The sequence below is a fragment of the Malus domestica genome, chromosome 02 (assembly GCF_042453785.1).
Source record: "Malus domestica chromosome 02, GDT2T_hap1".
NCBI lineage: Eukaryota > Viridiplantae > Streptophyta > Magnoliopsida > Rosales > Rosaceae > Malus > Malus domestica.
The window spans coordinates 10,497,980-10,570,068 of record NC_091662.1 but is presented as its reverse complement, the minus strand read 5'-3'; the positions used below and the strand labels follow the sequence as shown (position 1 = coordinate 10,570,068).

Here is a 72,089-nt window from a genome sequence, read left to right as displayed (position 1 = left end):
GGCGGATGCATTGGCTCGTCTGATCGCTGTCATGGAGCTTACTATGAATGAAGATGGAAAGAAGAGATCTTCCCCGCCTGCTCATGAGATGCCTAGTTAAGAAAAAACTGAAGACTTCTTCTACTGCTCATGAGGGTCCGCTTGCTACCGAGAGGTATGTGATTGACATGACTTCTTCTAATGGGAAGAAAAATAAGGCTACTAGATCTGAGCATGTGGCGTCTTCCATGTTGAGAATGGCTAGTACAATTGTGGATAAGATTGCTCAGCGTAAAGGTTTTATCATGCCCCCAGTGCCGAAGTCTGTACCAGGACGTTCTTTGGGAGCCAAGTCCGGTTCACCTTTGTAGAGACTTGCTATTATGAAGAGTGGTAAGGTGGACTCTGCTGCTAAAGTGGCGCCAAAGCCTGCTCCCTTTGCTGCTGAGATTGATTCACCTCAGATTCAAGATCTTAAGCTTGCAATTTCTGAGCTTCGTTTCACTGCTTATGCTAAGAAGGGAGTGGATGAGCTGCAGCGCGTCTGTGTTAGTCTGCTTAAGAAGAATAAGCAGCTGAATGGTGAGAATGATGGGCTTGAGGTTTTAAGACCTTCTCTATTTCTCCGAAAGACTTGCTTGCTTTTACTTTTAAGGCTTCCATTGGTGAAGTAGTTGGAGAAGTTAGTGCCTAGACTGGGGCAGCCGGGGGTGAAGCGCCGGATGATGCCGTTGTTAAGAGTGTTACGGCTGTTGAAGGTGTGGCGACCGAGTAGTCGTGGGATGTCCAAACTGCTGTAGTGTAGTATTTTAGGTAGCCTTTAGGATTTTCTTTGTTTTTCCTTGTAGCTTTTGTTTTGCTTGAACTCCTTCGGCCTTTGCTAGTTGTTTATAAACATGTTTTCCTTCGTTTTTCTTCATCTTCACTTCTTTTGTTCATGCCCTAACCTTTAGACTTGATAGACCAGTGGCAGGCATGCTACTTTTTTATAAGCAGACAAACTCGCGTAGCCTATGCAGCCGTAGGTGTTGGTGTAGAACTTTGCAAAGTTGTTAGCCATAGGGTTGGCAGCCGGATGCCTTACTTACAGAAGCAGACAAGTCCGTGTAACCACTAGGCTGTTAACTTTGACTTTCTTCAATTCCGTAGGTTGCGTAGCAAGTATCACAACACTTTAGGACTTGGTGTAGGTTGTTCCGCGCTTGGCAGAGGTGAAGCTTATCGACTACGTAGCATGTCGGCAGTGGATAAAACTTCGTATATGCGCGCTAGCTTGTCTAACCTTTCACAAGAATGTGCGGTTGTATAAGTCTAGTGCGGCTTCACTGCTCGAAGGGCAAGCCGTAGACAGTCTTCCGGAATCCGTAGGCTACCTTAGTGCACTCGGTAGCAGCTTTAGGATTCCAGGGCAGCCGTCCATCGGATATACTGCGTAATGTGCCCTCTCCGTCTCTAGGGCCCGGTTCCCCACGGATTAGGCCAAGAGACCCAAAATCCTTCAGTTAGCTAAACCTTGAAAAAGACCATTGCGGCTACTTCTAGGAATCCCGGCGCAAGCCATCGTGCATCTAGTTATACTAGGGCAGCCAGGCTCATCCACGTCTGGATATTCGGAGTGTAAAGTTTATCCTCCCGTCTTGGAGAGCTGACCCATATGGGTGTCGGAGAATTGGTTTACCCTCTCGCACTGGAGAGCATGGTTGGTCCCTCGGGGGGCGTAATTCCTGCGATGAGTCCCTAAGAAGGGTGCAGTCTTCTTTTGAAGTGCAAGAGTGATTAGTTGTTGTAAGCATGCAGCCAAGCCAAGTTGTGATTACTTCTAAATTCCTCATTGAAAAACGAGTGAAACGAACGAGAACTTTAGCTGTAAGGTAGGAACTGCATAACAACTGGATAGTCCTCAGCTTGTGAGGTGGTGCCCGTCGAGCTTATTGAGTCTTCGGGCTTTGATGTAGCGGGAGGTCACACATGGTACTTCTTCAGATTGTAGGCCATCCATTTTTTTTTCAATCTTTTTGCCGCTTCATGGTGGTGAGGGTGTAATTACTCTTGCCCCCTACTCTGCTGATCTTGTACGGACCTTCCCAGATGGGATCCATCTTTTTGGAGCCTTCTCTGCCGGCAGTGATGAAGGCTTTTCTGCGCCGTCGACATGCAAATGCCAGAAGTCTCCATCGGGTGGAGTAGGCGCAGCTAGAGTGTGCTCGGCTACTTCTGAGGCATCGTTGGGCCGCTCTGTTGCGTCACCTAGGCTCGGCGTGAAGGCGCAGTAGGGAGCTGTGGAGATTGGGCCATGTCATACGCAACAGGAGATGCTCAACTGCCGGTATTGGGCCACTCTAGAGTTGAATCATTGAGCAAGGGTCGACTAGGGCCGTATGATGCGCAGCAAGAAATGGTACTCAACTGCTGGTACATGTTGCTCCTATGTAGAATCTTTCAGGGTGACGAGGACAAAACTTGCTTTCAAGTGTGTCTTTCCAGTGTTGCGTTCGTCAGAAAACTTTACATCCGCCAGGGTCTACGCCTTTATCGTCGCGCGTCTGGATTGGGCAGAATAGTACGTCATTAGGATGATTGCATGCGTTTGAAAGTAAAATTTGTGCTTCTAGGTTGCAACAACTATCGCCAAAGTTAACTTTTGAATTTTTAATAACATCGAGGAGAGCTTTTGAACTGTAGAATACAGGTAACTGTGGAATACAGGTAGTCGGGCCCCCATCTCTTCTCGCATGATGGTAGAGCTTATTGCTACTTTAGATAACGTCAAACATGTGAATAAGTCCTCCGCTGCTTCTAGGGAGGTGATGTCGGGTACTTCTTCAAGTCCTTGAATGTGCATTGGCGAGCCTCATCCCAAAGTGCATACTTCTCTGCCAAAGCAAAAGAGTCTGCCAGAGTTAGATCTTCTTTCATGATCAATTTTCCAAATAGCAGGTGGTCTGCTGGAAGTCCTTTTTGGAAGGCTGCTCTAGCTATCGAGTCGTTGCATCCGACTATTTTTGCCTTCTCTACTTTGAACCTCCTCACATAGTCGCGAAGCGACTCCTTTGGGTTCTTCTTGACGTTGAACAAATGATCAGACTTCTTTTTGATCGAGCGATAGGATGAATATTCTTTGGTGAAAACCAAAGAAAGTTCGTAGAAATCCCGGATGGATTGTGGCGGCAAGGTGTAGAACCAATCTTGCGCCTCGCCTTGTAGAGTGGTGGCGAATATCTTGCACATGAGCTCATCGTTGTTTCGATAAAGGATCATTGCGCTTCGGTAGCGCTTTAAGTGTCTCTCCGGGTCTTCATCCCCTTTGAAAGATGTGAAATGTGGCATGCTGAACTCTCGTGGAGGCTCTGCCTGCTCGATCTCGTCCGTGAAGGGTGACCTGCTTATGTTGGTCATGTTTCGTCGTAGTGCCTCGTCGATGACCTCATTGCGTTGGAAATCATGCAATCGCTTGGTCAAGAGTCTCTCTACTTCTTCCTGAATTTGCTTTTGTTGGGGTAGTGCAGCTCTCGGCTGCCCCCAGCCATGACTTGCTGGTCTAGGCTGCTCTTCCATGTGTTTGGCTCGTCTATGCCGCAGATGCAGTGCATATGGTGCATTCCTAGCAGGCGAGCGAGTTCTTCGCAGGCTGCTGGTTGAACTGGAGCTGGATTGAGTAACTGCTTCTCTCCGTCCGTCGTGCTGCCTACTCTGATGTGAGGTGGATGATGCTCCTTGTGGGCTTAGCCGCGAATGAACACTTTGTCTGGAAGGTTGCTCATGTTGACTATCGGAGTGTGACCCCAACCGTGAATGTATGCTCATCCGTTGGCCTAGTCGAGAGTACACGCTCCTCCGCGCGCTAAAACGGGAGTATACGCTATCTCGGGGGCCCAATCGGGAATGTACACTGCCTGAACGTTCAGCTCGTGGCTGGTCGAATGGCTGCTTGCTGGGATGCTGCTGGAAAGGTTCGTCTACCCTTGTCCTACTTCGGGATACCTCGTCCGGGGCACGTTGGATCCCGATGCGTTGCAAAAGTTGATTCACCAAAGTTGTCTGTTGTGCAAGGGCGCTCGTCAACTCTATGACTTGTCGAGACAAGTGTTGTTCGCCATTTGGATTGGAAGAGCTTGGAATGAATGTGCCTCCTTGAGTAGTGGAAGGGTGGTAGACTCCGGGCCCGAGATTTGAGTTGGGAAATGTCAAATCCGCGAAAAAATGTGGTGAGAATGCCCCCGGCTCGATGGTAGGTCCAGATGGTTGAGATAGTTTTGGGCCGACTTGGGCTGCTTGGAAAGCCACGGGAGCAGTGTGGGCCTTGAGAGTGGGCTGCTCGTCGGGAGTGGGCTGCTCGTTGGGAGCAGGCTGGGTCACGAGAGCAGGTTGCTTGGCGGGAGCAGGCTGGGCCACGGAAGCAGGCTGCTTGGCAGGAGCAGGCTGGGTCACGGGAGTGGGTTGCTCGACGGGAGCAGGCTGCTCAATGCGCGGTGCATGTGAATGCGAGGCTTGGGCTTGGGTCCACGTGAACTTGGATGGCACGGCTTGGATCGTGGTCTTGGTACCGTGAGCCTTGGATGGCACGGCTCGGGCCGTGGTGAAGGCTCCATGGACCTCGCCACGAGTGGCTACTGAAGTAGCCATCGTGGTGGTTCCCATGGTGGCCGTGGTGAAGGCATCATGGACCTCGCCGTGGGTGGCTACCGAGGTAGCCACCACGGTGGTTCCCATGGTGGAAGCTCGTGGTGATGATGCCGCTCCTCTTATTGTCGCATTTTGCCTTACGGATCTCCGGGTCGTGGTGAAGGCTCCATGGACCTCGCCACGAGTGGCTACCGAAGTAGCCACCGCGGTGGTTCCCATGGTGGCCGTGGTGAAGGCACCATGGACCTCACCGCGGGTAGCTACCGAAGTAGCCACCACGGTGGTTCCCATGGTTGAAGCTCGTGATGATGATGCCGTTCCCCTTATTGTCGCATTTAGCCTCACGGATCTCCGCAATCCCATTTCTTGAACATTAGAATTTTCACTTGTGGAATTTTCTAAATTTCTAGCCATTATATTTTGCTTATACGTTTTATCAAAGAACCTTTGCTAGTAAAAAATTCTAATAATAAAAACGTATGAAAAATATTCAAATGGACTAGAAAATAAAGAAAAAACCTTTTTTGTGCGAGAGTCTTCTACGAGTATGGATTTCAACTCTCAATGAAAGCACCAATTTGTGGATGCAAATTTCTTCCTCCTCGATCTTGGACGATTTTGCACCTACAAAACAATTAACACCTTAGGTTAAGGCCAAGAGCCTCACGCGCCCACGATGAATGGGGGGGGCTTTGGCCGAAGAACCTCCGATGCCAAAGTTAGAATTTAGAGAGAAAGAGTGTTTAGAGAATTTTGGGATTTTTGCCAAAGTGTTGGAATTGATTTTTTGGTGAGAATAGGTGCCTATTTATAGAGTTAGGAGGTGGCTAGGGTTTTTAGGTTTAATTTAGGTTTAATTAGCCAATTTATTATGATTAATTGGCTAATTTAAACATAAAGGAATGTTTTGATGGTTATGGGTTTAATTGGCTAGCTAATTAGTGTAATTAAAAAGGGAAAATGGTGGAAAAGGTAGAGAATATGATAGGCTCTTTTTGGATGGGAATGGCCGGCCCTTGGTGTGATTTTGGGGTGATTTGGTGATGTAATTAGCCTTTAATATATTGATTATATTAATTGGTTGAGGATGTTATGGAATGTTTGAAATAAATGGCTAATTGAATAAGGAAAAAATGAGGTAAAAACATATATGAAATAGGTTTTGAATTGTTACCCATTTTGGGTACTTCTGACTTGGTTGATGGATGATTCTCCACTGCTCGCGTGTAGGAGACCCGGTATGCCTCGAGGGTATTTTTGTCCTTTTTGTCCAAAAAACCCATGTGTCGCCTTGTGAATATTTTTGGCTCCACACTTATGCTCTCGTATAGAATACATACGCCACTCACGAATGGTGGGATGAGGTTAATAAGGTTCGTGATGAAATGAGACAAATGGGGTTAAAGAAATTAGCTGCGTACAGTCAAATATATGTGGATCCAAACACATTGACGTTCTTTTAGATTGAGCAACAAATCTACTCTCTCTCAAACACTTCAAAACTTTATACTTCGATTATTAGACAATACGATATTTTCATTTTCATCTTGCTATAATAGGAATAATAATGCTCGATAAATACGTTTATTCATTTACTGCAGAACAATTAAGGCTAGTCGTGTTCTTTTTCCTGATTGTCGTTACTTTTTCACGCAATAATAGTCACTAACACGGCATGTAAGTTCAGTTCATGGTTTTTGCAACCCTATTGTAATAAACTAGTCAGTGAATTAATTTGCACAAGAAATATTTGTGCGAAATAATAAATATTTATGTGATTGTTAAGATTAATTAAACATTTTAAGGGAACTTGTAAGTTACATTTATGGTACAAAAATAAATACCAAATTAGAAACCCTCATATTTGATATCTCACATCAATAAATACGTTGCTAAAGTAGTTTTCAAGGAAAATGCGTTTTTCATTTTACAAATGACTCTCACCTTTGCCTCATCCTTTATAAGTATATAACTCCTTACACCAAAGTTCAACTGCATCCAAGGGATCATTTTCTAAGAAAATCAAAAGTTACCCATTATTTTCATCATTATGGCCGGACTAAACATGTTTCCAATTATGGTCATTTTGCTTTTTGTGAATTGCGTACTTCCAACATTGGCGCATTTGGATGACTCCCCGGCAGTGGTAGAGTGCAAAAAACATTTCAGCATAAAGTACGCATTCAACATGTACAACTACATTTTCAAAGGGAAGAAAATCGGTGACTTTAGTTGCCGGGCCCTTGTGGCACTGGGAAGATCATGCCATAATGTTTTCGTGAATAGCACCTTTACTTATGAACACATCGGGAATAGAACTGCCATTCAAGCTAGGGTTGATCGAGTATTTAATCATTGTATAATTGTAACTTCTGTCCCACCTCCTTCTTCGCTATCTTAAATTGAGAATTGAACTTCACTAGGGATAACAAATTTGTGGGATGTTTCATGAGTAAGAATAAAATATGGATGTATTTACTTTGATGCCTTGTTACGACTTCACTTTGTTGCTTTGAGTTGTAAAGCATTTTCAAATGATTGAGGAATGAACAATAGTAATAAAACAACTACCACTCCAATTTAAAAAATTTCATGAAACATCGTAAGTAATAGAGATCAGTTTTACATTTGTTTGGCCTTTACCTTTGCATTATTTTCGGTTATTGCAGCTACACTGCATATTGATGTGTAATGCTTATTTTTCTACAAACTTAGGTTGCTCGTCTCATCTCCAGCATGTACGGAACTATTGTCCGCTATATGGCTACTCGTATGATCGCGATATTCTTGGTAACAGTCATACGTTCATTGTTTCCGGATCCAAGCTTAGAAAGATGAAAACTTCACTACGACGTATTGCCCAAATTTTTTAAAAAAAGATGTTGAAATAGGCTTATGAAAGACTCTTGATTGACTCATGTTCGCCTTTTAGTTCAAGTTGTTATACACATGCTACACTTTGTAAAAGTATGTTCATTTTGCACACATCCGTATCTTTTATATATATATTTATCTTTTTTTCTTTAGTTTGAATAACCAAAACAAGAACATTTGTTGAATGATTTGAAACTTAACATTGACGCAACTGCAGACCGTTAACGATATATCCGGGCGTGTGGGGCATGAGTATTGTACCATATGTAGTAGGGTGTGATAAACTATTTGTTCTAAAATGAGTTTACCAAGAAAGGGGTGCTCATTTAGTTAATGTATTATACTTCAACAATTCTTCACTTCTTAACAAATTTAATCTCTTCCATCACATTTTCATTTTGTTATAATAGGAATAATAATTAATGCTTGATAAATATGTTTGTCCATTTATTGCAGCACAATTAAGGGGAGTCGTGTTCTTTTCCCGGATTGTCGTTACTTTTTCACACAATGATTGTCGCTAACACGACATGTAAGTTCAATTCATGGTTTTTGCAACTCTATTGTACTAAACTAGTTGGTGTATTAATTTGCAAACATGTAATTTTAGCATTACGAAAATAAATAACAAATTAGAAACCCTCGTATTTCATACCTCACATTAGCAAATACGTTGCTAAAGTAGTTTTAAAGGAAAATGCGTTTTTCAATTTACAAATGACCCTCACCTTTGCCACATCCTTTTTAAGTATATAACTCCTTGCACCAGAGTTCAACTGCATCTAAGGGATCATTTTCTAATAAAATCAAAAGTTACTCATTATTTCCATCATTATGGCGGGACTAAACATGTTTCCAATTATGGTCATTTTTCTTTTTGCGAATTGCGCACTTCCAACATTGGCGCATTTGGATGACTCGCCGGCAGTGGTTGAGTGCAAAAAACATTTCAGCATAAAGTACGCATTTGACGTGTACATCTATATTTTCAAAGGGAAGAAAATCGGTGACTTTAGTTGCCGGGCCCTTGTGGCGTTGGGAAAACCATGCCATAATGTTTTCGTGAATAGCACATTTACTTATGAACACACTAGGAACAAAACTGCCATTCAAGCTAGGGCTGACCGAGTATTTAATCATTGTCTAATTGCAACTTCTGTCCCACCTCCTTCTTTGCTATCTTAAATTGAGAATTGAACTTCACTAGGGCTAACGAATTTGTGGGATGTTTCATAAGTAAGAATAAAATTTCGATGTATTTGCTTTGATGCCTTGTTACAACTTCACTTTGTGGCTTTGAGTTGTAAAGCATTTTCAAATGATTGAGGAATGAACAATAGTAATAAAACAACCACCACTCCAATTTAAAAAACTTTGTGAAACATCGTAAGTAATAGAGATCAGTTTTACATTTGTTTGGCCTTTACCTTTGCATTATTTTCCGTTATTGCAGCTACACTGCATATTGATGTGTAATGCTTATTCTTCTAGAAACTTAGGTTGCTCGTCCCATTTCAAGCATGTACGGAACTATTCTCCGCTATATGGCTACTCGTTTGATCGCGATATTCTTGGTAACAATCATACGTTCATTGTTTCCGGGTCCAAGCTTAGAATGATGAAAACTTCACTACGACGTATTGCCCAAATTGTTTACAAAACGAGGTTGAAATAGGCTTATAAAAGACTCTTGATTGACTCTTATTGGCCTTTTGGTTCAAGTTGTTATGCACATGCTACACTTTGTAAAAGTGTGTTCATTTTGCACAGCTCCGTATCTTTTATATTTTTTTTTAATCTTTTTTCTTTAGTCTGAATAACCAAAATAAGAACATTTGTTGAATGATTTGAAACTTAACAATGACGCAACTGTACATCGTCAACGTTATATCCGGGCTTGTGGGGCATGAGTAGTGTACTATACCCAATAGGGTGTGATATAATATTTGTTCTAAAATGAGTTTACCAAGAAAATGGTGCTCATTTAGTTAATGTATTGTACTTCAACAATTCTTCGCTTCTGAACAAATTTAATCTCTTACGTCACATTTTCATTTTGACATAGTAGGAATAATAATGTCGAGAAATATGTTTGTCCATTTATTGCAGAATAATTAAGGCTAGTCGCGTTCTTTTTCCTGCTTGTCTTCACTTTTTCACGCAACGGTAGTCACTAACACGACATAGAAGTTCAGTTCACCGTTTTCGCAACTCTATTGTATTAGACTAGTCGGTGTATTAATTTGCAAACATGTAATTTTAGTGTGAAATAATAAATAGCTAGGTGATTGTTGAGATTAATTAAACAATTTATGGGTACTTGTAAGTTGAGTTTACGTTACGAAAAATAAATACCAAATTAGAAACCCTCGTATTTGATACCTCACATTAGCAAATACGTTGCTAAAGTAGTTCTCAAGGAAAATGTGTTTTTCATTTTTCGAATGACTCTCACCTTTGCCTCATCCTTTATAAGTATAGAACTCCTTGCACCGGAGTTCAACTGCATCTAAGGGATCATTTTCTAAGAAAATCAAAAGTCACTCACTATTTCCATCATTATGGCCGGGCTAAACATGTTTCCAATTATAGTCATTTTGCTTTTGGCGAATTGCGCACTTCCAACATTGGCGCATTTGGATGACTCGCCGGCAGTGGTTGAGTGCAAAAAACATTTCAGCATAAAGTACGCATTCGACGTGTACAACTATATTTTCAAAGGGAAGAAAATCGATGACTTTAGTTGCCAGGCCCTTGTGGCGCTGGGAAAACCGTGCCATAATGTTTTCGTGAATAACACCTTTACTTATGAACACATCGGGAACAGAACTGTCATTCAAGCTAGGGCTGACCGAGTATTTAATCATTGTATAATTGCAACTTCTGTCCCACCTCCTTCTTCGCTATCATAAATTGAGAATTAAAATTCACTAGAGCTAACAAATTTGTGGGATGTTTCATGAGGAAGAATAAAATTTCGATGTATTTGCTTTGATGCCTTGTTACGACTTCACTTTGTTGCTTTGAGTTGTAAAGCATTTTCAAATGATTGAGGAATGAACAATAGTAACAAAACAACTACCACTCCAATTTAAAAAACTTTGTGAAACATCGTAAGTAATAGAGATCAGTTTTACATTTGTTTGGCCTTTACCTTTGCATTATTTTCGGTTATTGCAGCTACACTGCATATTGATGTGTAATGCTTATTTTTCTAGAAACTTAGGTTGCTCGTCCCATTTCAAGCATGTACGGAACTATTGTCCGCAATATGGCTACTCGTATGATCGCGATATTCTTGGTAACAGTCATACGTTCATTGTTTCCGGGTCCAAGCCTAAAATGATGAAAACTTCACTACGACGTATTGCCCAAATTGTTTACAAAACGAGGTTGAAATAGGCTTATGAAAGACTCTAGATTGACTCTTATTGGCCTTTTGGTTCAAGTTGTTCTGCACATGCTACACTTTGTAAAAGTATGTTCATTTTGCACAGCTCCGTATCTTTTTAATTTTTTTAATCTTTTTTTCTTTAGTTTGAATAACCAAAACAAGACCATTTGTTGAATGATTTGAAACTTAACATTGACGCAACTATAGATCGTCAACGTTATATCCGGGCGTGTGGGGCAAGAGTATTGTACTATACGCAGTAGGGTGTGATATAATATTTGTTCTAAAATGAGTTTACATAGAAAAGGGTGCTCATTTAGTTAATGTATTGTACTTCAAAAATTCTTCGCTTCTTAACAAATTTAATCTCTTACGTCGCATTTTCATTTTGACATAGTAGGAATAATATTGTCGAGAAATATGTTTGTCCATTTATTGTAGAACAATTACGGCTAGTCACGTTCTTTTTCCTGCTTGTCGTCAATTTTTCACGCAACGGTAGTCACTAACACGACATACAAGTTCAGTTCACCAGTTTTCGCAACTTTATTGTATTAAACTAGTCGTTGTATTAATTTGCAAACAAATCTAATTTTAGTGTGAAATAATAAATAGCTAGGTGATTGTTGAGATGAATTAACAATTTATGGGAACTTGTAAGTTGAGTTTACGTTACGAAAAATAAATACCAAATTAGAAACCCTCGTATTTGATACCTCACATCAGCAAATACGTTGCTAAAGCAGTTTTAAAGGAAAATGCGTTTTTCATTTTACAAATGACTCTCACTTTTGCCTCATCCCTTATAAGTATAGAACCCCTTGCACCAGAGTTCAACTGCATCTAAGGGTTCATTTTCTAAGAAAATCAAAAGTCACTCATTATTTCGATCATTATGGCCGGGCTAAACATGTTTCCAATTATGGTCTTTTTCTTTTGGCGAATTGCGCACTTCCAACATTGACGCATTTGGATGACTCGCCGGCAGTGGTTGAGTGCAATAAACATTTCAGCATAAAGTACGCATTCGACGTGTACAACTATATTTTCAAAGGGAAGAAAATCGGTGACTTTAGTTGCCGGGCCCTTGTGGCGTTGGGAAAACCGTGCCATAATGTTTTCGTGAATAGCACCTTTACTTATGAACACACCGGGAACAGAACTGCCATTCAAGTTAGGGCTGACCGAGTATTTAATCATTGTATAATTGCAACTTCTGTCCCACCTCCTTCTTCACTATCTTAAATTGAGAATTGAACTTCACTAGGGATAACAAATTTGTGGGATGTTTCATGAGTAAGAATAACATTTCGATGTATTTGCTTTGATGCCTTGTTACGACACACTTTGTTGCTTTGAGTTGTAAAGCATTTTTAAATGATTGAGGAATGAACAATAGTAATAAAACAACTACCACTCCAATTTAAAAATTTTTGTGAAACATCGTAAGTAATAGAGATCAGTTTTACATTTGTTTGGCCTTTACCATTGCATTATTTTCGGTTATTGCAGCTACACTACATATCGATGTGTAATGCTTATTTTTCTCGAAACTTAGGTTGCTCGTCCCATTTCAAGCATGTACGGAACTATTGTCCGCTATATGGCTACTCGTATGATCGCGATATTCTTGGTAGCAGTCATACGTTCAATGTTTCCGCGGCCAAGCTTAGAATGATGAAAACTTCACTACGACGTATTGCCCAAATTGTTTACAAAACGAGGTTTAAATAGGCTTATGAAAGACTCTTGATTGACTCATATTGGCCATTTGGTTCAAGTTGTTATGCACATGCTACACTTTGTAAAAGTGTGTTCATTTTGCACAGCTAAGTATCTTTTATATTTTTTTTAATCTTTTTTTCTTTAGTCTGAATAACCAAAACAAGAACATTTGTTGAATGATTTGAAACTTAACACTGACGCAACTGTAGATCGTCAACGTTATATCGGGGCGTGTGGGGCATGAGTATTGTACTATACGCAGTAGGGTCTGATATAATATTTGTTCTAAAATGAGTTTACCAAGAAAATGGTGCTCATTTAGTTAATGTATTGTACTTCAACAATTCTTCGCTTCTTAACAAATTTAATCTCTTACGTCACATTTTCATTTTGACATAGTAGGAATAATAATGTCGAGAAATATGTTTGTCCATTTATTGCAGAACAATTAAGGCTAGTTGCATTCTTTTTCATGCTTGTCGTCACTTTTTCACGCAACGGTAGTCACTAACACGACATACAAGTTCAGTTCATCGGTTTTCGCAACTCTATTGTATTAAACTTGTCGGTGTATTAATTTGCAAACATGTAATTTTAGTGTGAAATAATAAATAGCTAGGTGATTGTTGATTAATTAAACAATTTATGGGAACTTGTAAGTTGAGTTTGCGTTACGAAAAATACATACCAAATTAGAAACCCTCGTACTTGATACCTCCCATCAGCAAATACGTTGCTAAAGTAGTTTTAACGGAAAATGCGTTTTTTATTTTACGAATGACCCTCACCTTTGCCTCATCCCTTACAAGTATAGAACATCTTGCACCAAAGTTCAACTACATATAACGTATCATTTTCTAAGAAAATCAAAAGTTACTCATTATTTCCATCATTATAGCCGGGCTAAACATGTTTCCAATTATGGTCATTTTGCTTTTGGCGAATTGCACACTTCCAACATTGGCGCATTTGGATGACTCACCGGCAGTGGTTGAGTGCAAAAAACATTTCAGCATAAAGTACGCATTCGACGTGTACAACTATATTTTCAATGGGAAGAAAATCGGTGACTTTAGTTGCCGGGCCCTTGTGGCGTTGGGAAAACCGTGCCATAATGTTTTCGTGAATAGCACCTTTACTTATGAACACACCGGGAACAGAACTGCCATTCAAGCTAGGGCTGACCGAGTATTTAATCATTGTATAATTACAACTTCTGTCCCACCTCCTTCTTCGCTATCTTAAATTGAGAATTGAACTTTACTAGGGCTAACCAATTTGTGGGATGTTTGATGAGTAAGAATAAAACTTCGATGTATTTGCTTTGATGCCTTGTTATGACTTCACTTTGTTGCTTTGAGTTGTAAAACATTTTCAAATGATTGAGGAATGAACAATAGTAATACAACAACTACCACTCCAATTTAAAAAACTTTGTGAAATATCGTAAGTAATAGAGATCAGTTTTACATTTGTTTGGCCTTTACCTTTGCATTATTTTTTGTTATTGCAGCTACACTGCATATTGATGTGTAATGTTTATTTTTCTAGAAACTTAGGTTGCTCGTCCCATTTCAGGCATTTATGGAACTATTGTCCGCTCTATGGCTACTCGTATGATCGCGATATTCTTGGTAACAGTCATACGTTCATTGTTTCCGAGTCCAAGCTTAGAATGCGGAAAACTTCACCATGACGTATTGCCCAAATTGCTTACAAAACGAGGTTGAAATTGGCTTATGAAAGACTCTTGATTGACTCGTATTGGCCTTTTGGTTCAAGTTGTTATGCACATGCTATACTTTGGAAAAGTGTGTTCATTTTGCACAGCTCCGTATCTTTTATATTTTTTTTAATCTTTTTTTCTTTAGTTTGAATAACCAAAACAAGAACATTGGTTGAATGATTTGAAACTTAACATTGACGCAACTGCAGATCGTTAACGATATATCCGGGCGTGTGGGGCATGACTATTGTACCATATGCAGTAGGGTGTGATATAATATTTGTTCTAAAATGAGTTTACCAAGAAAGGGGTGCTCGTTTAGTTAATGTATTGTGCGGCCTAAATATAAAGTCAGTTGATTTGTCTTCTTATACTGAGGGTCCAATCAGTGGATATGTTATTCCAAAATTGAAGCAGCAAACATTCTGAATCTTATTGGAAGGTGCCTGGATGATGACTCCAACAAGCAACCACCAATGGAGATTGTAGGGAAGGTATTAGGCAACCTACTCTGGAGATTCCATGCAGAAAATTAGTAGCAGCATAAGTTTATATGATGAGAGGTTGTCTGGCTTGCATCGTAAGTCAAATCAGAACCCTCGTATTTGCTTTGATGCCTTGTTACGACTTCACTTTGTTGCTTTGAGTTATAAAGCATTTTCAAATGATTGAGGAATGAACAATGGTAATACAACAACTACCACTCCAATTTAAAAAATTTTGTGAAACATCGTAAGTGTAGATCGTCAACGTTATATCCGGCCGTGTGGGGCATGAGTATTGTACTATACGCAGTAGGGTGTGATATAGTATTTGTTCTAAAATGAGTTTACCAAGAAAAGGGTGCTCATTTAGTTAATGTATTGTATTTCAACAATTCTTCGCTTCTTAACAAATTTAATCTCTTACGTCACGTTTTCGTTTTGACATAGTAGGAATAATAATGTCGAGAAATATGTTTGTCCATTTATTGCAGAACAATTAAGGCTAGTCGCGTTCTTTTTCCTGCTTGTCGTCACTTTTTCACGCAACGGTAGTCACTAACACGACATACAAGTTCAGTTCACCGATTTTCGAAACTCTATTGTATTAAACTCGTCGGTGTATTCATTTGCAAACAAGTAATTTTAGTGTGAAATAATAAATAGCTAGGTGATTGTTGAGATTAATTAAACAATTTATGGGAACTTGTAAGTTGAGTTTATGTTACGAAAAATAAATACCAAATTAGAAACACTCGTATTTGATACCTCACATCAACAAATACGTTGCTAAAGTAGTTTTAAAGGAAAATGCGTTTTTCATTTTACGAATGACTCTCACCTTTGCCTCATCCCTTATAAGTATAGAACTCCTTGCACCAAAGTTCAACTGCATCTAAGGGATCATTTTCTAAGAAAATCAAAAGTTACTCATTATTTCCATCATTATGGCCGGGCTAAACATGTTTCCAATTATGGTCATTTTTCTTTTGGCGAATTGCGCGCTTCCAACATTGGCGCATTTGGATGACTCGCCGGCAGTGGTAGAGTGCAAAAAACATTTCAGCATAAAGTACGCATTCGACGTGTACAACTATATTTTCAAAGGGAAGAAAATCGGTGACTTTAGTTGCCGAGCCCTTGTGGCGCTGGGAAAACCGTGCCATAATGTTTTCGTGAATAGCACATTTACTTATGAACACACCGGGAACAGAACTGCCATTCAAGATAGGGCTGACCGAGTATTTAATCATTGTATAATTGCAACTTCTGTCCCACCTCCTTCTTCGCTATCTTAAAGTGAGAATTGAACTTCACTAGGGCTAACAAATTTGTGGGATGTTTCATGAGTATGAATAAAATTTCGATATATTTGCTTTGATGCCGTGTTACGACTTCACTTTGTTGCTTTGAGTTGTAAAGCATTTTCGAATGATTGAGGAATGAACAATAGTAATACAACAACTACCACTCCAATTTAAAAAACTTTGTGAAACATCGTAAGTAATAGAGATCAGTTTTACATTTGTTTGGCCTTTACCTTTGCATTATTTTCGGTTATTGCAGCTACACAGCATATTGATGTGTAATGCTTATTTTTCTACAAACTTAGGTTGCTCGTCCCATTTCAAGCATGTACGGAACTATTGTCCGCTATATGGCTACTCGTATTATCGCGATATTCTTGGTAACAGTCATACGTTCGTTGTTTCCGGGTCCAAGCTTAGAATGAAGAAAGCTTCACTACGACGTATTGCCCAAATTGTCTACAAAACGAGGTTGAAATAGGCTTATGAAAGACTCTTGGTTGACTCTTATTGGCCTTTTGGTTCAAATTGTTATGCACATGCTACACTTTGTAAAAGTGTGTTCATTTTGCACAGCTCCGTATCTTTTATATATTTTTTAATCTTTTTTTCTTTAGTCTGAATAACAAAACAAGAGCATTTGTTGAATGATTTGAAACTTAACATTGACGCAACTGTAGATCGTCAACGTTATATCCGGCCGTGTGGCGCATGAGTATTGTACTATACGCAGTAGGGTGTGATATAATATTTGTTCTAAAATGAGTTTACTAAGAATAGGGTGCTCACTTAGTTAATGTATTGTACTTCAACATTTCTTCGCTTCTTAACAAATTTAATCTCTTACGTCACGTTTTCGTTTTGACATAGTAGGAATAATAATGTCGAGAAATATGTTTGTCCATTTATTGCAGAACAATTAAGGCTAGTCGCGTTCTTTTTCCTGCTTGTCGTCACTTTTTCACGCAAAGGTAGTCACTAACACGACATACAAGTTCAGTTCACCGGTTTTCGCAACTCTATTGTATTAAACTAGTCCGTGTATTAATTTGCAAACATGTAATTTTAGTGTGAAATAATAAACAGCTAGGTGATTGTTGAGATTAATTAAACAATTTATGAGAACTTGTAAGTTGAGTTTACGTTACGAAAAATAAATACCAAATTAGAAACCCTCGTATTTGATACCTCACATCAGCAAATACGTTGCTAAAGTAGTTTTAAAGGAAAATGCGTTTTTCATTTTACGAATGACTCTCACCTTTGCCTCATCTCTTATAAGTATAGAACTCCTTGCACCAAAGTTCAACTGCATCTAAGGGATCATTTTCTAAGAAAATCAAAAGTTCCTCATTATTTCCATCATTATGGCTGGGCTAAACATGTTTCCAATTATGGTCATTTTTCTTTTGGCGAATTGCGCGCTTCCAACGTTGGCGCATTTGGATGACTCGCCGGCAGTGGTTGAGTGCAAAAAACATTTCAGCATAAAGTACGCATTCGACGTGTACAACTATATTTTCAAAGGGAAGAAAATCGGTGACTTTAGTTGCCGAGCCCTTGTGGCGCTGGGAAAACCGTGCCATAATGTTTTCGTGAATAGCACATTTACTTATGAACACACCGGGAACAGAACTGCCATTCAAGATAGGGCTGACCGAGTATTTAATCATTGTATAATTGCAACTTCTGTCCCACCTCCTTCTTCGCTATCTTAAATTGAGAATTGAATTTCACTAGGGCTAACAAATTTGTGGGATGTTTCATGAGCAAGAATAAAATTTCAATGTATTTGCTTTGATGCCTTGTTACGACTTCACTTTGTTGCTTTGAGTTGTAAAGCATTTTCGAAATATTGAGGAATGAACAATAGTAATACAACAACTACCACTCCAATTTAAAAAACTTTGTGAAACATCGTAAGTAATTGAGATCAGTTTTACATTTGTTTGGCCTTTACCTTTGCATTATTTTCAGTTATTGCAGCTACACTGCATATTGATGTGTAATGCTTATTTTTCTAGAAATTTAGGTTGCTCGTCCCATTTCAAGCATGTACGGAACTATTGTCCCCTATATGGCTACTCGTATGATCGCGATATTCTTGGTAACAGTCATACGTTCATTGTTTCCGGGTCCAAGCTTAGAATGATGAAAACTTAACTACGAAGTATTGCCCAAATTGTTTACAAAACGAGGTTGAAATAGGCTTATGAAAGACTCTTGATTGACTGTTATTGGCCTTTTGGTTCAAGTTGTTATGCACATGCTACACTTTGTAAAAGTGTGTTCATTTTGCACAACTCCATATCTTTTATATTTTTTTTTAATCTTTTTTTCTTTAGTTTGAATAACCAAAACAAGAGCATTTGTTGAATGATTTGAAACTTAAAATTGACGCAACTTTAAATCATCAACGTTATATCCGAGCGTGTGGGGCATGAGTATTGTACTAGACGCAGTAGGGTGTGATATAATATTTGTTCTAAAATGAGTTTACCAAGAAAAGGGTGCTCATTTAGTTAATGTATTGTATTTCAACAATTCTTCGCTTCTTAACAAATTTAATCTCTTACGTCACGTTTTCATTTTGACATAGTAGGAATAATAATGTCAAGAAATATGTTTGTCCATTTATTGCAGAACAATTAAGGCTAGTCGCGTTCTTTTTCCGGCTTGTCGTCACTTTTTCACGCAACGGTAGTCACTAACACAACATACAAGCTCAGTTCACCGGTTTTCGCAACTCTATTGTATTAAACTAGTCGGTGTATTAATTTGCAAACATGTAATTTTAGTGTGAAATAATAAATAGCTAGGTGATTGTTGAGATTAATTAAACAATTTATGGGAACTTGTAAGTTGAGTTTACGTTACGAAAAATAAATACCAAATTAGAAATCCTCGTATTTGATACCTCACATCAGCAAATACGTTGCTAAAGTAGTTTTAAAGGAAAATGCGTTTTTCATTTTACGAATGACTCCCACCTTTGCCTCATCCCTTATAAGTATAGAACTCCTTGCACCAAAGTTCATCTGCATCTAAGGGATCATTTTCTAAGAAAAATCAAAAGTTACTCATTATTTCCATTATTATGGCCGGGCTAAACATGTTTCCAATTATGGTCATTTTGCTTTTGGTGAATTGCGCGCTTCCAACATTGGCGCATTTGGATGACTCGCCGGCAGTGGTTGAGTGCAAAAAACATTTCAGCATAAAGTACGCATTCGACGTGTACAACTATATTTTCAAAGGGAAGAAAATCGGTGACTTTAGTTGCTTGGCCCTTGTGGCGCTGGGAAAACCCTGCCATAATGTTTTTGTGAATAGCACCTTTACTTATGAACACACCGGGAACAGAACTGCCATTCAAGCTAGGGCTGACCGAGTATTTAATCATTGTATAATTGCAACTTCTGTCCCACCTCCTTCTTCGCTATCTTAAATTGAGAATTGAACTTCACTAGTGCTAACAAATTTGTGGGATGTTTCATGAGTAAGATTAAAATTTCGATGTATTTGCTTTGATGCCTTGTTACGACTTCACTTTGTTGCTTTGAGTTGTAAAGCATTTTCAAATGATTGAGGAATGAACAATAGTTGTCGAGCCCTTGTGGTTCAAGTTGTTATGCACATGCTACACTTTGTAAAAGTGTGTTCATTTTGCTAGAAATTTAATGATTTAAATATTAACATTATTAATATTTAAATATCTAAATAAATGAAAATTAAGGTGCTCATGGAAAGGTTTGATCGGTAGATTTTCAATGTTTATGTACATTTGAACAAAAGGTTGGAGACGCAACCCTTGCAGCTTTTGTCAATTGAGTCTGCAATCTTTGTAGCTTTTAGTCATTTGAACAAAAAGGTTGCATTGTTGCATTGCAGATGCAAACTCTGGTTTTTTTGGAAACAGATGCAACTTTAAACAAAGGTTGGATTCTTTGCCTTTTGGAAGTAGACACAACCTTTGAAAGGGGGGCATGTCAATGCCTATAAATAGACCACCAAGTCAAGCATTTTAGATATACTTTGCATTCAGAAATCATATAGAAATTAGAGTAGTTTAGTGTTCAACAAAGAGAGAGTTTTAAACAGTTTTGGTTCGCTGTTCTTTGTGGATTGGAGTGCTACTTCCGCAAAGAGAAAGATCGTTGTATCCTGGAAGACATTTGCCAACGCAAACCTTGATGCTCCACTGAGGGGCAGTCTTGTCTTAAGGCTATAGAATCAAATTCTAGCCTCGATCTCTTAAGGTTCTTCTATTCCTTGTTCTTCTTGCATTTGTATAGATTTTATTGTGTATTATTTAATAATTTATAATAAAATATATAGCAATTTTCCATCACTTTTTCCAACACATTTTGCACACCTCCGTCTCTTTTATATTTTTTTTAATCTTTTTTTCCTTGGTCTGAATAACCAAAACAAGAACATTTGTTGAATGATTTGAAACTTAACATTGACGCAACTGTAGATCGTTAACGTTATATTCGGGCATGTGGGGCATGAGTATTGTACCATACGCAGTAGGGTGTGTATAATATTTGTTCTAAAATGAGTTCACCAAGAAAGGGGTGCTCATTTAGTTAATGTATTGTACTTCAACAATTCTTCGCTTCTTAACAAATTTAATCTCTTACGTCACATTTTCATTTTGACATAGTAGGAATAATAATGTCGAGAAATGTGTTTGTCTATTTATTGCAAAACAATTAAGGCTAGTCACATTCTTTTTGCTGCTTGTCGTCACTTTTTCACGCAACGATAGTCACTAACACGACATACAAGTTCAGTTCACGGTTTTCAGAACTTTATTGTGTTAAACTGGTCAGTGTATTAATTTGCAAACATGTAATTTTAGTGCGAAATAATAAATAGTTATGTGATTGTTGAGATCAATTAAACAATTTATGGGAACTTGTAAGTTGCGTTTATGGTACGAAAATAAATACCAAATTAGAAACTCTCGTATTTGATACCTCACATCAGCAAATACGTTGCTAAAGTAGTTTTAAGGGAAAAGACGTTTTTCATTTTACGAATGACTCGCACCTTTGCCTTATCTCTTTGAAGTGTAGAACTCCTTGCGTCCAAATTCAACTGCATTTAAGGGATCATTTTCTAAGAAAATCAAAAGTTACTCATTATTTCCACCATTATGGCCGGACTAAACATGTTTCCAATTGTGGTTATTTTTCTTTTGGCGAGTTGTGTACTTCCAACGTTAGCGCGTTTGGATGACTCACAGGCCGTGGTTGAGTGCAGAAAATATCTCAGCATAAGATATACATTCAACGTGTACAACTATATTTCAAAGGGAAGAAAATTGGTGACTTTAGTTGCCGGGCCTGTATGGCGTTGGGAAGACCGTGCCATAACATTTTCGTGAACAACACCTTTGCTTATGAACACACTTGGAACATAACTGCCATTCAAGCTAGGGCTGACTGAGTATTTAATCATTGTATAATTACAACTTTCATCCCACCTCCTTCTTCGCTATCTTAAATTGAGAATTGAACCTCCCTAGGGCTAACAAATTGTGAGATGTTTCATGAGTTAGAATAAAATTTCACTATATCTGCTTTGATGCTTTGTTACGACTTCACTTTGTTGCTTTGAGTTATAAGGCATTTTCAAAATGATTGAGGAAATCAATAGTAATAATAAAACAACTACCACACCAATTTAAAAAACTTCTGGAAACATCGTAAGTAATAGAGATCACTTTTACATTTGTTGGCCTTTACCTATGCATTACGTTTGGTTATTGCAGCTACACTGCATATTGATATGAAATGCTTTTTTTCTTTGTCTCAAAACTTATTTTCCTTGTCCCATTTCAAGGATGTACGGAACTATTGTCTGCTATATGGCTACTCGTACGATCGGAATCTTCCTGGTAACAATCATACATGTCTTCTTCATTGTTTATGGGTCCAAGTTGAGAAAGATGAAAACGTGGCCATGGTGTATTGCCCAAAATTCTTTCAAAATGACATTGAAATAGGCTTGTGAAACGCTCTTGATCAACTCATATTGGCCTTTTGGTTCAAGTTGTTATGCACATGCCACACTTTGTAAAAGTGTGTTCATTTTGCACACCTCTGTATCTTTTTTTTAATATTTTTTTTATCTTTTTTTCTTTGGTCCAAATAACCAAAACTAGAATATCTGTTGAATGATTTAAAACTTATCATGGACGTAATTGTAGGTCGTTAACATTATATTCGGGCATGTGGGGCATGAGTATTGTACTATACGCAGTAGGGTGTGATATAATATTTGTGATAAAATGAGTTTACCAAGAAAGGGTGCTCATTTACTTAAGGGACACTTTGGATGCAGTCCCTAACTATCAATATTCTTTGATTGAAACCTTGTTAGTTTTTAATGTTTGATTGAGGTCCCTGATATTAATGTAATAATGTAAGTTACTATATTTTTAAATTAAAAATTAAAAATTGAAATTTGTAATTGTTTATATTAATGAGATTTTAAATAAAACCCATAATTTATGGGATTAAAAATAATAAAATATAAATTATACTCTCTATTATATTGTGTGTGTGTGTGTGTATACACATATATGTATGGGTACATTAACCAAAATTAACAAAAAAAGTTATTGTACCAAAACATGGATACATTCTCAAATCAACGAAAAAGAATGTACCCATATAAGTTTAAACATGGATTAAAAAATTTGAATGGATTTTATATTAAAAAAAGGGTACATTTTACATATAACAAATTGATATATTTGAGAATGGGTACATTTAAGATTAAAAAAATTGAAAAATTATAAGAATGGGTACATTTAAGATTAAAAAAAATTGAGAATCTTTTTTGTATATAAAAAAAAACTAATAGGTACAAACTTAATTTAATTTAATTTTTTATTATTTTGGAAATGTTTGAATTGAAAATTAATTAGAAGTTTAATAGAGGTGTGAGTATTAAACCCTAAATTAATTACTAATTTTTATATTAAAAATTATATAATAAACATGTAAATTCATTATCACATTAATGATAGGGACTTGAATCAAAATTTAAAAACTAATAAGGTCATAGTCAATGAACAGTAAGAACTAGGGACCGGATACTAATTTTTCCTTTACTTAATCTATTGCACTTCAACAATTCTTCACTTCATAACAAATTTAATCTCTTACATCACATTTTCATTTTAATATAGTTGGAATAATAATGCTTGAGAAATATGTTTGTCCATTTACTACAGAACAATTAAGGCTTGTCGTGTTCTTTTTCATGGTTGTCTTCTCTTTTTCATGCAACGATAGTCACTAACACAACATGCAAGTTCAGTTCATAGTTTTCGCAACTCTCTTGTAATAAACTAGTCATTGAATTAATTTGCAAACAAGTAATATTTGTGCGAAATAATAAATAGCTATGTGATTATTGAGATTAATTAAACAATTTATGAGAACTTGTAAGTTGCGTTAATGGTACCAAAATAAATACCAATTAGAAACTCTCGTATTTCATACCTTACATCAGTAAATACGTTGCTAAAGTAGTTTTAAAGGAAAATGTGTTTTTCATTTTTCGAATGACTCGTACTTTTGCCTTATCCCCTATAAGTGTAGAACTTCTTGCATCAAAGTTCAACTACATCTAAGGGATCATTTTATAAGAAAATCAAAAGTTACTTGTTCCACAATTATGGCCAGACTAAACATACATCCAATTGTGGTCATTTTGCTTTTGGCGAGTTGCGCACTTCCAACATTGGTGCATTTGGATGACTAGCCGGCCGTGGTTGAGTGCAAAAAACATTTCAACATAAAGTACGCATTCGACGTGTACAACTATATTTTCAAAGGAAAGAAAATCAGTGACTTTAGTTGCCAGGTTCTTGTCGCACTGGGAAGACCGTGCCATAATGTTTTCATGAACAACACTTTTACTTATGAACACACCGGGAACAGAACTACCATTCAAGCTAGGGCTGACTAAGTATTTAATTATTGTATAATTGTAACTTCTGTCCCACATTCTTCTTCGCTATCTTAAACAAAGAATTCAACTTCTCTAGCGCTAACAAATTTGTGGGATGTTTCATGAGTTAGAATAAAATTTCGATGTATTTGGTTTGATGCCTTGTTACGACTTCACATTGTTGGTTTGCGTTGTAAATCATTTTCTAAATTATTGAGGAATGAACAATAGTAATAAAACAACTACCACACCAATTTAAAAAAACTTCGTGAAACATCGTAAGTAATGGAGATCAGTTTTATATTTGTTTGACCTTTACCCGTGCATTATGTTTGGTTATTGCAGCTACATTGGATATTGATGTGTAATGCTTATTTTTCTAGAAACTTAAGTTGCTCTTCCCATTTCAAGCATGTACGAAACTATTGTCCGCTATATGGCTACTCGTATGATCGTGAAATTCCTGGTAAAAGTAAGACATGTACTCTTCATTGTTTCCAGGTCCAAGTTTAGAAAGATGAAAACTTCACTATGGCGTATTGCCCATAATTTTTACAAAACGACGTTGAAATAGGCTTATGAACGACTCTTGATTGACTCCTAATTGCCTTTTGGTTCAAGTTGTTATGCACATGCTACACTTTGTAAAAGTGTGTTCATTTTCCACACCTCCGTATCTTTTATATTCTTTTTATCTTTTTTTTTTGTTTGGTCTGAATAACCAAATCAAGAACATTTGTTGAATGATATGAAACTTAACATTGACACAACTCAATGGCGGAGCCACCCACATGGCTAAGGTGGGCTATAGCCCAGGGATGTTTTCTGTAATGATAGTGCTATTCATGCACTCATTTTTACTTCTCACACACCTTCTCTCAATTTTCGACATTCGGATAGAATGAATTGAAGATGATCAATGGTAAAAGATTAATAAGGGTGTGTTGGAGGTAAAAATGAGAGTGAATAACACTATTCTTTTGTAATCTCATGCTTATAGGCCATTCAATTTCAATACAGGTTATTATTTAATGTATATTTAGTAAAGGATAGGTAATAAATAATAAGTTTGGGATGTGCTATCCACACATCCCTTTTTACTTCTCACATACCTTTTTAATTTTTGACCGTCGGATCAAATGACTTGAAGAAGATCAAAGGACAGAAATTGATGAGGGGTGTGTAGATATCACACACCATAAGTTTTATGCTAAAAATTATAAATTAGTTGTATCTCCCGTCCCCCTTTATCCTATCCTAAAACCCCTCAATGACTATATTTCTGGGTCTTTCAACCAACTCACTTTGAATATGGTATGGAGTAAAGAAAAGGATCATTTACCATATGCGATATAGCTTTTGTGCTTCTTACTCAAGAAAAGAAAAATGATTTTTTTTTAAATCCACAAGTAAATCCCTATGTCCGCAATTCCGTACTTTCCATTGCGATTTTCCAATGAATTCACCTTTGGTACGTTCTTAATCTCTTTATTTACTTATTCTTGATTTAATTAATAGGTTAATTATTTATATTGTCCTTGAATACATCGGCTAGGTTATGATTTTGAGAATAATTTATATTCTATTGTCGTTCTTTTATATTGATTACTATATAGTTTTATGTAAGCAAAAAAAAAGGGGGAACTTTAACGAAAAGCTCCCGGTACTGTTCACTTTAACGAAAAATCACATTTTTACACTAAAAAGTCAATCCTGGTACTATTCACTTTACCCTTTATTTTGTTCTTATCGTTAAAACTCAAAGTTTTCAAGCCCTTTTCATTAGTTTTCCTAAAAAATAAACGTATGATTGTATGGCACTAATTTCAGTTAGCCCACCCAAGAAAAAAATCTTGGCTCTGCCATTGACGCAACTGTAGCTCGTTAACGTTATATTTGGGCATGTGGAGGCAGGAGTATTGTACCATACGAAGTAGGGTGTGATATAATATTTGTGCTAAAATGAGTTTACCAATAAAAGGGTGCTCATTTACTTAATCTATTCTACTTCAACAATTCTTCACTTCTTCACAAATTTGACATAGTAGGAATAATAATGGCGAAAAATACGTTTGTCCATGTACTGCAGAACAATTAAGGCTAGTCTCATTATTTTTCTTGCTTGTCATTACTTTTTAAACAAACCGGAGTTCAAGGCAAACGAGCAAAATTAACCCCCTTCAGAAGGTACTTATAAGCAGTTTTACATAACATTATGATATTTTGATTACTATTATTTCCTCTTGCAGAGAATATTGAAGAGTGACACAAAAACATGGACCATATCATGGATAATGCCGAAATTGTTGCAAAGTTGGTAGGTTCAGTAGATCCCTAACCCTAGGAGAGGGCTCGTTTTAGTCCTCTGGTCGTCCAAGATATTAATATTTTAATGAACAGTACATGGCCATATTTGCCTCAGTCTCCAACTGAGGGCCAAAGGGCCAAACATAATTTATTATTTAAAAACTACCACTTAAATTCAAATCCAATGGCTAAGTGATTCAGCATGACGTCAGCTAGTCGTTGGATTTGAATTCTTTTTTGCTATAAATAAGGTGGATATTGGGCTATAATTCACACAACTTTGAATTCAATCTATTTCAATTCAAGTTTGCAATGAATTCCAACTTTGGATCCTCTTTGGATTCCAACTGGGGGTCGTCATCCAATTCCAAATTGGAAGCAAAATGGGCTCAAATGAGACGAAAAGATGAGGAGTCTGATGAAGAAGTTCAAGTAAGGCGCAACAAACAAAACAGAGCAACAGCCATGGTATGTCAGCCAACTGAGGAACAACCTCAATGGGGTGGCTCTCTTGTTGGTCGCTCTTACAAACTAGGAAACAGAGCGATGTCGTATGCCAATCTGATGAACAACTACTTCAACCCCAACTCGGTGTACACAAAAAAGGATTTCAGATGTCGCTTCTGGATGAGGCGTCATGTCTTCGAGTGTTTACTTCATGATGTCTAGTAGGTCAATCCATACTTTCGACGGAAGCGGGACAGAGCAGGCTGTCCTGGTTTTTCACCTCATCAGAAGGTTACTGTTGCACTCCGAATGATGACATATGGCTCCCTAACTAATTCGATGGATGAAACCCATGGTATGTCTGAGTTTACATGCCTTCATATTCTTGAACAATTATATGACACAATTGTTCAGGTTTACAAAGAAGAGTACCTTCGCAAGCCAAATCAAGAAGATCTGAATCGACTCATTCGCAAAGCTGAAGACCGTGGGTTTCCCGGCATGATAGGGTCATTAGACTGCATGCATTGGGATTGGAAGAATTGTCCCACTGGATGGCAAGGAGGCTTTAGCGGAAGGTCAAGAAAGCCAATTATTGTGTTAGAGGCGGTTGCCTCATATGACACATGGATCTAGCATGCTTTCTTTGGAGTCCCTGGATCCCAAAATGACATTACAGTTCTTGGGCATTCACCCTTCTTCAATAACTTGACGGAAGGTAAAGCACCTTAACTTCACTACTACATCAACAACCGTTAATAAAATATGGGTATTACTTGGCAGATGACATCTACCCAAACTGGGCTACACTTGTCCAAGCAATTCCAAACCCTAGGAATGAGGCAGAAAAGTTGTTTACCTTACACTAAGAGGCATATTGGAAAGATGTTGAGAGAGCTTTCGGTATTCTACAAGCACGGTGAAAGATCATCAGCGAACCGGCAAGAGGGTGGAGTTGAGAAAATTTGGACTCCATCATGATATCTTGCATCATATTACACAATATGATAGTGGAGGATGAGCGAGATGGGTATATTGATGGAGAGTTCGATGACAACCAAGAAGATCCAAATAGGTCAAGAAGGGCTTGTGCAAAAATATATGATGGGCCTAATTTGCCTTTCAATCCAATAATCGATAGTATCTCTATAAATGAGTACATGAGGAGCTATAGAATGATACGTTTTCATCCCACAAACAAGTGTCTACAATAGGATCTTGTTGCACATCTTTGGGCCAAAAGAAGCATGGAGTAGGCGTTTAAGTTTTATGTTGTTAAATGTTTTTAAAAATGTTGTTTAAGTTTCATGTTGTTAAATGTTTTTTTATGTTGTATAATTTGTACGTTGGTTAATGTTATTTAATGTTGTTTCATATTGTATAATGTTGTTTCATGTTACTTAATTTAATTTAATGTTGTATAATGGCTTAGGAAGTTATAGGAAAAAAATATATATAATTTAAAAAAAAAATATGAAACAAACTTTGTGAAATAGAAGTTAGAAGAAAAAAATATATAATTTTTGTGAATTAGAAGTTATAGGAAAAGAATTTAAAATAAAATGAAACAAATTTTGTGAAATAGAAGTTATAGGAAAAACTGGAATTTAAAAAAAAATATGAAACAAATTTTTGTAAAATAAAAGTTATAGGAAAAAAATAGAATTAAAAAAAATGAAAAATAGAAGTTATAGGAAAAATTTTGTATACATCAGCTAGAGGTTGCATTTGAATTTTAGCTTAAGCGTTACTGTAGGTTATAACCGACAGGATTAATGTGGATTAACGTTTTTTCTGACCAGCCCTTTGGCCCTTTCAGATTTCGTGGGGTCCTCTCAGATTCCACGAGCCATTTGGCCTAGCCCTCTGTTAGAGATGGTTTTTAAGCTATTTTCGGCCCTCTGGTCCTCTGGATAACGAGGGCCTCGAGCCCTCTGGCCCTCCAAGATATTAATATTTTAATGAACAGTACATGACCATATTTGTCTCCATCTCCAACCGAGGGCCATACCGCCATAGGGCTCGTTTTAGCCTTGTCACAAAAAACATTCTCCAACCGAGGGCCAAATGGTCATAGGGCCAAACATAATTTATTATTTAAATTTAAAAACTACAACAACTTAAATTTAAAAATTACAACAACTTAAATTTAAAAACTACAACTTATGTTTAAAAACTACAACTTAAATTTAAAAACTACAAATTAAATTTTTTAAACTACAACAACTTAAATTTATAGGAAAAAAATGAGAATTTTTTAATATTTTTTTACAACTTAAATCCAAGAATTGGTAGTATCTCTATAAATGAGTACATGAGATGCTATAGGATGATACGTTCCTGTGCCACAAACAAGTACCTACAACAGAATCTTGTTGCACATCTTTGGGCCAAAAGAAGCACGGAGTAAGCGTTTAAGTTTTATGTTGTTAAATGTTTTTAAAAATGTTGTTTAAGTTTCATGTTGTTAAATGATTTTTTTTATGTTGTATAATTTTTATGTTAATTAATGTTATTTAATGTTGTTTCTTATTGTTTAATGTTGTTTCATGCTACTTAATTTAATTTAATGTTGTATAATGGCTTAAGAAATTATAGGAAAAAAATAGAATTTAAAAAATATATGAAACAAATTTTGTAAAATAGAAGTTATAGGAAAAAAATAGAATTTAAAAAAAAATATGAAACAAATTTTGTAAAATAGAAGTTATAGGAAAAAAAATAGAATTTAGAAAAAAAATATAAAAACAACTATTGTAAAATAGAAGTTATAGAAAAAAATAGAAGTTATAGGAAAAAAAAATTGTAAAAAAAAAATTCAAAACTATCGGCTAGCTTGAAATTTGGCTTAGAATTCCTATCGGATATTAAATATATTCCTATCAATTATATCCGACAAAAATGCTCAGGTTTCTAGCCCAGCCCGGGGTTGGCTCATTTGGGCCAGCCAGTTGGCCCTTTGGCCCTTTCAGATTTCGTGGGATCCACGAGCTGTCTCACCTAGCCCTCGTTTGGGGATGGTTTTTTAGCTATTTTCGGTCATTTGGCCCTCTGGACACTTCGGTTGGAGATGGCCTTAGGGCCTGAGCAAGTTCAGGTTAATTAAAACGTTAAACTAGGGCATACACCTATTATTTATTTGATCTTTAATGTATACGTTTGTAGAAGGATTTATATAGTATGGGTATAGCATTTTAGCAGCATCTCATGCCAACAAAATTAAGATATATGTAAGATTTTTGTCCACATGTCTTCAAATTATTGGCCGAAGACGTTATATAGCCATGCCATATAAGCCGTTCTGAAGCACATGATATCCTTTCTTATTTAATTTATTTCATCATTACCACATTCTCTCATCAAGAGTTTATTTCAATTATTCAATTTGTAAAAGTAAATAAAAACTTACGCATACGTACCTATTGAATACGATGGTAGGGCCTGGGCATGCTTGAAATCCTGCAGTATGTCTCGCGTGTCGAATATTGGCAACCAAGACGCCCGGGAACCCACGTTAACAAAAACAAGAGATAAGAACTCTATTATAATAGTAAGGAAAACTAATGAAAAAAGCTTGAAAATTTTGAGTTTTAATGATAAGGACAAAATAAATGGTACAGTGAATAGTACCAGGATTGACTTTTTAGTGTAAAAATGTGGTTTTTCGTTAAAGTGAACAGTACCAGGTGCTTTTCGTTAAAGTTCCCTTATAAGTATGGTCTTAAATATCGATATTATCGGTGAAATGTCACCGATAATATCTTTTTTTTAGATGACAATATTTTTACACTTATCCAATTAATTATCGTCAAAATATTGATAATATCGCTTCTTCCTCTGCAGCTCCGGATCGCTCAAACTCCAGCTTTTCGTCACCGACCCGTTGCTGACTTCCCCTTCCTAAACTTCTCGCCGTTGTTTCCCTCCTGGGTTTGTTGTTGCTGTTGCGGGTGCACTGAGGATGCGTAGGACGCGCTGTAGATGAGGAAGAGAGGGAGAGAGTTGACGAGACAAGGAAGAGAGGGAGAGAGTTGACGAGGTGATGGTGGTGATGTTGTCAACGTCGGGGTGGCGATGGTGCCTCGGCGTAGGTCTAGGTTCAAACGGAGAGGGAGAGGTGAGTGAGATCTTTGAGAGAGATAACAGTGAGCTGAGAGGGGGATGCTCGGGAAAGGAGAAGAGGAAAAGAGATGGGGACTTGCCATGTGGCAAGTTGTGATAGGAGAATAAGAGTTAGGAAATCCCATCCGGGCAGGGTAAGTGTACAAATGACCAAATTGTAAAATTCGTTAACTTTGAGGGACAAATATCTGAAATTACAAATTATTTGAGGGTGGGGTTTTATAATAGGTGTTGGACAATTATTGGGCCACCTAAGTCAGTAAAAATTGGGTACTAACACCTTATCCCAGTATTATCTTGCTGACCATTTGTTTTTATTTATTTTTTCTCTCTTAAAATATTGTGCTAACCACCACTTCTCTTCTGGTCTTTATCTTTCTACCCCACATGTTTGTTTACCTATTTCCTCCCTTTTGTTTCCTCTTATGGCCCCATCTTTTTTGTGGTTTATTAACTCATTTCTCTCCTCTCTTTTTTATTCTTGTATGTATTTTTATTTTCTCTTTTAAGATTTCATCGTATTTATCTTAAACTCTCACATTATTTATAAATGTCGTATTACTTTTTAAAAACAATGTAAATATTGTTTAATGCTTATTTTATGATCATTTAAATCCATCTAGGCCCCTACCTAGATCTCGCCTAGACACCTAGCTGCTAGTTCCCAATCCGTTGTTTTACTTGCGCCTAACATTTTTTAGGATCTAATCATAGCCAATTTAAACTTCTTACATTGACTTTGATATTATTGCTCATAACTGCTTTGGTGGAGAGACTGTTTTCTAGTATGCATTGTATCTTACCATGTATCTTACCATGCAATTATTGGGCCACATAAGTCACTCATGTATCTTACCATACAATGTATAAAGTGTAAAATATTATACTAATTCATTATATATAAATGATTATGGTGTGTTTAAACTTTTTTCATTAATTACTACATATTTTCTACACTCACAATGTTTGCCAGCTCGCTATATAATCAACTTAAATAAGTTAAATTCATCATGCAATGCATTTCCTTCCAATTTTTTGTGATAAACTAATAGATAATTGACTTAATAAACATTTTGCAAAGTTTCAATAAAAATTTCCAAGTTTTTCTTACAATTTCCGTGGTTTTTATTCAATTTTTATTGATATCGATAATATCCCGATATTTCTATCGAAATTTCCGTATTTTTTTATTACTGATATTTCCAATATCATCGATATTTTAGACCTTAATTATGAGATATTTTCAATGTGCTGAAAACACAATTCAGTACATCAAGTATCATAACACAATTGATTAAAAACTTAATAAAAATTTCAACCAATTACATTAGAACGCTTAATATTTCTAATATACTGAAAAATTTCGGTTTAATTATGTTGGCAGATGGCTAATGGCAGATGACAGGTGGCGCAGGTTGTTTGTAACCCTATGCCAACTCCATCGTCCTATCAACTTCACAGGATTGCATTGACGAAAAATGAATATTGTAAATTAAAACTAGTTTTAGTTTTGGGTTTTTAATAATATTCTATGTATACTAAAACCCAAACGGTGGAACACTGTTCATGAACAGTGAAAGTAACAGTGTCGTTCCGATTCTGCCCTCCCATGTTTACTCTAATCTCAGTTTTGCCCTTCTGTATTCTATTTGCTTCCAGCGTCTTCCATTTTGCTCCATCACTTTTCTGCTTCTCTTCCTCCCTCTTTCTCTTCCCCTCTCTCTGCCTCAAATTCAATCCGATCATCTAAAAACGTAGTTCCTCTATTTTTCTCCGCCGTTTTCCAGGAATCGATCATTGTTGCTGCTGTAGTAGTTATCGTCCACGCAGTCCATCACCGCCCGACCACACAAACCTTAACGGCGGCCGGAGAACCACAGAACCAAGAGTAAAAAAAAAAAGAGAGCGGGAAGCAGCCAAAATACAGAGAAGATGGCAAGAGAGAGGAGAAATGGAAAGCAGAAAAACAAAAACCCTGTTGCAAACGTGGTGTGCTAGCGAGATTTCTCTGTCTTTCATTGCTGGCTGCTTTGGCTTTTTGATTGTTCAAGATATTTCTTTCCGTTTTCTCTCCTGACTTCCCCTTGCATGCATAGCCCTGCATCCCTGCCACGATCTCGCCTTCGATTCCAACAAGTGCGATCAATCTCGCCCTTCAATTCCCTGCATAATCCTCCTTTTCCAGGCCTCTCCGCCCATCTGTCCTGAACGAAACCGTGGATCGACTGCTTCCCTTGAAATCAAACCTTAATTTTGCCCCCAAACGAATTCGAACCCAGCCAAACTCAAATCCCTGCAATTTTTTTTGCCTTTAAAAGGTTTGGATCGGTGCCGATTGATGTTGGATTTTGTGAGGCTGGATTTCTTACCTCTAAGATTTGTTGGTGAGTTTTTAAGTTTTTTTTTTATTAATTATGTTTTAACTTTTTTCTGGTAGTTTTTTATGTTGAGATGATTAGTGGTCAAATTTTTTTTTTTAAATTTGATTGTAGGTGTTTTCTCTATATTGTTAGATCTGTGGCACGGTGTGTCTCCATATCACCACCAATGGAAGGTAATTTAAGAATCGTGTAAGATTAATCCTCAAATTTTGAATTTTATTTTTTATTTGATTTCTCTTAATGCATGTTTAAGATTCGTGTTTGTGGAGGTGATTTTAGACGGATTTCAAGCTGGATTGCAAAGATAAGTAAGTTAATAAGAATCATGATTATTGAAAGAAAAAATGGATAAAAATCAAAGTCGCACAGTATTTGGTACACTTTCTGTGTAAAGGAGCCGAAATTATAGTAATCTTCCTTTTATTTTATAGTTGTGTTAGGTATAATAATATGATTTTCCGATCTGTTAATAGGGGTTTGGGAGTTCACTAAAATCGCTTCGAATTTGCTTTAGTTTTGATTAGAAGAGGAGGCACAGGCAACTGGTCAAGAGACTTGGCTCGATTTTCGACGGGGGACAAAGATTTAGATGGTATACTCTGCTTCTATTTGTCCATTTCTTTGTGTAATTCAATTCAATGTGCTTTGTTTTCATGAAACTAAATGCGTTGTAGTCATACTAATATTCAATTCTCTAGATGCATATGCTTCTCTTTCTGATCTAGCACATTTGATAGATAATAAAGCTGTACAATTGCACATTCGATAAAACATCCTGTCTTCCTTTGCTGACAAGCCGAATGATTATGAGCATGGTGGCCATACTAATATTCAATTCTCTAGATGCATGTGCTTCTCTTTGTGATGTATAAGAGATTTGAGAAATTTTGAGAGCATGGTGGCTAGCTAAGGTGTTGTTTTAATGTTTGTTTTGTGGTGTAGGATTCTAGATGGAAATTAATCGCAGAGGTAAACGTCAACAGGTTGCTTCCAATTTCTCCCTTTCTATATATTTTGAATGATTTAATAAGTGTGTTAGGCTTTTTTATTTAGGTTATTTGAGTTCTTTCAGTCTGCAATGAATTATAATCTGTATGAGCATATACTATAAGGTTCTTCTACCTTACTAACATTCATGAAAGTTAATTTTAAGTGGAATTTTTTTGAAAGCATTTACATTTTTTCCTTAAGCTTTTTTCATGCTTTAATTAGGTTGCCTTGCTATGTTGTTAATGGATGAATTCAAAATGTGAATAAGAAAGATAACTTGCTGACATCTGATGGAATTATGAATCATAGTATTGTCTGACAATATAAAGAGTAGGATTCTGAAATCATGAGATATTTGACATTGTATGTTATACTGAATTAAGAGCACACTTTCATATAGAATTTCATTTATCTTTACTCAATCTAACAGTAGTTCTACCAATTTTTATCTGATTTCTTTTAACATCTTTCTCTTTTTTTCTCATTCAAATATGCATTACTGATGCTTTGTTATGCACCTAGCTCTTTGCTTCTGTTGCCTACTATCATTTTCTACTATTGTAATAGAACTTTTTACATGTTTTATGTACTTTTAAAACCCGCAGCAACACGCGGGCTCTTTTACTAGTTGTAAACTAAAACTAGTTCCTTTTCTAATGATATGATTTATAATCATCATAAAAGATTAAAGAACCATTTCAAACATTTATGGCTCGTTTACTAAGCTACAGTCAGATTATGAAGAATTGAAATGGAGAGGAGTTGGAAATTGAATAGGTTGGAATCAGAATTATCTGATTCATGTTGAAGATGATTACTAAACTATGTGGAATCGGAATGAGAATGTTGCAAATTCTAAATTAGTTGTTTACAAATTCAACTGAATTGGAAAAAAAAAAAACAGTTTGATTACTAAAATACTCTTGTACATAATTCTCCTTGTATAACAGCAAGAGTGTCGCAATCACCACCAGTTGACTCCATCTCCTTTTTTGAACAAACGATATTAGCTACACTAAATGGGAGGGGATGGGCTAAGCCTCATAATGGGCTAGCAATAATATGGTTCAAATTCGCTTTTGATGAGAATCGAACCTAAGACCTCTTACTTACAAGTGAAGATGAATATCACTAGACCGTAATACTAAGTGGCAATTGACTCCATCTCCTTACATAAGGGATAAGGATGTAAGGATATTTTGGGTAGAAAAAGTTGATTCCGAATGTAGGCTTTATCTCAGAATCCAAATACTACTTATAGTTCGATCGTCTGATTCCGAAAAAGTGAGTGTTCGACTCCTCATTTTAGGTGGGGTCCCACATGTATTTCCATTCCCCGAGTGTTGGTAAATATTTGAAATGGGTGCAATTTCCATTCCCCTTATGTAGAAACACATTGATTTTAAATTGAAATTTCAACGAATCAAGTCAATTAATTATATACAATAACGATTTTTCTTTAGAATTTGGCTGCGTAGTAGATCTTCTTACTTTATTATGCCGATATTAAAATCACTACTGTTTGAGTATTTTTTGCTTATATGAGTTTTTCCAAATACTTCAATGTTGGGATCAATTACTAATTCTAATTTAATACAAATTTATAGGGAAAACTTGATATAAGTCTAATTTTTTTAGCCAATAGTAGAAATAGTCAAGTTTATTAAATTAAGTCCAATTTGTTATATTTAATTATTTAATTATCAATAGTTATCTATTCAATGATAAGATTTATTATAAAAATCAAATTTCTTCCCAATTATCTTTTTGCTTATTTCTTTTTATTTATCTTTTTGTTATTTCTCGTTCTTTCTCCTGCTTTAATCCCCATTTATAGGTTTTATTTTTAATTTTTATAATCAACCTATATTACAGGTTAATTATATTTATCTACCTATTTGACATATTCTTTTTTATAATCAACTTGTCACAGATTAATGTGTTTTGCTTGTAGGTATGTTATGTTTTTCTACCTTTTAATAAGGTTTCATATCTCACGTATATGTATTATATACATTCATATATTTGTTACTTGAGTTAGGATATAATGTTTTACAGATAAATTTATGTTAGTATATTAGTTTTTTTGTTATAAGATATTAAATATATTTTTTGGAGTTGGAAAATGCATAATTAGAAGATTTTAATTGATTTTTAATATTTTTAGAAAATATAAAAAGAGTATAAAAGAAATAAAAATATATAATTAGATAATTGGACTCACTCCTAAAAACACTTTATGTTTTTGGAACTGGATCTAAAAGTCCCAAATTTATATTATTTTTTGGGAATTAGTTGACTCGGTCCTTATAAATAAATTCAACAACAGTAGACCATATTCAGACCGTAGTGTAGCTAGGTTAGAAATGGCCAGTTGCTTTACAGCTCCCGACGCCGCTCTTGGACCGCACGCCAATGGCTGTGGGTCGAGTTCCGCCGTTCGTTCCTCCACCTGGTCAGAATATAGAACGTGAGGAGGTCGGTGTTCTAGTCGTCCGAGCACAAGACAAGAGAACCCCCAAGCGGGGTCCAGAACCCGCCGGCATAAGAAGTTCCCTTGGGTCCGAACCAAAGCGAAGGCACCATGATGCTTTACGATCTCGAAAACATTGTTGACTTGGAGGTGATGAAGGAATGAGAAGAAGGTAGCTCTGCTTCGACGAAGATACTGAAGGGATGTGATGAAGGTGAAAGGCTACAAGTCTGCATTTCGAAGAAGACCAATCCAGCCGCTGAGGTGATGCTGGAAGAGTGGCTGGTATGGTTTCAAATCACTTCTATTAATTTAATATTAAGCTTAGGCTTAGGGTGTCAACGAATTGACAAACACATTGACAAATGCATTTATAGTTTAATAAATGCATTTATATAGTTTATAGTTTAATTTGGGGCCTAACGAATTGACAAATGCATTTATAGTTTAAGTATTTGGATCCTCTCCTAAGCTCAAAAATCTGAGCTTTCTGACCAAATCATACAAGCCGTTAGATTTTGATCCAATGTTTGAAATTATTATAACTTTTAGAAAGATCCCTTATTTGTAATCGTTGGATCAAAATTTAACGGTCTGTGCAATTTGATCAGAGGCTCAAATTCCTGAGCTCAACGATCCAAATAAAAAAGGTCGTACCCAGTGCACAAGGCTCCCGCTTTACGCAGGGTCTGGGAGAGATGAATGTCGACTAGCTCAACGATCCAAATCCATAGTTTAATTTGGGGCCAAGTCGGCTATGAATTTAAATGTATATTTAGGTGGACCCTAAACTAAACCCACAAAACTCAATAACCGATGTCAATTATATTCATAAAGAATTTATGCAGTGTATCCCAATATACACAGTATATTCCATACGCACATATGTATGCACTGCTGGGCAATGTTGCTTGCTGTAGAAGTGTAGATGGTCCATTTATCATTATCTGCCAGATCAGGAACCTGAGCCACCGGTTCTCTTATCTCAAATGGAATTGGATTTCTTGTCAAGCGAATTCTGCAGCTGACTAGATTGCATCGCATTGTAAAAGAGGTTGTTTGGGTTACTAGACCCTCATCCTTTGTCGTCCACATTCTTTCCATCGACGGCCTTCTGTGTTCTCACTGGTTTTGTTAGAATCAGGATTAGAGGGTGGCCTATGGGTTGGACTGAAGCTGCGCTTCTTGTCTCTTTACAACCCGTTTCCCTTTCCTCAAGTCCCTTTTATCCTTTGTTTTTTCTCTTTGCTTATGGCTGTTGTTTTGGCCTATTTTCTTGTTTGCTTGTTTGCTTGCCTTTTGGGGTTTGAGTGCTTTCTGCTCCTTATGTGTTCGTTATGGGGTTTCCCCTTCTTTAGTATAATCTCTCGGTTTCTACCAAAAAAAAAAATGGTAAATGGAAATCTCAATTTTCTTATTCAGATTCAATAAGCAAGACTATGTCAAGAGTTGGAATTGGAAAACTGACTGCCTTTCCATTTAATTGTTCTATTTCAGATTCAATAAGCAAGATTATGTCAAGAGTTGGAAAACTCACTTGACTTTCCATTTAATTGTGCAGGATGAGATGGGACTTGTTAATGCAGCTAGCCATAATAACATTCATAGAATGTTAGGATACTGCAATGAGGAAACGGGTATTTACGTAGTGTCATAAAGTATGAATGAGAATTTAAGAAACATTATTAGTGAGAAGAAGAAAATACTAGCTTGGGAAGAAAGGCTAGAGATAGCCTTAGCATGTGCCAAAGCATTGTCTGCCCTTCACTCCCTGGCCATCCCAAGTGGATTTGTCGTCTTCAGGTCTTCTAAAGTCCTGTCAGATCATGTACGTTTCTTTTTCCCTATTTGAACTTGTTTAGTGGGAAAAGACTTTGTTGTTGTTGTTGTTGTTGAACTTGTTTAGTTCGTTCTCTTGATGGACAGGATTGATGTAAATTCCGTAATTTTTTGCGGCATCTTAGACCTAAACTTTGTCACTTTGGTGTAACTATGGTAGAGCCTGCTAGGCACGGAGACATCATATCGAAGGCATTGAGGCAGAAGAAGCAGGGTCTCTATGAAACTCCAAAATATAAAGCAATAGGTAATTCATCATATATTTGTATATTGTTCACACTGCTGCAATGCTCATAGTTTAGCTATTTTGACCGGTTGGTTATTTCCATTTACTGAGAAAAGGCGTTGTGTGGCCTAAATATAAGGTCAGTTGATTTGTCTTCTAATACTGAGGTTCATTCAATGGATATGTTATCCCAAAATTGGCGCAATAAACATTCTGAATCTTATTGGAAGGTGCCTGGATGATGACTCTGACAAGCGACCAACAATGTAGATCATAATGAAGGAATTAGGCAACCTACTCTGGAGATTCCATGCGGAAAAGTAGCAGCAGCAGAAGTTCATATGATGAGGGGTTGGCTGGCTTGCATGGTAATTCAAATCAGAACCCAATATGCATTTTCTTTGACTGGTTAGTGTCTTGTTTTTACTTTATCTTTCTCGAGTACTTGACTTAATTTTCAAGAGTGGTGCTACCGCTGGTTGGTTCTCAATTTGACTTGTGTTTTAAATAATTGAATCGGATTTTACTGTTGTAGCAAAAAAGGCTAATTGTAGGAAACTAAAGCACAAATGATGTAACAGTAAAATCCGATTCAACTGTTTAAAACACAAGTCAAATTGAAAACCAAGTAGCAGTAGCACCGCTCTTGAAAATTAAGTCAAGTACTCGAGAAAGATAAAGTAAAAGCAAAACACTAACCAGTCAAAGAAAATGCATATTGGGTTTGACTTACGATGCAAGCTAGCCAACCCCTCATCATATAAACTTCTGCTGCTGCTACTTTTCCGCATGGAATCTCCAGAGTAGGTTGCCTAATTGCTTCACTACGATCTCCATTGTAAGTCGCTTGTCGGAGTTATCATCCAAGCACCTTCAAATAAGATGCTGCGCCAATTTTGGGATAACATATCCATTGAATGGACCCTCAGTATAAGAAGACAAATCAACTGACTTTATATTTAGGCCGCACAACGCCTTTTCTTAGTAGTAATGGCAATAACCAACCGGTCAAAATAGCTAAATTATGCAGCAATGTGAACATATATGATGAATTACCTGTTGCTTTGTATTCTGGAGCTTCATAGAGACCCTGCTTATTCTGCCTCAACGCCTTCGATACGATGTCTTCGTGCCCAACAAGCTCTACCATAGTTACACCAAAGTTTAGGTCTAAGATGCTGCAAAAAATTACAGAATTTACATCAGTCATCTCCATCAAGAGAACTAACTAAACAAGTTCAAATAGGGAAAAAGAAACGTACATGATCTAACAGGACTTTAGAAGACTTGAAAACGACAAATCCACTTAGGATGAGTAAGGAGTGAAGGGCAGACAATTCTCTAGCACATGCTAAGGCTAACTCTAGCCTTTCTTCCCAAGCTAGTATTTTCTTCTTCTCACTAATAAGGTTTCTTAAATTCTCATTCATACTTTCTGACACAACGTAAATACTCGTTTCCTCAGTATCCTAACATTCTATGAATGTTATCATGGCCAGTTACATTAACAAGTCTCATCTCATCTTGCACAGTTAAATGGAAAGTCAATGTGTTTTCCAACTCTTGACATAATCTTGCTTATTGAATCTGAAACAGAACAATTAAATGGAAGGGCAGTCAGTTTTCCAACTCTTGACATAGTCTTGCTTATTGAATTTGAATCAGAAAATTGAGATTTACATTTTTTTTTTTTTTTTTTGGGTAGAAACCGAGCGATTATACTAAAGAAGGGGAAACCCCACAATGAACACATAAGGAGTAGAAAGCACTCCAACCCCAAAAGGCAAAAAACAAAGGATAAAAGGGACTAGAGGAAAGGACGGGTTGTAAAGAGACAAGAAGCTCAACTTCAGTCCAACCCATAGGCCACCCTCTAACCCTGAGTTTAACAAAACTAGTGAGAACAAGGAAGGCCAAGCTTTTAGCATCACCTCATCGGCTAGATTGGTCTTCTTTGAAATGTAGACTTATAGCCTTTTCCCTTCATCACCATCCATTATTATCGATCCCCTTAGTATCTTCGTTGAAGCAGAGCTACCTTCATCACTCCAAGTCAACAATGTTTTCAAGATCGTAAAGCATCATCGCGCCTTCGCTTTGGTCCTCAATTTGACTTGTGTTTTAAACAGTTGAATCGGATTTTACTGTTACATCATTTGTGCTATAGCTTTCCTGCAATTGGCCTCTTTTCGCTACAACAGTTTGTTACATATTGCCTGGATTGATTGATTTAAAACAGGTTTTATTCTGTAAATAGCATGAAGGCTTTGACTAGTGAGAGACATGCTGAGCAAGCAAATGCGAAGGCGACTCTCTGAGGATGAAAGAAACAACCTCTACCCAAAGTGGGGTATCAGTTTGCATTCGCAGCATAGGCAGTTGCAATTGGAAGACCTTCTGTGGAATGAAACACAAAACCTGGACCGTGTCATGGACAGTGCCACAATTGTTGCAAAGTTGGTAGGTTCAGTAGAGCCCGAGCAAGCATTCAATGAGATGTTTGGACTCAGATTTGCACCGCGAGACACTCTTGCAAAGCCGAAATCTCACTTTTGGTCAGAAAGTTTCAAGTCTCTTGTGTAAGCTTGCGAGATTGATCACGCAGTATACAAGTTTCATCAAGTCCAATTCCATTCGCGTATAGGTTATGATTCCGTGATAAATATCCCATTTGATCTTTTAATTGTATATTTTTTTCTTTTTTTGATCTGTTTTCTGATTGTAATTTTTTTGTTTTTGAGTTGAAGTTCTGACTAATTGATTGTAAATTTGGTCGGGCTAGAAATGGTGCGTAAGGCTTCCCTAGTTGCTTGTAAAGTAAAATTCCTTACTGATACTCGAAAGAAAAGAACACTAAGCTACACTTTTTACCATTCTCAGATACCACTAATTCTTAATTTTCACTTTCTCATCTCATTCGTATAACAAAAGAAAAGGAACAACCCGCCTTTATGTAGGTGTTTTCTCCAATACTAGATTCAATATTGCGGGATGTGAGTAGTTGGTCGATTGGCACTTTATAATTGATTAATTGCTCATATCCTGTAACATTCTGCAAGATTTGTCATGCGTTGGAGTATTCTAGTCTTATGTATGACTCAAGTCTTATTCAAAGATAATCAAAATTAAGTTGACCTCCACATTACTTTAGATGGTGAAGATGTTATGACTATGAACCAATATTGAGTTATGTACACTGAGGAATGGAAAAAATTGCAGAAAATCGAACAATTATACAATATTTGTCTTACGTAACACGGTGGGATTGTTTAGCTACTATGTTCATAGAAGCAATAATTGTAAGGATTGGAACAATTCGGAAATATTCAAGTACCTAAAAGAGCCAGCTATATCAAAATAATTATGTTGGAGTTGAGTCATATAACTTCTCATCTGCTATGGCTCGGTCCTTTTATGACGGATATTGGTGCACAAACTCCCTTTTTCTATATTTTCATAAAAATAAAAAAAATATTAGTATACGATCTATTCGAAGTTGCCAGCGGTCTGAGCACTAGCGGAGCCAAGGTGTGGGCAATGGATGCTGTTGACCCCAACGATCTCACATGTTTCACTTGCTAATTATTAGTTTTGACCCTAAATATACTATAAGAAATAGAAGAATTGAAGTTTAATTAATATTCTCTTGTGAATAATTATGGTTTGCATCAAATATTGCAGTGCACTATAAGACCAAGATAGATGTATATGTAAAAGGATAATGCTAGATACCAATTTTTAAATCATGTGATGTGTTATTATTATGAAATAAACACGTTAATTAATACTTAAATAATAATTCAATCATCAACAATGATGTCATATGGTTTAACAGAACATGGTTCAAGGTCATGCACATATTTTGCTAAGAGAAGAATGCATCTTTGGAAACTTTTGCTTAGGATACATTTTAATGAGAACTGCTCGCTCATGCCCCTATAGAGTTAAAATTCTGGCTCCGTCACTAGTTATGAGAATGATGCATAATTATTTTTGTATCAGAGGAGTAGCAGCCAACTCATTATTTTGGCATTGAAATAATATCAAATTGATTTATTTATTTAAACACATATAACCTCTTTTTACACCCAACTTACTCTCTACACCCATCTTATTTTAATTAAACTATTAATATCTCTTTAAACCCTTATTTACTATCTAAACTACCCTCACAAACCCAATTCAATATGTAAATTTAGTTTTACACCCATTTAAAAATAAAACTCAAAATCAAAACATATGTTCTCTCCTCTCACATTCTCTCCTTCCAACAAGTCTAACGTCTTCCCGTTTAATTCTTCCTAATTTAACAGAAGTCGAAATTAACAAGAATTGGTGAGAATTAATTTATCGTTTAGGTTTACAAGAGAATGGCATAAAGCCATCCTTTATGCAATTACCATGTTGGAAAAGCTTGATCTTCTGAGGCTAAGTAAAGGAGTGGGTGATTACCATGTTGGAAAAGCTTGATAACACCCTTTTTGGATGCTTTTATGAGCAATTTGGGCGAAAGAAATTAAAGGCTATGGAACGGGAAGATTGAGCAGTTCAACTTGGCTTGTGAGTCATTGTAGCTATTGGACTAGTTAGTTTCTTGTAGGTTTTAACTCCTATTGCCGTAGGACTAATGAATATCTGTAGAAGTCGTGGAAATGCAACCGAAGTTAGCGGTTTGAATCTGGTGCTGCTGGCTGCTATAAGGCTACGAGATTGATCCATCCATAATGAAACCATCCACTTCACATTTTTTGCTAACCACAATCAGCTCTTAGTTGAAATGAGTTTATTCGTTTATATACAAAACGAAATTGTCACATCCCAACCCGGGCCCCACCACATCCCTGGCTCGACTCCGTCGTAGCACGATATTGTCCGCTTTGGGCCCCGACCACGCCCTCACGTTTTTGTTTCTGGGAACTCACACGAGAACTTCACAGTGGGTCACCCATCATGGGATTGCTCTCACGCAAAATAGAACGTTAGAAAAGAATTGCATGATGGTAAATGTTTAATTTTTGAGTGTGGGTTTATTGATAGTTTTATTGTTAGTTTCATTTGTTACTTGATGTTAATTATACAATAGAGTAAAAAAAACAATTCACATTTAAAATTTACGTTGGATGTAGAAAAAGTTACATGGTTTCAAATAAATTTCCCAAACGCAAACTAGCTATCGAGAGAAAGGCTAATAATTTCTTGGAATTCTGAATATTATCCATAGAAATCATTATACATATACCATATATAAATTTCTACTAATTACTAAAACACTCATTGTCAACCAAAACCCCATGAAATTAGTAGTTTAACCCTCTAATTAAAACAGAATATAAATAAGAAATATAGAGCAGAAATGTAATTTCACGCAACCAAATTTTGGTTTTTTTTTTCAAAGTCTCACCTATATGTAATCTTAACATATTTCTAATTAAAATAAATAAATAAACTTCCCACTCCCACATTCTCTATCACTCTCTTCTTCTCTCCTTCTATTTCAAAAACAAAAATAAAAAACTTTCTCACACACTTTGTGTGTGCCCATATGCTAGTAATAATAAAAGGAAAACTAATTAAAAAGACTTGAAAACTTTGAATTTTAACGATAAAGACAAAATAAAGGGTAAAGTGAATAGTATCAAGATTGACTTTTTAGTGTAAAAATATGGTTTTCATTAAAATAAATAGTACCAGAAGTTTTTCGTTAAAGTTCTTATTAATAAAAGTAAAAGAAAACGGTACATAACTCCCCTTTTAATTGACGCCACGTTATATTCTTTTTTTGTTTGTAAGTTATATATTCATGTTAGGTTAAAGGGTACTGTCATAGTCTTAAAAGAAATTTAATTTCGAGTGTCTTCTGAGGTCATCTTTTTTCTGAGTACCTTAGGGCTTGGGCAAGTTCAGATTAATTAAAACGTTAAACTAAGGCATACATCAATTATTTATTTGATCTCTAATGTATACGTTTCAGAGAAGGATTTATATTTTGACAAAAAAAAAAAAAAAAAAAAAAGAGAAGGATTTTTATAACTTGGGTATAGCGGTTTAGTAGCATCTCGTGCCAACAAAATTAAGATATGTATAAGTTTTTATTCACATGTCTTTATTTCATTGGCACGAGACTTCATATGACTTATAAACCATTCTAAAGCACATGATATCCTTTCTTGTTTAATTTTTTCATCATTATCACATTTTCATCAAGAGTTTATTTCAATTATTCAATTTGTAAAAGTAAATAAAAACTTACGCATACGTACGTACCGGATACGATGGTCAGCCGGCCATGCTTGAAATCCTGCACTATGTCTCACGCGTGTCAAATAATGGCAACCAAAATGCCAGGGAACCCACTTAAACAAAAACAAGAGATAAGGACTCTATTAGGAGATATTTTCAATGTACTAGGAATACAACTTAGTATATAAAGTGTCACAATATGATTGATTAAAAATTTAATAAAAATTTCAACTAATTGTATTAGAACGTCTGATATCTTGAGCCATTTTTCCGATACACTACAAAATTTCTCTTCAATTAGCACGCAGATGGCAGTGGCAGATGACAGGTGGCACAGGTTGTGCGTAAGTGTAACCCTCTGCCAGCTCCATCGTCCTATCAAGTTCACAAGATTGCATTGACTAAAAATGAATATTGTAAATTAAAACTAGTTTTAGGTTTTTAATGATACTGTAAACTAAAACTAGTTCCTTTTCTAATGATATGATTTATAATCGTCATAAAAGGTTAAAGAACCATTTCAAACATTTATGACTTATGTACTAAGCTGCAACCAGATTAGGGAGATTTAAATTGATGAGAAGTTGGAAATTGAATAGGTTAGAATCAGAATTATCTGATTGCAGTTGAAGATAATTATTAAACTATTTGGAATCAGAATGAGAATAATGTAATCAAGAAATAATAATAATTTTTACTTATCAGTTAAAAATTTGCTTTGTACCTTAAATATGTCACTAGCTATGAATAAGAAGGATGAAGGTTGCCGAGGATCAAACATTATCCATTCGTCATCTTTGGTGTTTATCTCAAGACCATTGACATGATTTTGATGAAGAATGGTGTTAAAATCCTTGTCTGAATGACTTACTGGACCCACATTGCTTCCAGCTTTTTTTGGGTTCTTTGTATTTTGCAATTTGGAGAAAGTGAGAAGTTGTTCGAATATGATCATCATGCTACTTTTCTACACCATAGTGTTGGAATACCATTCTTGTCGCAACATAATCTAGTTCCTGCATCACCTTTGCATACGAATCGACACTATCACTGAACAAAAAATATAACAAAGTATATTAGGGTAAAAATGAGCACATTATACTATATTTCATGCACATTACACTATCACTTGTCGTTTCCATTAGGCCAAAAATGATGTGTAAATTTCTGAGTTTCTTCCGGGTTGTTAGGATTATGAATCCCCAAGCCTCCATGGACAGGTCCTTCATTAATGTACCAAAGATGGTGTTGTGAAGCTCCAGAGAAATTTTGTCGGGCATTATTGCCATGAAACCACCAAGAGATTCTAGAGCTTGGAAACCTCTTCCCGGACTGAGAGCCAAGAACTTGTCCCTGGCTTCATACAGTCCTCTTTGGAGAAATCTACGACTGGGAGTAATTTGGTCATTGTTTCGGTACTCATGCAAACCATCTTTATCTTCTCAGTTGCTAGCTTAAGCTTAAAGGTTTGGCAGGCCATAACTCTGAGGATAATCCGATCTGAGATGCACTATGTACACCAAACGATGATATTTATAGTTTTTCTGTTGTTTTTGCATGTGGTTTTTATGGTTTGCACTCCAATTTTGACTGATGATTTGCATTTTAATTTTTTGTTTGTGCACGCAGAAAGAGTGGTCCACGAGTAAAACGAAATTGTAACTGTTATCTTATTGCTTAGGTTATTTTTACTATAAAGAACCACACCAATGTACGTGCAACAACCTTCATTCCACTTCTGATTTACATCTGTCCATCTGTTCTGCTCTAACTAGATGAGTTATTTCCCCTTATTTATTTATGTAGAGAGCTAAGATACAACATGATTTTGGTGAATAAATTTGAGTTTTTACAGGTTGCAGTTCAAATATACTAGACGTTAACAATTCTCTCATTAAGAGACAACCCAATCTTATAACCCCACTACAAGAAAAATGAGCTTTGGGTACAAAACAAAGGGCACAATTGAAAAGGTTGTGTCTGTTTGATCACCAAAGAGCTTAAACAGTTCCCATTTAATTGAGGGCACCATCTACTATGCCCAATGTTAAAAAAAGAAGACACAAAACAGTAATGGAAAACTATGCCGAGTGGGGTCAAATGACAACTTTTTTACTGAAGATGGGCACAAAAAATATTTTGTGTCTATAAAAATTATTTGTCAAAGGCACCATATGTTCTCTCTCGTTTATCTTTACCTCCTCTAGCACACCAATAATTAAAATTTATGAAATTGTGGTAAATAATGGTATGGAGCTGTTTATTACCGTGCAATATTTTAGCCTCAAAATAAGTTAGTAATAATGTTGTTCAAATTCGTTTTTCGCAAGAGTTGAACCTCAGATCTCTTACTTACAAGTAAAGAAGAATACCAATACACCGTAGTACTAAGTGGCGTGTTTTAGATTACAATGGATCATTTCTAGCTGCAATGAATGTTTGTTATGGTTTTTGGTTTTCTAGTAAGTGTTTATTTTTTTAACTGTATTAAAAGTCCTTCATGCAGTGACACATAACCAACAATTGTGCCCTTAGGGTCGGTCTTCGTGCAAAAGTTAGTTGGTCTTCAGATAGATAAATGAGTTAATAATTGTAGATTCCTTTTAATTTTTTACATTTTTTATTAATTTTAAAATGTGGCTGACGTCACATAGCCTCGGGCTCTCGGGCCACCAATTTGAGCCAGGCCTCTCACTTCCCCCCCCCCCCCCCCAACCCTTTCAATCCACATGCCTGCATAGGCATAGCTCTGGCTATTGGGTTGGAAAAATGGTCGGTCCATCGGGCTACTCCCCTCGCTGGAGTTGCTCTTAGGGTTTAATGCTTTAGGGTTTCAGCTCGCTTTTGTATAGTGGTCTAATAGCATTCGGATTCATGTCAATTAACAAAGAATCAGTTCTGATGGTATTATGATTGCAGGTACTTCTTTATTTGATTTTATCTTATTTACGTTGGGGAAATTTTATTTCCAACCCAGTGTTTTATCTCTACACTCATTACTTTTTTAATAGACTTTAGGTCATCTCCAATTCAAGGATGGCCAAAGGGGTATGTTTAGTCCTATAGTCCTGCAAGAAATTATATTTTAATGAACAATGTCAGACCATATTTTATATCATCTCCAACCGATGGGCTAAAGGGCCATAGGCCAAACATAGCCTTTTGACAAAAAATCATCTCCAACCGAGGGGTCAAAGAACCATAGGCCAAACATAATTTATTATTTTAATTGAATTAATATATTTAATTAATTAAACTACCATATTAAAATGAGTATTTATCGTTAATAGCCAAAATTTAATATCCCATTTCATAAATGTCACATTTTATAAAAACTTTCAAATATATCAGAAACTCAAATAAATAGACCTAAATACCGTCATAATTCAAAATCCATTTACATATAAAAGCCAAAACACTTAAATAATTATGAAACCGCAAGGAGAGTTGGTAGTATCAAACTTGTGGAGATTAGTTTCTGATTAGTTTATAACTCATTGAACATGGGAGGTCAATGAAATTCTGGTGGGAGTTGTAAGGAAGAAACTCAACCGCTCCAGCAGGGAAGAATTGTTGTACAAAGTTAAATCAATGATATATATTTCTAACTCCACCTATTAGAATCAAAACAAAATTCAAGTGCCATGTTGAAGGACTCCTTTTTGTGTTTAATCAGAAGGACTCCCTTGTGTTTAATCAGAAGTGTTCAGAGTTCTGAAATTACAAAACAGCCATAAAATTGAGATATCACAACTTTTGATAGTATAATTTTGTATAATAACTTGTGTTAACGAAGATATTGGATGCTAGTCTCAAAAGGGTATGTTCCACCACTTATAAGAACTTGTATTATGTTTATGTTTATTTGGTTTTAATTTTAAGGGTATTTAAGTGGATTTTTTTGTTATTTTTGACAGATTTTATAAAAAGTGATATTTATGAAATTAAGTGTTAAATTTTAGCTATTAATGATAAAAAAAAATCGATTAAAATAAGATTTTCGAACATATTAGAAGATTATTGAAAGAGGTGGCTATTTGAAAATTACTGAAAAAATTAAAGGAAAGATTATTGGAAGAGAATAGAATGTGAAGAATTGAAATAAAATGAGGTAAGATATTATGGAATGGTGAAAAGTATGTGAGAAATAGTGTAAGAAAAAAAAATCAAACAGTTATATTATGACATTGGTGTACCAGACCGTTTTTGGACACACTAAAAAATGTCTCGGCATTGTGGCATTCTATGATGTCGGGGGTGTCGCCTATTGGGTACGTTTGTAGGAGAAAACAGAGGAACTGTGATGTTATTGTCGACAACAGCACCCCGTCGCCTGCAGTCGTCGATTCGCCCGTCACTACTTTCTCTCTAAAATTTGGCCTTTGGATATCCAATTCATCAATTCCCTCTTCACCGCTGCACACACTCTCTCTCTCTCTCAAACAACCACGAAATCGGCAGCGATAAACTCAGTCGGAATCAACTCCAATCTCCAGTTGCTGCCATGGTAGGTGGTAAAACGTGGGATTCTTCGTCTGCGTATTTTTTTTTCAAGGTTACACAACTTCAATCCGAGTGTAAGCTTGGAAGTTTTTGGGACAAAATTTTTAAGTTGGGAACACTGAAAAAATCAAGGCGACCGAGGACTTTCTAGGGTAAGTAAGATTATGTTTCCAAAGGTTATTGAAGTAGTATGCATTTCCTAGTACAAATGATCAAATGATGGTAATACCATTGAATGTGATGATCAGATACATATACGACGTTCCGTGGACGATTTCTACATGATACCGAACTAATATGTAAAAGAAGAAAAAATAGAAGGTGAAAAAACAGCTAACAAAAAGCTTTATTTCAGAGACACTTCACTCGGAATTCTACAATCGGAAAAGGATCTTTCTTCCCGCCTACGGAAGACGAATAACTCTACACGCTGTGAATGAGCGTCACAAACCTGCGAGCAACCAAGGTGCCAACAACATTCACATTGGAAGCTGACAGCAATGGTATCTCTAATCTGCTCTGGACTGTCCAGATCGCGATGAAAGGATGATACCGACAATCAGGCCATACAAAGCCAAAGCTTCGGCAAAGATGAGAATCAGAATCATGCCAACAAAAAGCTTTGGCTGTTGTGCGTTCGCCCTGCAGACCAAACCGATTTCATTACAAACATTCTAATGTGAATAGATCAACTCGACACTCTGTCGAAGATAAGAAAATAGACCAATTAAACAAGGAGAAAGCGATGAGCAATCCAAATGAACTACTAGCAGGTAGCCAAAACCAAAAGAGCATAGCAGCAGAAGCATGGATCAAACTAACAGTTCAGGGAACATCCAATCGAAAATTCGTGGAACTGGATACATGGCAGCCGAAAACAAAAGCACAAGGAACATCCAATCGAAAATTCGTGGAACATCCAATCGAAAATTCGTGGAACATCCCATAGAAAATTCGTGGAACATCCAATCGAAAATTCGTGGAACATCCCATAGAAAATTCGTGGAACATCCAATCGAGATTTTATCACTCTAACAAGGTAAAAATGTAGTCTTTCTTCTATAAGGTCTTGGCTAAAATTTCTAGCACTCTAAAATATTCTCAAGCCAAATGAATAACAACAAAACAGACAATTATTGCCAAATCCACAAAAGATCAAAACTTTAGTCGCACAAAAACATAATCCAACAAAGAAGATGAAACAGAGGGAAGCAGATTTACCTAACACCGGCATCGCCAACGATGCCGATGGCCATTCCGGCGGAAAGTCCGGCGAGTCCACAAGCCAGACCGGAGGAGAGGTGGGCGTACCCATCGAAGAGGTAGTAAGATTTGGCCTTTGGGTTAATCCCAGTGCTGATAATCACAGCAATGATCAAACCGTAGATACCCAACACTCCCGCCATAACAACCGGAACAATCGACTTCATCACCAGCTCCGGCCTCATCACCCCCATCGACGCCACGCCCACGCCGCTCTTCGCCGTCCCGTACGCCGCTCCCATACCTGTATTTAACCAAAAAGCCCCTCTCAATCATCAATTTTATGGAAGAAATAAAACTTAATCGGAGTTAGATTTGGAGGGAAAAATGGAGTTTTTTTGTTTACTTACAGGAGAAGACAAGGGCTGCCGCCGCGCCGAGGAAGCCGAAGAACGGTGCCGTTTCGTCGCCGCTGAAGGTGGATGGCGCCATCTTTTCGGTGTTCCGATTAGCGATTGGGGTGGGAGTTTCTCAGATTTGGGAAATTCTGATCGCGGAGATTGGAGAGAGAGAGAGAGAGACTTGGATTTACGCACGCGAGTTTTGTCGCTAGCGAATTACGACAGTGCGGTGCCACTTGCCCTGAAGTTTCTGTGGGGCCTACTGATGGATGGGGGTTGGGGTAACCCGACAAAATGGAGAGCGTGGTCATTGGGTTTTTAATGGGCTTCTAAAACTCTGAGTGGTAACTAGATCATATTGCCTACAAAGCCCATAAACTACAAGCCGAACGAGGTTTATCTTTGGGCTTTTTTAGGCCGCGGTGCCCACATTTACCACGTGATTAATTGACGGCCAATTTGACAGATTGTTAACATTGATCAAGCTATGTAAAGTTAATGTTACACCGTAAAATAATTTGACAATATAAGAAGTAGTCCAACTTACTTATAAATCCATGCAAGATCTATTTTCTCATCATTTTGGATTCATTCAACAATCCCCCTCACGTGTGACAAATTTTTAAGCCAAATAAGCGAACAACACAATGGGATGAAGTCGGGCACGTGTTGGCCGTTTGGCTTCAGACATAGAATGCTCTAATACCATGAAGAAAATTAAGATTCAACCATAATACCAATTGGCAATAGGAGGAGTAACTCTAACATTGTAGCATTATAAACCCATGTACGGTTCCTTCTCTCATTAATCTGGGACTTATTTTCAACAATAACATTGCACCAAATCATAACGTCGGGATTGGTAATGCAACTTTTTTAAACACGTCTAAGGCCTAGTTTGATGTCCAAGATCTGTTTGAATTAAATAACTCATTAAGTTCAATGCATTTCAAATGAATAAATGGATGTCAACGTAGGAGATGGAATAGTCGTGTTTATTTTTTGTAAGTCCAATACTGTAAAATTAGAAAGGATAATTTTTCTTCATCAGTAATTAATATTCTATCTTTAACTTGGACAATATATGAAAGCAGGCATTTATTTCTTCATTCAACATTCATAATACGTTATCTAATTCAAGTCGATATTAAACACAAAATCCTAAATATGCTATTTTTTTTGGGAGCATTTTTGCTCACCACCATAAACTATGGTGTATGCTTACCATACACCTAATCAATTGACATGTGTCATTTCACTTAATCTTGGTAAAAATATGCAATTACTTCTTTAATCATTTAACAAATTAAGGGGAAATAACGAAAAGAAAGAAAGAAAGAAAGTGGCATTAACATACGTTTAAATTTAAGAGAATGCTAGGCTGATTCGTGTGTATGTAAGATTTTAGTCACTAGTATATGTGATACTCATTATAAGACTCACATGTATTACAATTAGCAATGATCACTCACACACAAGAGGACAATTAATAAATTGGGAACGGTATATATTTTTTTTATCGTCGTGTTGGAAATAAAATTTGGAAATTGTATTTAGACATTTTTGTTGCTTCATGTTTGTTATGGAAACAATGAGCAAAACCACCATTATGTTCATGCTCACAAGTACCATTACCTTTTATTTTCATCTTCTTGCTTCTTTAATGACTCAGTTTAAAGTCAAATAATTATGACTGGTTTGATGGATTAAAACAACCGTGCAATGCTGAACATTGAATGCATTGTGATTATACATTAAAAAGCTCTTCCTCTTTCATCATATTTCTGCCTAAAACAACTTGTTGTAGTGTAGAAAAATACATTATTTCCTAACCCTGAAAGAAAGCTTACTATTATCTGTTTTTCCCAACAGCATTATGAATTTCTTATGATTATTGGCTATCTGATCATTTTATTACTTCCAGAAGATGTTTACAGGTCTAGGGTTTCAGAAACCCTAATGGGGCAGGTGTGGCCTGCATATCAGTTGAAGGATTTAAGCTGATAAAAACATAACCGGAAAAAGGGAAAAGAAAATAACTATTAGTGGTATTTGGAATCTGAGTGACATTACTTTGACAGCAGTGTGTGAAGTGTAATAATTTCTATGATCCTTTCCATACCCTTTGGTGATCAGTCCCCTTCCATTGCATTTGAAAACCCTTTAATTAAACTTTGCCATGATTTCAGAAAATTAAATTTTCTTTTTGTTATTGTTACCTTATTTGCATCTATTTGCAGAAAATAATGTGACTAGAAAAAGTTTTCTAAGGGAAAAAGAGGTAAGTGTTGTAAATATTATGTGGATGGCCCACATGAATAGTTTGTTACTATTTATTCACATTATTTTCACTATTCATTTGTGGAAAATTTGTAAGGTGAATAGTGTCCTCTTTGATTATAAAATGAATGAGAGGAAGAGGAAGAAATGGGTTCACGGGAGAGAAGAAGGAAAAGGAAGAAAGGAAGAAAGGAAGAGAGAGAGAGAGGAAAGAAGAGAGAGAAAGAAGAGGAAGAGAGAATAGAGGAAGATGAGAGGAGATAATAGAGAGAGTTATCTTTGTACTCCTATTATTTCAAATTATAATGAAAGCGCCGCTGCTGCCCCGAGGACGTACTCCAGTCACACTGACTGTAGAGGAACCTCGTAAATTTTGTGTCTTGTTTCATTTATTCCACTGCACCCACAGTCGATTTTACAACACGTTATCAGCACGAGAAGCTCTCATGTCAGTGGAAAGCACAACGCCACAAATCCTGTTCACCTCCTTCAGCTGGAATCTCACAGATAAGAAACAATTTTCATTTCATCTTCAAATCTCAGTACAATTGATTTACTTGAAGCAACTATATATATTGTTGTATGACTGTATATCATCATTTGCAGAAGCAAAAGAGTACATACTCAAAATTCGTAAAGAATTTGACAGCCATGTAAATAGCCTCGGAACTCTAACTTGCGGACCTCGGATTGAAATACTTTCTTCTTGAAAGTTGTTCGTCTGCTCAGTATCTACAACATATCAAAATTTCAGAAAATGTTAACGGTGCGATCGTGGCAGATGTCTGAAATACCAAACCAGTTTCCAATTTCCGCAGAAAACTGGGCAGCCACCTTATGAGTACCAAAACGCCATTTCGATAGCTCAAATCGAAATTGTTTCTTCACGAAAGTTGTTTGGTATCCTCTTATCCATATCATACTAAATTTTGAATTAAAACTAACGGTTAGATCTTCTCATAAGTTGCAGACACTCTTGACTCCAAAACTTATGGGAACCGTTTCGACTTTTTCGAAACTCACCGGAGGAGGAACACCAATTGGAACTAATTGTTACTATTATTTACTGAGTAACCAAAATGACTTCGAACTGTGAAATAATAATAAAAATAAAAGGGATGAAACAAAAGAAGTGGCAGACCAAGAAAATGAAAAAGCAAAACATGAGGACTTAATCATTGCATTTTCTGTTTTGGCATATTTATGTGCATGGTGTTGGTTTAAAGCCCATGTCACAAGTTCTATTAAAGCAATTTATTTATAGTGGGTAGAATTATTACCCTTTGCTTTAAAGCTTTGATATTTATGTGAATGGTGCTGAATCAAAGCCCTTGTCACAAGCTTTATTTACTTTAAAGCAATTTATTTACCATGGACGGTTTTACCGCCTATTGCTTTAAGTTTTGATGGTGCTGAATTAAAGCCCTTGTCACAAACTTTATTTACTTAAATGCAATTTATTCATTATGGCTGGAATTACCGTCTATTGCTTTAATTTATTTATTGTACTTATCTTTTGTTACTATGAATATATACAGGACCTGAAGTTCCTTGATCAGATCAGAACCTGCAGTTTCTTGATCCTCATCATATAAAATGATTGGACCCGAAGTTCCATCATACAAAAGGATCTGGCATGAAGTCCCTTGATCCTGAAGATCAGGACATGAAGTTCCTAGATGAGTACCGTAAGTTTGAAGTGCCGCAGTGCCTTAACTTAATTGTAATAAAAGCCATAAGAGTCTTAGTTTACAGACTATTAAATAAGGACCAGAAGTTCCTTATGTCCATACTCAAAATGGTTTAGCAGAAGCCTTTATTAAGCGAATGAAATTGATTTCCCGCGCTCTGCTCATGAAAACGAAATTGCCAATTTTCTACATGAGGACATGTAAACTTTACATGATGCATTATTAATTCGGTTGAGATATGTTATCAACCATCAATACTTCTCAGTACAACTCGGGTTTGGGAACCAACGAAACATTATACATTTACGAGTTTTTGGTTGTGTTATCTATGTACCTATTGCACTGCCACAACGTACTGAAATGGGCATTGATGTTGAACATCATCTATCATTCAATATTTAGAACCCTTGACTGGGGATATATTTACCGCTTGGTTTGCGGACTGTCATTTTGATAAGACAATTTTCCTGCCATTAGGGGGAGAAAATAATATCGTTCCAGAAGAACGATGAGAAAATATCATTCCAAAAGAATGATGAAAAAAGACCGTTCCAGAAGAACGAAGAGAATTTGTCTTATTTTGATTCACAAAGCAATCAATGAGAAAATGAAATATGAATAATTGAATGATGCAACGAAAGTGATGAAATCATATATACTTACTGCAAATGTGCCTACAAGAATTGATGTCTCAGTTGGATAAAATAATGAGACAGTAAATGATTTATCTGTTGCACGCCTGAAGCATGGCAGATTTTTAGACTCAAAAGGTTCAGTTATTCGAAAGAAGAATAATATGGCACTACTGAACTATTGCATTCCCGAAGCATAACTGTTGCATGCCAGAAGCATGACAGTCACCGCATGGATACACGTCCCAGATAGGACAATCCACAGACATGGGAATGTTGATGTCTCATACACGAAGCATAATAGACATATAGGTTCCAATGACTCAACTCCCGGAAGTGGAGATTAAAATCCAAGCTCTATAACACTCAAGAGGAGGTTATGATCCACATTCTCTCAATTATGACTATCCTGGAAGAGATAGCGTCATGCCCTTGAAGAGGCAATGGATATCCAAAGAAATGAAAAGCTTTTATGCATGCGCATGCACATGAGAATATGGGATCACGGATTGATGATAACCAATGATAATTTTGGTTTTTACAAGTAGCTACTAAATTCATCAATGAGTTGTGTTAATATTGAGTCACGTTCTTTTGTTCGTCGACAAAAGAAAAATTATTGGCCAAAATGGAGAAAGGCAATTCCATTACAAATTTTGTAAGAACGTGGGCAAATGAACCTATATATATTTGAATACAATACAAATAGCCAAAGAATGTTAAACCAAGGAGGTTATATATGGGCATTTGTAATATAGTGTAATACACTTACATGATATGACACAAAGTTGTAAACGAGTTCATATGAATGGAGAATTATATACGAAGGGTTGTGAGTCGCCCACATTATATTTCCATAAGTAAATCCCTCAAGTATACATGGGAGCAAATTGCTCTGTATAAATTCCAAAGGAAAATGTGTCATGAAGTGTAGAAAACCCTTGAAGGATTCAAATTGCTTGAAGTAAGCCTCTGAAGGGTAAAACATAAAATATGTACTCAATACCAATGGATGATATAAATTGCCTTAGTGAGTACTATCATTATGATATTGTTGCAACATACTAAAATCTCTTGCAAGAGTCAATAACATTAAATTATAACTCTTGAAGAGTTGATGATATTAAATTGGGACTCCTGAAGAGTCTAGAAAAAATTATAAAGTGTTGAAGGAATTATTGTCTCGAGCTGCAGATCGAACAATCTACCAACACGAATCTTATCCATGATATTTATGATATTAAAAGAACCATATGGATTGAAGATTATGAGTTGAATACTCATATGATGAAGACACTAAGAATAATCATTTATCTTCGTGAGGGTAAAGATAAATTAATATTTGGTCCAGAAGTACCACATCTTAGTGAAGTATATGCTTTATTGTATTTGGCACAATACATTGAATGAAATAAAGCTTATTTATTAATATCTCCAAGAAATTACAGATATATACATACACATGAGTTAAAATAAACAAACAGGATGGAGCCTTCACAAAGGTTGCTCATGTGAAGCCTCAGTACTCGGAAGTACCCCAGAAGGGGGAGGCACTGGAGATTGATCATGTGGCACCCCAGTACTTAGCAAAACACCAGAAGGGGAAGGCATCAGTTGCTTTCGGAATCTAGCAACGAACCTCTGGTGATCACTTTGAATCCGACTTTCGGATTCCTGCAGTTGGACGAGCTTTCTTTTCATGCTCGTAGAGTAACTATTTGCAAGCACGTGTAACACCCTATTCTCGTGCTTGAGCCCTCTGATCTCTTGTTTAAGACTTGTCATCTCTGCCATCAATGATTTAATTTGGCGAGTTTGAGCAAGTAAGCGTTGGCCCATATTGGACACAGAGCCAGCACACTGAACACTAAGAGCCAAGGAGTCTTGAACGGCCGACTCTTCAGACCGTTCTGAAAGGATCTTGTTATCCCTTGGAGTGAGAAGATTCCTAGCTACCACAGTAGCGGTTATGTTATTTTTCATCATAGAGTCCCCAACCGTAAGAGGACCATTAGAAGATAAGAAGGACGGGCGCCATATATTATCTTGACGCTGCTCGTCTGTATCACTCCTAAGACTCAAATCTAAGCAAATGTTAGATGGGCAAGTCATTTTTCAGAAATGATGAAGGAAAAATAGAGGTCAAATAAAATTTCAGAAGTGCAAGAAGGTGGAAATTTCTCAAGTAGCAACTTTCTGAACATACTCTTGAACGCAATTGATGTCTCTATAAAAGAAGAGGCAACAGAGCCGCTTGTTCAAAGATCGAAGCGACACGGCTCTCCGAATTTCAAAAAGCCAGATTTTCCTGAATAAAGTTCGTTGTCATTTTTCAGACGTAATCTCAGCTTTTCAGATATCGCGTGCAACTTTGTCAAAGATCTCTGACAAAGTTGAAAACGCGTAAATCTTACTGTTCTATTTACACCACAGTTGCTGACAAGAGTAAAAGCACAGCACCACCACTTGCTATTGAGAAATCTCTATATATGTCGACCTCTGTTCTCCATAACAAGGCAGACCCGCAACACTGCAAGAATACCTAACTCTTCCTCATCTCCGAGAATGCATCTTCAACATAGCATTTCGAAATACTCAGTTTTCTTCCTCTCCGAGAATACCTCTTCAAACATGTCACACCAGAGCAAGATTATCACATATCTTCAGGGACCAGAGCAAGATTATCTCATATCATGCAATCTCCCTGTCATTTCCTTGTCCTTGTTCTTGCCTGCAAAGACAAGGATAAAGAAAGCAATATGTCGGAACCTCCACTCAAACTCCCGGTAAGGAACCGACTGCCTGGAACCTTTCCCGATTGCTTACCTAGTATTGCTCTCGAGTAGTCATCTTCAATTGTTGTTGGAGCGGGGTCTCCAGTCACCAAGAAGTGATGAACCATTCAAATGCAAGGGTTTGCATTCCTCTCCTGCATCAGGGGACAAATCCTACAAGAGAAGATGCCACACATGCATGGGGGAAAAGCAAGGAAAATACTACTTAAGCAAGGGGAGCAAGTAAGGAAAGTGAAAATGATACATTGAAGCATGTGGAGACAAGCGCAACAAACGCGTGTTGATTCATCCCTAACAAAACTGAAGATCACTTGCCACATGAAGCTCCTCATGGTCCAATTTCATTCAAGATCAATCCTCGAAGGTCCTTGAAGAAATCACAAGTCCGATTCAAGATCAAGTGTCCACCACTTTTGAATCAAATTCCGCTCCAGATAAAAGGAGTAAATTCAGATCTTCGATACTAGTCTAGCAGAAAGTCCTACAACTCAGTTCAAGAAAAAGCCTGTGGAAAGTTAACAACAAGTAAAGCAACTCTTCTTACTAAGAGACTAAAGCAGAACGATCAACGATCAACCTAAATGATTTGAAATCAGGGGGAGATACTCATCAGGGGGAGCATCCAAAACAGATCAAGATTTTAACGAGTCAATCGAAGACTTGTGGCCATCCAAGGGGGAGTGTTGTAAATATTATGTGGATGGCCCACATGAATAGTTTGTTACTATTTATTCACATTATTTTCACTATTCATTTGTGGAAAATTTGTAAGGTGAATAGTGTCCTCTTTGATTATAAAATGAATGAGAGGAAGAGGAAGAAATGGGTTCACGGGAGAGAAGAAGGAAAAGGAAGAAAGGAAGAAAGGAAGAGAGAGAGAGAGGAAAGAAGAGAGAGAAAGAAGAGGAAGAGAGAATAGAGGAAGATGAGAGGAGATAATAGAGAGAGTTATCTTTGTACTCCTATTATTTCAAATTATAATGAAAGCGCCGCTGCTGCCCCGAGGACGTACTCCAGTCACACTGACTGTAGAGGAACCTCGTAAATTTTGTGTCTTGTTTCATTTATTCCACTGCACCCACAGTCGATTTTACAACAGTAAGAGCTAGAGAGCAAGAATATATTAGACCTTTTTTTGACAAAAAAACAAGCACAAATCAACATGTCTAATCAGGGGCAAAATGTATCTAGAACCAGAAGAGGCATGTCTGTGCAATACAAGCAACCAATCTAACAAGTCTATTCTATTGACGCATTATCATAACTGCCATCATCATCATCATCGATTCGACTTGGACTCTTCATTGAAACCTTAGAAAGCTCTCATTTTCACAGCTATATGTGCTGCTGCTGCTGCTTGCAGAGGACCCCTCAGCTAACCCCGTTGCACATCATGGCATCTATTCCAATCCTTTCTCAATCCTCTAGAGAGTTCCTGTTCAAGATGATAACCTATTTATCAATATCATCACTCTTACCCAGTTGAAAGAGGTTCTGAGTTCAAATCTCACATGCAACCACTATATATTGAGTGTTACTAAACAGGTTCAGAGTTCAAATCTCACGTACGACATTTATTGAATAAGGGAAAAAAAATGAGGAAAAAGATGTCTACAGTGAACCAATTCAAATATAACACTTAGCAGCACATGTGCCAATACCATTTCTCATGAATTAATGTTACCAATTCAATCGCTCAGACATCATAGAAAGTCTGTACTACCATTGCTTTATGCTCTTTTCCCCTTCTTTTTTTCAGTCTGTTTCATTGTTACTTCATTGACACACACACCATGAGTCTCCAACACTCTTCTCTATCTTTCTATGACAATGATTCCAATAACAAAACCTGCATAACTACAATATTTCCAGTTCACTACCATTTTAGAAAACATTGATCCATGATACAATCTCCGTATCATGTCCCTAACTTCGTTTTTTTTTCTTTTCAAATATGATCATATATATATGCTTATATAAATTAGCCACAGGATATACCCACTCTAATTTGCATTATCAATCATCACCTCATATAAATGACAAAATACACGTTTTAATTCAACCTTTTCCACTCACAAATATTCTAGAAAAGGTACAAACAAATTCCATCAATTAGGATCTAAGAATTGTTCGTTGTAATTATAGCCTCTATGGTCTTAGAGCCTAGAAGTAATATATATATTTTTTAAATAAAATGTTAATTAGAACTTATAGTTAGTTGCTATAACAAATGCAATGATGATCCATGTCCCTGAAGGAACCTTGTGTTTCACACCTCAAAATAAAGAGAGAGTGATGATAAAGTCTCTACTACTTGTTATGTGTAATTAGTAATTAATTATTAATTGACAAAACTCATGGATATTTCTCTTCACCAACCGCCATGAAAACCATATATTAGAAAGAAGACATGATTTCAAAACATAATTCGTAAAGGGTAAGTTGTAATTCTGAGGTTGAGACTTGAGAGAGAAAGTTTGGAGGGTGGTCGATGTCAAAAAGGTCTAAAAGATCCTAATAGGACCCCCAAGAATCTCCTTTTGCTGGTTACGCTAACCCTAACAGTCACATTTTCGACACAGCTAGCTTTTTTTTTTTTTTTTTTTTTTTTCCTTTGAAGCAACACAGCTAGCTTTTTCATTTTTGTGTTTGCAACTTTTGGTTAAATCAAGTTTAACTCATCAACATACTTTTATAGTTCGAATGAGCCTAATGGCCTAACTCTTTGTTGGAAAGTAGAATAATTTTCATATTACTATCTTGAACTTTCTAATTCAGCATTTAGTAAAAGTTTTTTTTTTTTTGCGTCTCTTTTGTGCCCCAAACGTGGATTTTATTTATTTATTTACCACTTTCATAAATCTGTTAAGTCTATTCGTTAAATTCTCTATTAACTGATGACATGGAAACCTTCGGTCTCCTAAAATTTTTACTTAGGCCTTCTGCCTTCCAAATTTTGTTTCTTTAAGTTGCCTCACCAAAAATAAACTTCTGGGCAGCTCAAAGGCATGTCATGTCATAGGTAAAAGGAAGACTTAGCAAATAGTCGATAGCTAACGGATGTATGAAAGTACCAAAAAAATAAAATATTTGAGTAAGAAAGTGACACAAAAACACTTTGGGTACTAAAAGCTGATAATTGGAAATTTCATGATAGTAAAATAGAAAGGGAAACGATAAACACATATCTTTTTTAGCCTTTCACACACCTTGTTTAATCTTGATCGTTGTATTCGTTTATATATTGAATCCGATGACTAGAAATCAAGAGGAGTGAATGAGAAGCTGAAAAGTGTGTGTGAAAAACACCTCATGATAGAAAGTAAGACCACGTATAAACTACAAGAGAAATTTACTTCTATCATGATGTAATATTTGTTGACGTTCGAAAGTTATGTACAATTATGTGTTTAACCTTTTGACATGACAGTGACTATTGGCTTTGGATAATGTCGCAATAGCATGACCATTGCATTCAATACCTCGTAAACTAGATGTATTAAATACACTTATTTTTTGTAACCATGCAACCGTGACAATATCTCAAATCATATAAATGGCTTTCAATAGTGATCGACTATACACGCGTAAATAACTATCAAGCAGTTTGATAACTCAACCACTAGATGGGGAGAGAGATTCTTAAGTTCGCTCGCCGTCCCATCTAGCTAGTAAGAACCTATGGAGAGGAAGGGTTATTTAGGGACGGAAAAGCCATGTTATGCCGGGGACCACAGGGAGTTCAATGATGCGGTCAGCCGCATGATTGGAGGCCACGGCCGACCATCACCGTCCTACGTGGACTGCACGTCCATATCACAATTCACCACCCTCCACTTCATTTTCTTCAATGAGCCACAGCTCTGAGCCTTTAACTGATTTAAAGCTGATATAATAGGTACTGGCATTTACCTACATACTTTGTATGTATGAACATATTTTTTTAGAAAATGAGAAGTAGAGAGGAGGAGAGAGAACGTGGGGGGGAGTGAGAGGTTTTTTTTTTCAAATATTGGAGGTATTTTAACATCATATGTAGGTGAAGTCTCAATAAAAAACAGTAAAATTTGGACCTATGAAATTACATTATTGCCCATCATTTTTTTGAGTGTGATAGAAGACTAAGTAGTTTTTTCACCCTTTTTGGTTGACAAAGAGGGTTCATTAATTAATAGAGATTAATAGAGATAAACTTGCCCTTCGGGATTTTAGTTTACCTAATTGCCACGTCCTTTCTTTCACATTTACGTACTTACCCTCCGACAGATCACCTCTTCTACTACACTATATAATTTAAGGAAGTTAAGAAGTCACCGTAAAAACATGGCTAATATGAGATGAATAATCTTCTTATAATCACATGCACCGTTTTTATAACTTCCGGTGTAAGATATTTTTTCACAATTTCACTGTACTATAAAACGTGAACCATTTATAAGAGCAAAAAGCCGATCAACTATTCTCCTTGGCCAAATTCATTGCATTTGAGTATCATAAACTCAGCCACCAAATCCAAAATTCACTTTTTCCTGCAGCAAACAATAATAGTTGAAAAAAAAAAAGTAACTTTTTTCCTTTATATTTTTTCATTTCTATTCTTTCAACACATGATATTGTAGACATCGAAATTTCGGGAATTTTCCGTGTTCACAGATATATACTCTAATTATCATGTAGCCTTATCTCACCTTTCTCCCTTGTAAGAACTTACAGAAATAGAAGAACAAATGATTTCCATCTGTTCTTAGCCTCATCAAACGTGCAACATGTTTTGTTCCTATTTAGTAAATTATTCATGATTTTGCATCAAAGTGATCAAGGTTTCAACACACACACCCCGCTGTGTGGCCTTTTAACTGTTATATGCCTGCAATGTTGCTCCACGCTATAAAGTTGCTCCAATTTCAAATTTATATAGAAATAATAATGCTATTTAGATACACAAAACTGATGTATTGAAATTAATCATTGAATTGCGGAAGTCTTTTTTCACATATTGATCAAGTATATATTGGAATTAAGTTTCCCTAAACATATACAATGATCAAATACTGAAATCATAATCGACTTTGATTATTTAACATGTCAAGAAAAAAACACTATATATATATATTATAATATAAGCAATAAATCAGATCAATTTTGCTTTTTCAACCTATGAATAACTAAAAGGATTTAGTGGGATAAGATTGTGAGTTTAATTCTCAGAAAAATCGATGTTTCTGGCAGAAAGTAGTCCAAATTAGACCATAAAAATTTCTCAAAGATTAAAGTATCTTTGAAAGAAGGCCATCGATGATGAGTTGTTGTTAGTTCTCAACTAATGATTTCGATCAACAAACAAGGAGATGAAACCACGTACGTACTTGTTTGGTCCATGGGAGATACCGCACTGAAGCGATCATTTTCTAGAATCTACACCTCGCTCTCACACTATCAAAATTATTGTGACTAAACATGCATGCACTACAGTACTGCAAGGACCGCTTAAATCTCTAGATGGCGTACGCCAGGATCCTAACTCGTACTCGCTACTGCCGTTTTGGGGAATATCGGTTGTCTACGTTCCTGTTAATTGTTTGAACACACAGACACACACACACACACACACACACACACACACACATATATATATATATATGATGTAATATGACATTCACAACAAACGATAAAATCAATCTCGTTATAATCATGACAGTGTCATTTTGTGTTAATCTTACTATTATCATAGAGTGTAAGTTTACAATCCTTGTAATTCTTACATTAAATATTAATGTAATATTGTAATATTGAATATCATTAAGTGTGAAATTAAGATGAATAACGACGATACCGTCCACGGATAATTGTATACTATAATATTTTTCAATTTCTACCAATCAAAGCTGATAAGTATAATAAATAACATCATTAATTCTATAGTTCACCATTACTATGTAACATTTAGACAGTAAACTTTTGAGATTATAATGTAATTTATTCACAAGGGATACCACGTACACTTTATTTTAATTAGTACTGTAGAATGTCCCTTATATACATACTATATATATAGTTGCCGTACTCGTAAGCATTTTAGTCGTCCAAATGCCTTAACCAAATCATACAATCAACCTACACGATTATTATGATGATCAAGATGAGATCGATGCCCCGTATATAAATTTATTAGACCGTATATATATATATATATATATAACACGCATGATAATGATCACCCCGCGGAACAATTGACCAACCCATAAACTTAATTTATTAACTTTAACGGGCTTTAATTAATAAAGACTATGAACATAAATCAAGAAGGGTAATGTTAGGGAGATTAAATTTGGAGACAAAGTTTTGAAAACTAAAGAACATGGAAGTTGATGATTGGTTGATTACTTAAACATTGATAAACGTGTTTATTCCTATTGGTTACATATCATTTAGTTTGTAAATTTAGTCTTCCTAGCATTACTCTATCAAAAATCTACAAAAATTACGAGTACATGAGTTTTTCACGGAAATGGTACTTACTTGACCCAGTTGGACTTGTGGTCTATTTTTATTTTATTTTTGGTAAACAAAAGCAGCTGGTCTTTACTCTTTAGTCTTTAGGAAATATATATTTATGTATGTTTGCTTTGCTTTGTTTATCTTCTACGTAAAGTAGTGCAAACAAAAAAAAAACCCATCCACCGTCCACAGACGGTGTCACACGTTGGTTGCTTCGATTGTTCTCCTCACTATACGTTTTCTCTTCTTTTTCCACTGAATTCCTTCTCCAAAATACTTGTCCACAAAGACATAAAATCATTTGCAACCCCTAAATGGAAGTGAAATACCAATTTAAAGATCAAAATGCCCTTCTAATATGGAAAATACTTGCATCCATCTCATGCAGAGACGAAGCCAAATATCTATATGGATGGCAGCATCCTCAGACAACAAAGTCACGAATTAAAAAGCTTAAGAATTTACTAAACAAAATACTAACTGATAAGGTTTTTTATACAATATATTACAATATTACTTGACATACTTTCTTAATTACCAATACCATCAAATATCTCTATAAAAATAACCTGTTATTACTCATCCATTAATCCTCCAATCAATTTCTCAATCGATTTATCAAAAATTTCATAGCCCAAACAACTCTATCACGTGAGATTGCTATATGCATTATGTGCATTTTTTCCACCCAAAAAAAATGAGTGAGGGCATCCGCTCCCTCTGAGCTAGAGGTGGCTCAGTCCATGATCTCATGGAGTGCACCACTTTGTCCACTCATGCGATTAATGTATTTTTTTTCGTATAAAGTAGTTCATAATCAAAACTATTCATTTCCTTAATTCTCTTTTAAAGATCATCTCTATAAATTATAAATTATATCGGAGACCGTTTAATCATCTATATATATATATATATATATATATATATATATATATGTCTAAACAATCTCTAATTCAAAAAAAAAAACTTTTTTACAAATAATCTTTAAATAATAATTAAGAAACTGAATTTTTCTTACATAAAATTTGTAAAATGCGTCAATAGCAAGAAGTAAATAAGGTGCTGCACATAAATAGAATGAATGCTAGTACTGTCTTTGATAGGTGCATTATTTATCATATTTTCATATCATTTATCCCTATGTTTTGTTAAGGAATTTATTATAAAAGAACCTTATTACTTTCATTTTCTCTGTTTCAGCCAATCTGCGCATGCATGACGTTTTTGGTGATAATTCGACTTTCCGGAGGAGTTTTGATGCATGGCCAATTGGAGAATGAAGCTAAGAGGCTGAAGATCGTTTTGTCTGAATTTCATAATTTTTCATGGAGCCATTCATTCCAGTTTCACAAATCAATCCCGCAACAGTTGTTTTACAGTCAGAACTGCACAGCTGTAGGAGAATGAAGATTTGAAGGCTTTCCCGATTTTCCTAGTGGTGTGCGACATATGGTTGGAAAGATAAGAGATAAAGCTATGTTTCCCATATTTTTACAGAATTTTCCAGAAGATAAATCAATCCCAAAACTGGCGTGCAAGACAGATGACATGTTTCCCAAGCCAAGAAGGATTCTTTCCTAGTTTGTGTCATTAATTGTTTAGGAGTTTGTTTTGTTTTAGGAGAGTTTCTCACATACCTTTTAGGGTTTTTCTAGTATAAATAAGGTGCCCTAAGCTCTCTCTACATAACCCACGCATAACCCATATCACCTACACCATACTACCATTCACCATCTCCGTAATTTGTGAAGAAGAGCTTAGGGACGTGCTTTGCCATGGAGCCCGGGTTCTATCTTTCTTTTATTTTTATTTCTATATGTAACTAAGTTATTTTCTAAGGTTTATGATGAAGCCATGACACGAATATTTGCGAAGTACTTTGTTAATTATTATCTGATTATATGCCATGTTATATTCATAATCTTTGTGGGTATTTTATTCTAGGTTCGAGTTTCTAATGACTGATCACCTTTGGGAATTTTGCAACTAGATATTTAGATAAATCTATGAGGATGACCAATCAATTAGGTTTATTGGAACTAAGATTAAGAAGAGTAGACAAACTAGTGAGGATGACCAATTTCAAGCTAGTCCTACTTGGTTGACTTGATTCTTCTATGCTTAATGGGTTGTTATGTGTTTAATTGTATGCCTAACCAATAAGATATAATTATCATGTAGAGATACAAGAGTTGATGCCTGATCACGGATTAATTCATACCTTAGAAAGAACAACCTTTAACATTGGCATGATAGTTGGATAGTAGTTGGCTTTAGGAAAAGTAAATAGGGTTGTTGTTGGTGGATTCATAACCTTAGACTTCCATTGTTTCTCAATTTCTTCTTGTATCGTGTGTTTGTTTTAATTAATTGTCTTTTATTTTTCTTGTTAATTTTAGTCTTAATCAATTACTCAATTATTTAATTCAATCAATCCTTGTTTGTTCAATTATTGATTAATTGGTTAAATTGGTGTTAAAGCAATTCTTGTGGGATCGACCTTGTATTTGCATATATTACTACAATTGATTCGTACGCTTGCGAGTTTAATTCGGTTAAAATTAATCTATTATTTAGGTTAGTTTAAATATACATCAGTCTTTCCAATATTACTCACACGGTCACACTCGAGCCTTGAGGAGTTTTTGAATATTACTCACACTCGAGCCTTGAGGAGTTTTTGGTGAATTTGCATGCAGCTTCTCTGCATTACGAAGTCATGAGAGCCGAGCCGAAACGTCTCGTTCATTTGGCGGCAAGACATGGCGCGAGGTTGTAAAAGAGGGCCAACGTGGCAGGTGTGTAGTCAGTCAGAATGTTTGAACTTTGACAACGAAATTAAGTAAAATATTTTACGACAAGTTGAAGAAGAAGAAAAGAAGAGCAATGGAAGGATAACATGAAGCTTTCAGAGTACGTGGGGGGTCCATGAGATGAGGAGGAAGATATATAGTAGTCACGACAAAACGGGACAGTAACAACACCACAACAACACACCCCGATCATGATCGATTCTTCGTACCCAGATTAATTAATAGTATGATTATTGCACCCTCACGAGTGATTATCAGTGGGTTTTATTTGTAATTAACTATAGCTAAATCCATAGTGCTCATCTACAGACTGAGCCGACAAGAACAATTATTGAGTAACCAAGCCTGAAAAAATGCAATATAACAAAACAAAAAGGGTCAAGCTACCATGTATATATCATGTAGTTAAATTACGAGGACCGTACACTTAAAATTTGTAGTTTCAATTTTGACGATTGAAATGTTTTGATTTCGTAATATTTCAATTAAAAAATATGTGAAATTGTTTCGTTGCGTAACAAATATATGGGAGAAATATATATTTTAAAGTTTAATAAGTACAATTTTCTTCGACTCACATCACTAAATTGGACTCAAAAGCAGGAATTGATCTCCACTTTTACCATGAAATTTCTACATCGATTACTCCAATCAGTAAATGAATATTTCACTATCGCTTGAACAAAAAAAATGAACTAAAAAGAGATAAAAAATGATACTTGAGAAAAAATAACCTTGATTAAGTGAATATATAGTCCAAACTAAAAGGGATTATAAAAGATATTTAGAAAGAAAAGAAAAAATTGATAAGTTTCTATCTATAAATATCAAAAAGTTCAGCCTGTTATAAATAGGCAAAATTTATAGAGAGATAACCTTTACTCGGTGAAGGAACGAAGCAGTTGCAGAGTAATATACCGACACAAGCTGTTGCAGAGGAAGTAATGTATATTATTGCTATTAGATATATTTCTCTTTTCTTTCTTCTTCTCATTCACTAATCTTTGCACAATTGAATTGCTCTATTTATAGAGCTACTTCAATGGAAAATTACAAAACATTACTATTTAGCTTATGAGTATATAGTACACATGTGATACTTTACTATGCACATTACTATACACATGTGGGCAAACATACCCATCATTTACAACACTCCCCCTTGGATGCCCACATATCAACATCAGTTGCCTCATTAAAACCTTGCTTGGAAAAACCCTGTGGGAAAAAACCATAGCGAAGGAAAAAGAGTACAACTTTACCCGGATGGTGTTGAGCATGCTTAGGTTGCCTCGTTAAAACCTTGATAGGAAAAACCCAGTGGGAAAAATCCTAAGCGAAGGAAAAAGAGTACAACATGCATGTATCATGGATGCTCCCCCTGAATTGTATCTCCCCCTGATTCCGCATTTTTCAAATCTGTAAGCCGACGTAATCCGATTCCCTGTACCAACTTCTGAAATGTGCACTTTGGTAGAGATTTGGTGAACAAGTCTGCTAAATTTTCATTGGAACGGATTTGTCTGACTTCAAGAACTTTAGCCTTCTGAAGCTCATGTGCGCTGAAAAATCTTGGAGATATGTGTTTAGTCTTATCACCTTTGATAAATCCTTCCTTCATTTGGGCGACACAGGCTGCATTATCTTCATGGATGACAGTTGGAGTGTCTGTCTTTGAAGGTAGACCACATGAATTCCGGATGTGATGGATCATTGATCTTAACCAAGAACATTCACGACTTGCTTCATGTAAAGCAATTATTTCCGAATGATTGGAAGATGTTGCAACTAGCGTTTGCTTTGTTGATCGCCATGAAATTGCAGTATCTCCATTAGTGAACACATATCCATTTTGTGAGCGGGCTTTATGCGGATCGGAGAGAAAACCAGCATCTGCGTATCCAACAAGGATTTGTTCATTTGTGGGCTTGTCTGAGTAGAAGAGACCCATATCTGTTGTCCCACGAAGGTATCGTAGAACATCTTTGACTCCCTTCCAATGACGAATTGTTGGAGCAGAGCTGTACCTGGCTAACAAGTTAACTGAAAAAGCTATATCTGGTCTAGTACATTGTGCTAAATACAATAAAGCACCTATTGCGCTCAAATATGGTACTTCTGGACCAAGGACCAGTTCATCATCTTCTTTTGGACGAAATGGATCTTTCTTAATGTCCAAAGAACGAACGACCATTGGGGTGCTAAGTGGATAAGCTTTGTCCATGCCAAATCGCTTCAGTATTTTTTCAATGTAAGCTGATTGATGGACCAAAATTCCACTAACACAATGCTCGATCTGCAGGCCTAGACAATATTTGGTTTTCCCAAGGTCTTTCATTTCAAATTCGTTTTTCAGATATTCAGCAGTTTTGTTGAGCTCTTCGGGGGTTCCAACTAGGTTCATATCATCGACATATACTGCCACTATAGCAAATCCAGTATTTGATTTCTTAATGAACACACAAGGGCAGATGACATTGTTGGCATATCCTTCTTTAATCAAATACTCACTGAGACGATTATACCACATTCGCCCAGATTGTTTCAGCCCATATAATGATCGCCTTAATTTGATTGAGAACATACCCCGTGGTTTGTTAGTTGCTTCAGGCAACTTAAGTCCTTCTGGGACTTTCATATATATGTCAGTATCTAATTCTCCATATAGATACGCAGTGATGACATCCATAAGTCGCATGTCAAGTTTTTCTGAAATCACCAAACTTATTAAGTAACGAAACGTAATTGCATCCATTACAGGAGAGTATGTCTCTTCATAATCAACTCCAGGTCTTTGTGAAAAACCTTGTGCAACGAGTCGTGCTTTATATCTTGCAATCTCGTTTTTCTCGTTGCGTTTCCTTGTGAATACCCATTTATAACCTACGGGGTTCACACCAGGCAGGGTTTGGACTACTGGTCCAAAAACACTTCGTCTTTCCAAGGATTTTAATTCTGCCTGGATTGCATCTTTCCACTTAGGCCAATCTTGTCTCTGTTTGCATTCATCAACAGAGCGGGGCTCAATATCATCACTTAATATGATTTCAGTGGCTATTGCAAATGCAAACATGTCATCGATGATTATTTCATTTCGATCCCACAATTCATTAGTACATGCATAATTTATGGATATTTCTTTGCTTTCATGTACTTCTATCTCTTCAGGGACATGTGTCTCATCAAGGACATTTTCTTTTTCTGGAAGTACAGAGTCACGAATTGTGGATTTATCATTCAATTCCTTTTCTTGAATGATATCATTTGGGTTCAATTGGGCCCTCATCTTTCTCTTTCGAGGAGCTGAATCTTTTGAACCTGGGGGTCTACCACGCTTCAGGCGTGCACTGGATGAATCATTCGCTGCCACTTTATTTTGTCCAACAGGGACATCAATTCTTGCAGGTGCGTTTGCAGCCGGTATATATGACTGTGTCACTTTCGAAGCATCATTAAATGCATCTGGCATTTGATTAGCAATACCTTGAAGATGAACGATTCTTTTCACTTCGTTTTCACATTGAGTGCTTCTTGGATCAAAATGAGATAAGGTGGGAACAACCCATGTTAGCTCTTGTCGTTCTTCTGGAACGGTCTTTTCTCCCCCTAACGACGGGAAAATTGTCTCATCAAAATGACAATCAGCAAAACGAGCTGTAAACACATCACCAGTCAAAGGTTCCAAATATCTAATGATAGATGGTGAATCAAAACCCACATAAATTCCCAATCTGCGCTGAGGTCCCATTTTAGTTCGTTGTGGTGGTGCAATAGGCACATAAGCAGCACAACCAAAAACTCGTAAATGTGAAATATTTGGCTGATGTCCAAACACGAGTTGTATTGATGAGTATTGGTGGTTGGCTATGGGTCTCAATCTAACCAATGATGCAGCATGTAATATGGCATGTCCCCATGTAGAAACTGGCAATTTCGTTTTCATGAGCAGAGTGCGGGCTATTAATTGAAGCCGCTTGATAAATGCCTCTGCTAAACCATTTTGAGTATGGACATGAGGAACAGGGTGTTCAACATTAATGCCCAGTGCCATACAGTAATCATCAAAGGTTTGAGACGTAAATTCACCAGCGTTATCAAGTCGAATGGACTTAATGGGATGATCTGGGAACTGTGCTCGCAACTTAATTATCTGAGCAAGAAGTC

The 72,089-nt window shown here is 36.4% G+C and overlaps 1 protein-coding gene and 2 long non-coding RNA genes across 40 annotated transcripts; 2 read left to right on the top strand and 1 right to left on the bottom strand.

Moving 5' to 3' along the window:
• The first annotated feature begins 32,483 nt into the window (after positions 1-32,483).
• On the top strand, positions 32,484-41,742 carry LOC103422034 (uncharacterized). Of its 38 annotated transcripts, none has more exons than XR_003767666.2 (6): positions 32,496-33,344; positions 33,453-33,514; positions 33,815-33,933; positions 34,284-37,089; positions 38,366-38,632; positions 41,127-41,742. It is a non-coding gene; the product is annotated as an uncharacterized lncRNA (long non-coding RNA). The 38 variants fall into 38 exon arrangements; XR_011573304.1 differs by lacking the exon at positions 38,366-38,632 and adding an exon at positions 33,621-33,649 and having other exon boundaries at positions 32,528-33,344; positions 33,856-33,933; positions 41,109-41,742; XR_011573273.1 differs by lacking the exon at positions 38,366-38,632 and adding an exon at positions 33,621-33,649 and having other exon boundaries at positions 32,528-33,344; positions 41,109-41,742.
• Positions 41,743-49,821: 8,079 nt separating this feature from the next.
• LOC103454081 (V-type proton ATPase subunit c1-like) lies at positions 49,822-51,480 on the bottom strand. The gene is made up of 3 exons (XM_008393665.4): positions 51,226-51,480; positions 50,834-51,119; positions 49,822-50,254 (listed from the first exon to the last, which is right to left on the bottom strand). The coding sequence occupies exons 1-3, from the start codon at positions 51,305-51,307 to the stop codon at positions 50,122-50,124; spliced, it is 501 nt and encodes a 166-aa protein (XP_008391887.1). The 5' UTR covers positions 51,308-51,480; the 3' UTR covers positions 49,822-50,121.
• A 2,688-nt stretch (positions 51,481-54,168) lies between these two features.
• LOC139192689 (uncharacterized) lies at positions 54,169-55,338 on the top strand. The gene is made up of 2 exons (XR_011576964.1): positions 54,169-54,396; positions 55,035-55,338. It is a non-coding gene; the product is annotated as an uncharacterized lncRNA (long non-coding RNA).
• The last annotated feature ends 16,751 nt before the right edge of the window (positions 55,339-72,089 follow it).

What these genes read in the sequence shown, in the direction of transcription:
- LOC103454081 (XM_008393665.4), bottom strand. Translation starts at nt 51,307, where the DNA reads ATGGCGCCATCCACCTTCAGCGGCGACGAAACGGCACCGTTCTTCGGC. An exon ending in GGCAGCCCTTGTCTTCTCCT is followed by an intron (nt 51,120 to 51,225) that starts GTAAGTAAACAA and finishes GGTTAAATACAG; the next exon opens with GTATGGGAGCGGCGTACGGG. An exon ending in GTTGGCGATGCCGGTGTTAG is followed by an intron (nt 50,255 to 50,833) that starts GTAAATCTGCTT and finishes TTTGGTCTGCAG; the next exon opens with GGCGAACGCACAACAGCCAA.